The sequence below is a fragment of the Epargyreus clarus genome, unplaced genomic scaffold (genome assembly GCF_041222505.1).
Source record: "Epargyreus clarus isolate Ecla_fem2 unplaced genomic scaffold, WU_Ecla_fem_2.2 ptg000019l, whole genome shotgun sequence".
Lineage (NCBI taxonomy): Eukaryota > Metazoa > Arthropoda > Insecta > Lepidoptera > Hesperiidae > Epargyreus > Epargyreus clarus.
This window is the reverse complement of record NW_027332227.1, coordinates 15,750,159-15,822,247: the sequence shown is the minus strand read 5'-3', so window position 1 is coordinate 15,822,247 and position 72,089 is coordinate 15,750,159. Positions and strand designations below refer to the sequence as shown.

Here is a 72,089-nt window from a genome sequence, read left to right as displayed (position 1 = left end):
GCATAACTAAGTCAATGCCGTAAATATTTTTTTTATGTGCAAAGCTCTTGTGAATATATTATTTCTTTCGTAAGAAATTTGAAAATTACACTTCTACATTACAGTGTTGGTACATTGAAAGTTTAAAATAAAAAAATCGTATCAAAATTTTTAAAAATCTATAAACGTAATATTAAAATCTAAATCCAAAATCTTCAGTCATTTCTCCTCAATAATACATTTAAATACATTACAAATAATACGCAAGTGGCAACATTAAACAGATATCTGAAATGGACCCACGGTTACAATTTATACGCAGCATCTCAATTAATCTCACGATTTATCATTCCCCTTTAAACTTATTTAATGAGGCGATTCATCACTCTCTTGTGTAAATACACAGTTTAAAATGCCATGTGAAAAAATGTGTTTCTGTATTATTACTTCGGTTGATATTTGAATATGAATAGGGAAGTAATCGGTGGAAAGTTTAGTAGAAAAAATGATGCGCACTATCTCTAAGATGGACTGCAGAGCGTGGTAAAATAAGTTAGGGGTCTCCTACATTTATAAGTTAAGAATAGAAACCTATATTTTCCTTTACCTTAACCTATGGTCAGTAAGCTAGGGTAGCAGAAGTCTGAACTCTTTGTGGTTTAACGGAGTCACGATCAACACACCTGTGAATAACTCCACTAATGTATTCTGGATCGAAATTATGAGGAAGGAAGTAAAAATTAAATATTTTAAAAAAGGATACACACATAAACTGAACTTTATAATATACACCAACTGGAATAAATCATATTTTTATTTAGTTTCACTTCGTAGCAAGACTTTAGTTCACGCATCCACCAAGAGATGGCGTTGGCAGTACCGATTTATTTTCATTGAATTCACAGAATAACCACAATGTCGTCAAAGCATGTCAACTTATCAAGATAGTGAATTTTATAGCTTTTGTGATTTATAGCTTTGAAATAAACTTATTATTTGTTTATTATATTGCTGTCGTCCGAGACAAATATTTTTATGTGGAAAACAAACTTACTATTAACAGAATATTAATAATAATATTAGTAAATTATTTGCTGGTAAGTAATTAAATATTAATTAATACCCTAAGCGTAAATTGTTACTTTAAAACTATAATTAAGTAATATATTATTATCATCAAATATTTAGATTTTATTTTTTGCATAATATGGTCTTATTCAGCCTTATTTTTCAACTAATTGCAGTAACCTAACCTAACTATTTATTTATCTTCGTATCAATAACTATCTATCTATGTATTTATGACCATTTATTACGTCGAACTAAGTGTCTGTCTATAAATGTTAATTTCAATGTGGGTAATGAAAAATAATTATCTTGTAAACATCATTAATTATATATGTTGTATTAATTATTCAGAGACACCTGCTGTAGGATATTAAAAAATATTTTAAACTATCTAGAATGCTGACATAGTAATTCGAATATGAAATTAGCTAATTTTATGAGATGCTAGTTTTCCACGAAATTAACTATAAAAAGGCCAGTCAGTCCAAAGATAAATATTAATCAGTCCTTATATTGTCCGTTATTAATAATCAATCGAATATATTAAATATATGTCTATTATGTAAATATAAATTTCTAAAGGAAAAGCACATGATTTATTCACACATCTAAACAAAAATAATTTTAGGGAAATAATATACGTAACATTTCAAGAATCCAAATATCAATCCAATACAGACCCTACTACCATAAAACAAACCCAACGAATCAAAACAAAAGCTCAAAACAAAATATGTGATAAAATAAAGTTGTTTATCGAGGAGCAGATTAAAAAATCAATTACCCTCGGAGCTGAGCGACCTCTGTTCAAAACTACTCTATCACCTGTCCCGGCCTTTTCGTACGACCAATTATGCTTTTGACAGTTGAATTTTCGACATGACATGGGCCTAATCAAAATAGCATTTATAAAAAGCAGCATTAACAGCAGACAGCTCACGGCTTGTATTAATGATGCCTGCTTGCTCGCGTGTACATCTTTTTGTGTTTTCAATGAAGTCAAATTGTTTTGTTATTCATTTTCTGTTAACGTTAGGACCTTGTTTCATGGTGATGGGATAAATGAGTCGAGCGAGATTGAATTGGCAGTTTATGTCACAGCTGTCATACGTTTCGTGAACTAAATGAAAGACTGAAGTTATTAACGACTATTTTAGCTTTTGCGAGTGAAAACTCATACGCGGTAACAACATTCAGCAACTAAACTAATTATATTTTTGTGTAGCCAGTGTTATCTATCCATCATACTCGTAAAACCTTTAAAAAACCAATAAAACGTAAAACTTTATTTGTCTTGTCTACGTTAAACATCTTTATTGCTTGTAACACTCAGGTTTAATCAGGTTTACCATTAAATAGATGAAAATTTGAAGTATTCATGCTCATTTAACTTGTATAGCGCTAAAGTGATATGTATTGTAAATAGTTTTAAGTAAAATAAATTTTGTTATATTTACAAGCGAAAGCAATAACAGAATATCGTTTGGCTGTTTGTGGTGTAACAGGTCCTTTTCGGGTGGGCGGTAGTCGGCCGTTCGCGTGATTGCCGTCTTGTTTTATCACGCCAACTCTCAGTTGATTGACGTCTGTAATGTGTGCGTTAGTGGTACATTAATCAATCATTCCGCTCAGTTTATTACCGCCCGTTCCGTAGTTGGAAAGCGGTTCTGTGTTGATGGCGTATAATTCATTTTTATGTTTGCGTTTAAAGCGCTTTCTATTAGATTTATTGTCAGCGATAAATTTGCTTTGCGACCTGATTATATGTTTCTAGTTTTAGATTAGTCGAGCTTAATAGGATTTATTAACTCTAACATTGTTACTGCCAAAACATAGTCAGTGTAATTTGAAATAAATCTTTGGCGTATTTTATTTTTAGAGGCGTGTGTCTGAGTGTAAGTTTGAAGAGAAAGAAAAATACTGTAGTAATTTGAATGTAGATATTATATTTGAAATATTCCATTTAATATTAAACATAGATTATTATTTACACAAACATTTGGCTGTACATAGTCTCCATGCCTACAGACACTCGCGTTGATACAAACTCCGTCGGCGAGTTCACTTATAAATACTTATTTTAAGATTGCACTAATCACTAAATTTGTCATGGCGATTACGCCTTAGATGAATTAGAGTCTATCGATATCACAGAAGAAAATTGGACAATACAACATTAAATAAATCAGTCCGTCCCTGACACTACACTTATTGAGTCTGTCCTTTACACTACACTTATTTATTGATGCACTGCCGCTGCGCCGAGCCTCTGTCCGTACATTGCATACGGCGAATAGAAAGGTCCCAAGGCAGGGTTGAAGGCACCATAGGGGGAGGAGCCAAGGCTAGCCGGGAGACCAGTCTTCGCATACGGATGGTATCGGCTAGCAGACAACGGGCTCAGAGGCGCCGTCGGGTAGGCACTGCGTAAGCCAGCGGTCGTGAACAATGGGTTCAGTGGGTTCAGGAGCGACGACTGGGTAGACGTAACCGATACTGGGGTGGTGCCATCAGCGGTGTGGCTTCGCAGGTGCTGTAGCAGCTCCTCAGAATTTCCAAACCTCTTTCCGCAGTATGATTCGCCAACAATCCAATTGCAAACATACGGGCGGCTGAGTTGAGGATATGGCAGACCACCAGCGCCCTGTTGTGATAGGGCCATCGCCATAGCCAGGTTGTATTTCTGGTGTTCGCATTGTGTACAACCGGCGGGGCAGGCTCCATTGCTCATTAACAGGTGGTGATTGTTCACTGAGAATTGGCAACCAGTGCAATAGGGATCTTTGCAAACTGGAACCAAAGTTTCTCCGCCGGCGGGTGTTTTTACTCTCGCATATCCAAGGTAAGGGTTCGGTGAAGCTCCGGGGAAACCAGCTGCGGCAGCCAGCATGGCCGCATGGTGAGCGCTGAACGGAGCGCCAGCGTACGGCGGTCTAAATGCAGGGTTGGCATGTTGTTCCATACCGGGTGGGCAGCACAGTCCAGCGAGCGGATTAAATCCAGGTAGTCCCGGTAAATTCTTGAAAGCGCCGAGATGATCCTTGCCATGTCCTAGAACTTCCAATCCAGAACGAATGATGGGACTCGTCCCGGATGATCCAGCCGGTGACTGTTTTTGTTCAGTCGAGGGACTGCTTTTTCCGTTTTCGGCTGTAGGCGGTGTGGACTTGCGTCCCGGTGTGCTTTTTCCAGATTTCTTATCATCAGAGCTGTCCGAGCTAGCTTTGGATGACGGACGAGTATCTTCAACTTTTTTCGTAACAACATTAGCTTCGTACGGTTTAAACGCCAAATGTTTGTTTTCCGGCGTTGAACGTGGTTTGTCTTTAATCACGGTTGGAGAAGAACGACTAATTGAATCACTGTTAACACTGTTCACTGGCTTCTTCTTGTCAAGCGGCGGTAAGAGCGGCTTAGTCGGTGTTGTGTCCGCGCCGATCTGGCTACATGTTTGAGCCAAAAGCGCGAGCGGGCTTTTCTTCGAATCCAACTGTAACAAAGAAAAAATAAATTTAATTTGATTGCAAATTTTTTTTTGTTATCAGAAATAAAAGTTTTTTTTTTTGGTTGAAAATGTTGCAAATATTTTTAATTACAAAATAAATACTTACAGAGGATGGAAGAGGTGTCAAATAATCGGGCTGCAGGTATTGATTAGGATTGGTGGTCATCATTCCGCCGTCTTCAAGCACCACCATTTGGAGATAAACTTTCACGATCACTTGTAAACTTCACTGCGTTCACTGTCGGCTCTGTCAACACAACTACTCTGTGGGAGCGCGGACGGGGCTAGCGATGCGTGCGTTCGTAGCGGCGATCGAGACGACTGTGAACGACGAGACCCCACCAGCGCACGACGTGCCGCCTCCCCGCTGCTTACCCCGCGCGAGCAGGACGACAACATCTCAAGTCTTTGTTAGAGCAGACGCGCTATATCTCTCCGCTGCAGCGCTCGGCCATAAAAAATAAAGCGGAAACGACACATAGAGCTGCATTGCGGTAGGGGAAAAAGGAAAGGCGGCATGGCCGGCAGCCGGGTGTGGATTGAGACGTGCGATGGCGTTGGTGGCTCGCCACCCATGACAGCGACGCTTTGAACCGCCGCGACTCTACCTGCTCGCCGCTACACTCCGCAGCTTTTTTGTTCCGCGCCACTTTTATTACGCTTTCGACGACGCTCCTCTCGGCGCTTTTCTGCTGACACATTCGAGACTACTTACTCTTTTACAGCCGCCTTTGTTCCGCGATGCGCTCGGTTCAAAGGGGAAAATTGATCCGTTCCGTTTCCACGTAACCGTTTGATGTGTCAACGCTCGGAGCCGAGATCGTAAAGCCATCGCCGCGCTCGTATTTCACTCGATCGACAACACAAAGTCCATAACGTTAATGTTAATCCGACACTAAAACCTGTCAAACACGGCTCGGGTCGGACGGGCCCTCCGTAGCGATCAAATTAAATATGTCAATTTGGGGACCCATATCAACAGCTGCGAGAGACGTCGGGCCCTTTAGAAATATTGCTTATTGTGTCCAAACAAAGATACTAAGTATAACGTATGGGCGGACGACAGAGGTCGTAAATAACGCGGCGGGTTGTAATATATTTGACAGTACGCGGACACGCGAAACAAAAAACATGTTTATTGCGATATGGGGTCTCGTGGGCCTGCACTGTTCTATAAATTAGGCGGTGTTCTAGTGTTTGTTTAGGAGCGGATAGGCGCCTCGCACTATTGTGGCTCTATTTTGCGACTAAATCATGTTGTACGTGATCCGAATGCGATGTTATCACTTGTTGGCGACTGAATTGAAATGTTTGCGGTTTGCGAATTCAGTGCGGCGGCTGTTTTGTTTAAATAACTATTTGTGAAAGCCGCTGCCAAAATTTGTCCTTGTTTACAGTACGTATTTTGTAGTTCTTCTACGTTTTATTTGTCCGCAAATGTTCCTACTTCTCTATAAATATACAATTTTATTACGATATTTACTTAATGGTGAAAATATTTCTTTATTTATAACGTTTGTATTAAATATTAGGTACGTGATAATTTAAGAAGGCTAATAGTTAGTCCATAAATAAAGTTACTAAGGTTACAACTTTTTAATAATAATGTAATAACACAATAAATAAGCGTTAAACAAAACATTACGTAGATTCTTGCTCTCATTCAGTATTACTGTAACTGGGTTAAAAACATACTCGTACATAGAAAGAAGTAATATTTTATTTTGAATTGCGAGATAACAAATACGTTTTTGAATCTGGGATTATCCGGATAAAGAATAACAATACAAGTTCTAAGTTACGAGAACATTTTTATACGTATTTGTTTTGTTTATCTACGCATTATCTATTGTTAAGTATTAAAAAAGGTAAAAAGGCTCCATATCTTTACAAAACCTATTTAAAGCTTATTTTAACGCTTACGTCTTTGTTAACTTATTTCAAAATTAACACATTCTTGTCCTTCTAATATAAATCTTTCTTTAAAACTAAATAAAATTTCTTTAAATCCGTTTTAAGAATTTAAATAATAGGCTTTAAGTAAAAAGCTAGTCACAAATTGTAAAAATTTTAAAGAATAAAAATTTAAATACAAAACGATATGTATTAGAAGTAAGTACCCAATATATACGGAAATCCTTATAATTCTATTTTCCGTCGAAAGTCATGCAAGAATGCTTTAAACGTAGGTGGTCTTATTTATTCTTGTTAAAAAGAGACCTGTTTCAAAAAACCAACAATGATTTCATTTACTTTATAAAAAAGTGCACGAATATACGATTACAATATTTAATGGTAATATAAGAATAAAACTTACAGAATATCTTCGGTAGCTTACCTATTACCGTCAAGTATTTTATAATACAGACGACCATACAGTCTACCTGATTGTAAGTGGCTACTGCCGCCCATGGACATGTATAACCAACCCCAGATAGGACTAGATTCCTACCCGAGGTCGATCACACATGCGCTGCTACCCCTGAGGACTAAGCTGGAATGCTTCGAAAAACCTATAATATATTCGGTTGCAGCGACAAATTCACAATCAAAGACTATCTGTTCGTCGTCAATCTATTATTGTCTCATTGCTGAACATGAGTCTTCCTTTCGTGAGAGGAATTTAAGATATCGTTGACCTCGCTGACCAAGTACAAGTGTGTAATCTTCACACATCTTTGATAACTTTAAAAAACTCTCAGACATTTCATTTTCCTCATATAGTTTTCCTTCCTGTTACAGCAAGTGATAAGTTCTAATACACACTGTCTATTACCTACAATTACTATTTAAAGTTTTTCTCTATTACTCTTTCATAATTGACTATTATCTAAAATCTCAGATGGTGGTTAGAGCTAACCTAATAGCGTTATCCGCTGATAGCCATTAAGCCATTAACTATGACTTATCTAAATGGATTTATGGGTTCCGTAATCAGCGATCAGTGGATTAGATCTGGGTTTTCGAAATTATTGCTTTTGGGTACAAGAGTGGAAGGATTTATTGTGTGAGTGTTGATACTGATAATGTTGATGAAGCTTGGATAGTTAATTATGAGACTGTGTTAGTGTTTATTGACACAGAGTTCATTTTTTTTCTTTTTTGTTGAGTAATTGCAATGATAATCTAGTGGTTAAGAAACTCGGCTTCTTAGTCGAGGAGTCTGAGGTTCAACGTCCTCCCGATCCTCCTGATTTTTGAAATTATGTGCGTATTAGAAATTAATTATCACTTGCTTGAACCGTGAAGGAAAACATCGCGAAGAAACCTGCATACGTGAGAAATCTAAAAAAGTTTTCAAAGGTATGGGACGTCTACCTATTTGCACTTGGTCAGGGCGGTGGACTATGGACATTCTGAGAGGGGACATGTGCCCAGCAGTGGGATAGTAATGGATTTATGATAAATTGGATATAAACCTTACGTAATCTTAACGGTAGGTATAAAATTTATTTATTAATGCATCATAGGAAAAATACAATATCAGTTAATTTAACTGTATTAAAAGCAGTCTGTTATTTTTCTGGTGTTAGGTAATAAATTATAGGTATATTATTGAAAAATTGATAGAAAATAAACCATAGAATATTTTGATATTTATTGCACTTAATATCTAGTCCTTAACTGTTATATCTATGACAATATAACAAATTATATTGAGATTATAATCGTTGTGTTGACGTGTTATCAATTACTTTTTTATAAAGTAATTTTGAAACCTCGCAAGCGCGAGAATTTCTTCGAAGATAAAGCATGTAGGTGGCTAATTAAAAAAAATCTAAGTCGCCATAGATTTATATCACCGACTTTACGTGAATATGGCAACGCTGGCCGCAGGTTCCTCCCTATAACTTGACAGACCTGGAGCATAGGTAATCCACCCATTCTAGCAGTGCTTTAATGCAACATCCTTTCTTACGAGACTTTTTTTTTAATAATATAGGAGTAGCAGACGAGCATGCAGTCCACCTGATTGTAAGTGGCTACCTCTGAGGACTAAGCTGGAACGCCTCGGAAAAATCTGTCTCCCTTACCACATCCTTCAAACCGGAACACAGCAGCACCTAAAGTGTTAAGTGCAGCAGTGGCTGTTATTAGGCAGAAATAGGTGATGATGATGATGATGAGGTGTGGCGGTGGTGCCGCTGGAGTCGAACCACAAAGGGTTCTACCATCTTCAAAACTTTCACGGGTTTAACTTATAATCTAACCAACGCATGACTAATTTTAACTATCCCAGTTAAGGACCCGAAGCCAATTATACGGCGCTATTGTTATTTATTCTGGTATAACTAACCGCAATTATTGACGAGATACGTCTGATAAAAACCGCTCAAAGGTGCCGCGGTCGGCGGAAACTTGTAAACTCTGAAAAAACGGTTTTGTGTGATTGTTTGTAAATTTTGTTGGTCTTTTTATGATAGCGCTGACAGTGTATTGAAAGATGTAATGGATTTGGGGTAGTTTATTGAAGGGTGTAATTGTAAGACGATTAGGATAATAAAATGTTACGATAGGGCGGCTGGTTTCAGAAAGCAAGATTTACTTGTGTGGTAGTGGTCAACCATATTTGCTATCGAAATGAAAAATTAAAAGGTGCAATATAATATTTAGAGAATATCTGATCTACAGTACCGAATCGAGGTCTACAATAATAGATGAGTATTACCTATAGTGCTAAAGTTACATATAGGTATTATGATAACTTTTGAATTTAACGTGGATTGTATATTTAGTGCTTATTCGAACTCCAAAGATTGTCGGATTAATTTTAACCATACGTCTCAGCCAATAACAAGTTTATATAAGGATATAAGATTTTTGTAAAGAACATCTAGGCAGATAGTCAGTAGGTACAGATAAGTTCGTAACTGTTAAAGAAATGATCATAATACTAACAAAACTTTAACCACCCTGGTTTGGGTTTCCAACCCCGGACCCCCAGCGTGCAGGCAATTACCACCATCGCTTTACCCATATTAAGTAGATACATGACTAGTTACCAACTCATAAAGTCTCAAGAGTCAAGACAGACCGTCATTGTGTGAAGCGGATGCGGCGAGATCAAAGCACAAGCGCCGACAGTGCGTTACTGTTTACAGAAAGCCGACAACCCCGTAGGGATGGCACACCCGAATTGGCAAGGGAAAGTACCTGTTTGATACAGTTTTGAAGGTGGGTCTTCTGCAAAGACGCTGCCTATTTCCTAGGGTTAATTAAGTATACCTAATGGATTGCTGCTGTGTTCTAGTTTGTTATAACTTACTCAGTACAACAACAGCATCAGCATCATCATCTGTAGCTTGTCTCAGGTAGGTAATACTTCAATCTTATTTGGAGTAGATCTCAGACATGGCGGAAAGGGATGTATGAATGTTTGTTTCACTATCTGAATGATCAGAGCAGAACAAAAATAGGTGTGACCGAAGTGTCATTACATTAAAGTAACACATTACTTACAATATGGTGATTAGGTATAACCTCATAAGCATTAACCAATTATAGGTACTCAAAAGACTCAAAATTTCAAATCGTTTACGTTTAAAATTTATCAAAAGAACAAAACAACTGTTTTTTATTCTTTACATAGGTTCCTACCAACTTCCGCATTTTTGTGTCAACCCTAATACCATTAGAGGAACCGCCTTTAAATATGTTTTTGATTGATTCAACGGCTCCTAGACATAACAATAAGTGACGACAAGACAGGCAGACAAACACGGATGTGCGTAGGACGGATACTTTACAAAAAACTTGAGTTTCGGTTCAGAAAGCTGTGGGAATTCTATGTGTCGCCATTTATTCAGAATAGATTTAAGTAAATTATTGTCATAGGTAATTATGTCTCTAAGAATTAAACATAAGCTCACAAAAATAAGCTTGCAACTGCAATCATGTGAAGGTGGTAGAACCCTTTGTGGTTCGCCTCCGGCGGCACCACCGCCACACCTATTTCTGCCTAATAACAGCAGTGTTAGGCGCTGCTGTGTTCCGTTTTGAAGGGTGTGGTAAGGGAGACATACTTTTCCGAGCCGTTCCAGCTTAGTCCTCAGGGGTAGCGGCGCATCTGTGGCCGACCTCGGGTAGGAATATCTAATCCTATCTGGAGTTGATTACAGATGTCCATGGGCGGCAGTAGCCACTTACCATCAGGTGAACTGCATGCTCGTCTGCACTCCTATATTATAAAAAAATGTAAGAGTCACTAAGAGTGTCATAGTTACTTACTATACAAACTGTAAAGTCTCTCTAATCTAGTCTGTGGTAGTATATTCCTTTCTGGTTTAACAGCGGTTATGTCACCTCCGTTTCTATTGCAGTGGTAATATATGCTAAGTTCTAATTTAAGGGCGTAGTGATGGATCAGGGGTAAGAGAGAAATGCACGTAGGTACTCACATAGTCTTTTCGAGAAATCAATGATTTTGTCCTATTACGAGACACTAATTTCATTTGGTGTTGATCACAGATTACTACATTATATGAAAAATACGTTCTTATTCTATCTCTATTTCTTGCTATGCTATCTCAAACGCCTAAAATAACCAAAAAATAATGATCACATGAAACAACCATCCACCCATATCTGTGCCACCAATATGCAAGCCATAAACATTCCTCCGACCTCTAAAGCCGTAAAAACCCCCGTTCATCCCCTAATTGTAATATTTACGGTCCATAAAACCTTATCTACGCTCTGAGCTCAAACAAAAGTTAAAGACAGAAATAAAATTCTTGACGGCATTGTTATCAGCATAAAACCTTTTACCTAGTCTAAATAAAGCCTTATCTGCTCAATAAACATAAAAATTGGTCGGAAATTCGTCAACTGAGTCATGCAATGCGGAATGGATCCTTTTAACAATCTTGAAGGATTAAGAAGATGTTCAAAAAGATGATATTTTATGTAGAGGAATATTGTAAAATAAAATAATTCTTAGCTTCCCACAATTTAGTCAACGATACCGTATCATTAAAATCCGTCAATTCAGAATACATACATACGATACATATATACCTACATACTATCGGAAAAAAATATCGTTCAGTAAAAGTACCGCTGTTTCTTTAAACCAATTTTGTATTTATTATCTATCCATTACCGACAGATGTGGATTTCTCTAAAATTCATATAGTCACTGTCGTCCATATACATATTTATAATCAACTCTATACATATAGAAGAGGGGGTTTACCTGAAAGTCTGTCACAGAAGCGTGGTCATTCCTGAGATCTAAGGTGGTACATGTAAGTCAGTCGATATCCTCACCCTTCGACCAAACACAATATTGTTTTATGCTAGAAACTGGTGTAACGGTGGTACCCTGGTTGAACTACATATATACGTTCGACCTTTCAATGAGTATGATGTCAATTTAATTTATAGGTATATACGAGTAGGTATGTGCGGATTTACAACCCACACTAAAAATTAAAAATATAAAATTATTACTGCACTTAAAATGTTAATTTAAGATAAGAGGCGAATTTGTGGCAATTGCATTTTATTGTCTGCCTTGACAGACTAGACTATTACCCCAGTAAAGAGATAATCCGATAAATGTATTGAAACATATTTAAGTCAGACGTAATAAAAATAAAACAATTATTTACGTCATTGCCAAAATTAATAGTGATTGATAACTGAAAAATGTCTAATTATTATAAAAACAATAAATCAATTGAGCGCTTAACCAACGCTTTTAAAAATACCGGCATTTTATTAAAATAATAGAAAATAGGTAATAAATAAAAGAAGGAATCAGGTCATCAATAAATAGTTTTATATTACAAAAATACAGACCTGTAACTTGGAAGGTTGAAGACAGCTACCTTCATTTTTAATTTTTATTAAGTAATAAATAATGAATGACAGTATGAACATTACATAAATATTAGTTATATAAAAGATAGTATTTATGACTGAAAAACGTGCATTTAATATAAACCGCGAAAGAATTTTGTCTCTGTCTTTTTCGTATCAAAACGTCATATTTACTCTAAAACGTTAAGAATATAACACCTTAGTAAGTATTCATATAAATTCATTGTCATTCAGTCGACATGTACAATCTATGCACCATGCAGTTTACCTGTTAATTGCTATTTATAGTGATATTACGATAACATTTGCAATGCCTCGTGGCGATTTGCTAAAGATCGGGGTAATAAATCTGACAGCATGTACAAAGAATTATTGCATTCCACGCAACAGATGATAAATTAACGGCTGTAGATACTAGAGGTTAGTTCGTTTCATTATGGTAGGTACATTCGAAATTCGTATTAGTTTTATATTTAGATGTTAGATTGTTGAATTATAATAACTTTTGAATTTGTTTTTTACACTGTAACTATAGTTTTATAAGGTCTTTGTATAGTAGAGAAGTCCTTACAATGAACAATCGTACGAAGAACGAAGGAATACCATTTGTATCTGAAGTTATTTTACGGATGTACAAACACGACACTATTTTATAGGGCTTTTAAATATTTAAATTTTATAGTGAACAAATGAACAATATTTTAATAAATCTAATAATATTATTATACTTATATTATATTACTGTCATCATCATCTCTGTCATCTCATCTCATTTCTGTCTCAAAACAGATGTCTAAGGGTCTAGTAAGATAGTACTTATATTAAGGGTTTCACTTAGTCCCCAAAGGATCAATAATATATCTCTGGCTGGCCTCTAAGAGGATGCTAATTTTATTAGATATTGATTTCAGATGTTCATGGCTGCCATTAAACACTCACTTACAAGTGGATTACATGTCAGTTTGCCAATTTAATGTCTTAAATTACTAAAAATTTTTTTAATTGGTCTTCATTGGTGAGTATAGTACACTATTTGTAAATTGATATGGTAATTTTAAGCATTTAAAATTTAACTGAATTTACATGCAATTTGTCAGCTATGAAAAGTTAAAGATTATCAATCCTTATTTTTGCATAACTCAATCACATCCACAGAATAGATCTACTTTACAACTTCCATCTGTCACACCAAACTAGAATTCAACTACATTTTATTTGACGGGCCGAAAACGTAAAAACCGGGACTCGCTGCAATAAATAACAGGTGAGGCGAAATAAATTTCCCCCGAGTTGTATCAGTATTTATGGCCGCAATAAACACAGGCAAGCTTTTGTGAAACGCCGCGCGCTGTAAATAATTTCACTGCGAGCCATTCGCCTTGTAACACTTGCTCGCTCGGCCACGAAATGAACGGTCTGACAGGCGGTCACGATATGACTGAGTAGCAGATTTGTCGCCGCTGTTGGCAATAAAATGTCATGCTTAAACCTAAATAAATTAATGAATATTAGATTAATTATTTCATAATGCTGTGAGCACAGGCAATAGGTTTGTGTGCAGGCAATTTAACATTCGTGTAACAACGTGTAGAGTTGATATGTTCTGTTTTAAGGAACGTGTTAGCGGAGATTTTCTTTTTTAAAGCTTTCGACATTACTCTTAAAAAGCAGGATTAAAAATTAATTCAAGGTAATAATTCTGTACACATTTCAGTTAAATGGTACAAAAAAATATAAGTGTGAGTTAATAAATAAAATCGCGATTTTACTACATCGATTCGTTAATTTTACTATAGTTACATAATATTCGAGATACATTTTAAATTATCAATGTAAGGAATCAATCAAAATCAACGTAAGGAATTTGAAAACCCGCTACCACTTACCACCCTGCTTCGCCTTTGGCTTCCCGCTGTTTTTCTAGCCCGTCCTTAAGTCGGCGCACTCAAAAGGTGACGAGACAATACTTAATGACGTATAATGAGTGAGAATTGTGGCATTTGTTGCCCTCGGATTGCAGGTCTCTACAATGGTAGGGTCCGCTCTACATTTGTAGAGAAGGGTGGCGCTACGACCGCCGAGTTGTTTACTATAATTCATTGTTTAATTGTTCACGCTTACTTGTTTCGTAACTTTGAAAATTGCCGAAACAGTAAAACAATTTGTGTATTGTTTAGTCTCTACTATTTTGTATTCATCTTCCGACCATTCATTAGTCATAGCATGAAGAGTAGCCATATAATGGCGTAACTGTTTGCCATTTAGTGGAAATTTGCGAAACGGTATTTGGCACATACAAATACTATTTCGTATATTATGCTTTCTTTCTGTTTAAAATTATTTATTTACCTTGCCCTACCGAAGGTTGTAAAAATCCTGCCTTATTCCAAGTTAGTTAAAGTTATCCATACAGCACTGATTACCTAAAGAACCTATTATTGGCTTATTGATTGTTTACGAAACATAAAGAAACGTGCATTGAAACACATAAATAAAAACATGCCTCTTCCATTGAATTTCATCAACCGTTCCAATAATTCAAACGAGATTATGAAGCAGCTGGACAAATAAATAATTCGTAACTATAAAACAGTAGCGCCCATAAAATACTTTAACATGTAAACAAAAACTGTGGACATGATAAATAATCAAGTTAACACATTCCAAGAATTAGAATATTATTCAACGTTTATAACTAATTCAAAATGGCCCTTAGTACCATTGGTAAAGGACCACTATTGGGTTTCAGATAGAATGGTCGATAGATGGATAAGATTTAAAAAAATAAATATTAGTAGACCTCTGGCACCCATATGTTTTGGTACAAGAAACGTAATTTTATCTCAATTCTTGCAACCCTTTCGACTGTTTTAAATATTGTTTTATATTAATGGTAGGATTTGTTAAGGCGAAGTTGATTATTTAAGATAATAAAATATTTTCCTTTACATTAATCGCCCAATTAAGAAATTTGCCGTAGTTTTTTACAAAATGGTATGTGAATTTTTTTACGATCAACATATATTTTCTTGAAAAAACAAATTAAAAACCTATATAAATTAAGGTCTTACTGTAAAAACGTTTAAAGTACGGCGATAATTTGCACAATACATAAATATACATACCTACATTATTGTAGGTTTTTACATAAAAACAGAAAATTGTGCACAAGGTTAAATGTTAAATAAGTATTACCAGAAATAATTTGCCATTTTTTTTATAATTCATTAAAAGCCTAATCGGCTTAATGTTAACAGATTTATGAGTAAGTACTTAAATGTGAAAATATAATCATTATCCTATAATAACCGTTTTTCAAATGATAATTAATTCTATAATTGTATCTTTATTTATTATAATCGTATTATCTAAATTACGTGCTTATTACGTTTTAATTACATAAAGTTTAATTAAATAATATGACACATTAATCATAATAATTATGATATTCCTATTCATGCGAAATCAACCCTTCATCCTCAGAAATTTTGTGAAAATACCATACAACATCACGAGAATAAAAACTTAACGTAAATTAATAATACTAATACGTTTCTATAAAAGAGCACACCCTTAACTTAAAACTTTAGTCGAACGTATCATATTTCGAACATACGAACGATATAAATAAATGCTGGGCCATAAAGATAGCGATAAACAAAATTTAGTCGCGCTCCTTCCCCTTTTTTATTGGCAGGGGGCAATTCGAGACGATGTTTTCTGCCATTACAATGTTCCAAACGGATCAACCCTTAAACCCTTATCAACAACCCTTGAACCCTAACTCCTTGGAATAACAACGACTTTGAAACTTTAGTTAGTTCTAAAACGGCAAAATATAACTTGGTGTTAGTAATTTATATTCCAACGATGGTTTAGTGCAAGTTTACGAAATTGTTAAAGACAGATAAAAGCGATATTTACATTGGGGCGTTTTATGTGAGGTCTGAAGGCATAGCAGACGTTATGGGCGCTAATCATAATTAATGGGGGTCTGATGTGCCCCCGGCTGTTGTTTTTGATGGCTGAAACGTGGTGTTGAATGTGACTGAGATATGAATGGAAATTTATTAGATGGGCTCTTTTTGGTTGACTTGTTTAAAAGGGTTACAGTATTTGGTAATATTTTAGGTCGCCAAAGTATCAAAGAAATAAAAAATATTGGATATTTTTTAATACATAAACATAACGTGTCATACCAGTAAGTGGGTATCTGGAATATATACACACATACACAAAAACACCTTGACCCCGAAGATGTATTTAAATGGTTAATTTAGATAAGCTTTGAAGCAGCGACCTTGTAGTTTAAAATTTGGCTTCTTGGTCTGGTAGTCCGAATTAAGAATTCCAGGTTAGCATATCCAATTTTTTGGAAACCGTGTGCGTATTAAAATTTTATTATATGACGGTGAAAGATTTTTCATAAACCTATACGCCGGAAAGTTATTTAAAATGTACTTAATGGTATCATAAGGGTGAAGTTTACCAACTCACACTTGGCCATCTAATGTACTAACTATGGCCTAAACATTCTGTAATTTGATACCTACGCCTAGCTTAGAGGTAATAAAATTAATGATTACCCCATTAAAGGTTAATGTGTATTTATAATTACCTTACAATACCTATGGGTCTATAATAATACCTATCAGTATTACTCATATGATTATAAATCAATTTATCGTATGATACAAGTCGGCGGGTGTGTCCATAGTGTCAGCAATAGAATAGATTGCTTTATTAGCGGGACCCATAAATATTATCTATACAACTGATATACAAACGGAAACGTTATCAATGTTATAGTGAGTATAGGTTTTTCAGGAAATTACCAAGTGTTATGATGTCTGATTAGTTTATACTTATTTGTTATCATTGTATTTATGGTTGGTGTGTAGTACTCGTACTGCATACTCAGGCAGTGATGTTCTGTTGGCTTGGAACTTCGTGTCTCAATCGGGAGGTCCCTGGTACGAATCCCAGATAACCTCTGGTTTTTCAAAATACGAACATATCGTATCTGAAATTATTCACTTGCTAGAACAGTGAAGGAAAACATCGTGGGGAAATCTGGACGATTGAGAGTTGCTTAATAGGGAGTTCTAAAAGTTAGTTAAATTGCACTTGGCTATTATGGCGAACTCTGATCTACATTCCCATCAATCTGTTTCATCATCATTTTTATTTTTAGGTTTGATTACAGACTTAAAATCAGATTGCATGTTCACCTGCAACTTAAAAATCATAAAAAACATACAAATAGGTACATTATTTTCCCACCTTTTGTCCTAATACACTTTCACTGTGTTATTATTTATTTGTTTTAGAAAATTCTTTTGAAATTGGGTTTTTTTTTTCAAAAAGGCATTAAGAAGTGTTAAAGGATTATATACAATGGAAGTATAATACAAATACAATAGTTAAGGAGGATAAAGTTTCTTTATCATTCACGTCTTGATTTAAAACAACTTAACCCATAGACCTTTTTAAGTATTTCAGGTTATTTGTAGGAGATATATCTCAGGAGTTAGTGAGATAATACTCAACCTTTAATCCTAATATCTTTACATTTTTAGTAAGTATGAAAATTAGTACCTCCTAACAAAGGGATTTCAAAAACGTTGTTGTTTGGTATTTTTAAGTACATACTTAAAATGAAAAATTAATAGAGATTGACAATATTTAAGCTTTTGGACTAAGCTGAAAATTCGTTGATGAATGTGAAGAATAAACTACCTGCAATATATAGCTATATAGATAATGAATATTGAAAAATTAATTGTTGTTAAAGTCCTTTTTACTTTTAGAACGTTCATAATTTTTGGGATTTGAATCTATTACATCAGATCACATAAACAAAGTCGAAGGAATAGCTAGTATTTGATCCAATAAAGTAGCAGTGAAATAAAGCGGCATTTAAAATGTAAAATAGGAGCATAATATCAACATTAACAGTCTTTTCTTGACATTAAACCCCGTAATGCACATAATAAGAACGAAGGATATATTACGTTCGTTTAAAGTACGGAAGAAGGCAATTATAGTGAATTACACAAAACTCGTTTCTACATCCAACATTGTTATCAGCACAAACAAATGACAGAATACAGAACAAATATTCGAAAACCATCTCGTACAAATACGTTGATCATATCATAGTAATTAAATTCTGTTATCTAAACAAAATAAACCAAATTTATTCAGTGACAGCCATGTTTGCCGTTGAATAATATACAAATATTTTCTGTTTCGTGTTAACAGGTCGAAATTTATTGCTGTGTGAATCCATTACCAGTGACAAGGCCGATCTCGGTGTGGAGCGAGACGTCATTCGTTACGAGTCGTCCATTGACGCTTTTATTGATGTAACTGATGATGTCGACGAAAGAGAAAACGGAATGGATGGGTTATTAATGGGAGGTGTCGAGGAAACAGACAGTGTTTGATGTGGAATTAAAAAGACGCAAGATGGAGCGTCTCGTGATAGGATGTTAGAGATGTTTTGGCAGGATGATATACGACGGATCAACATATCATCAAGGTCTGGCAAATAGTTTCAAGCTGTCGGAATTAAATTTTGTTACGCTGGCACACATCTTAGTGTGACGTGGAAGATAAGCGGTTCTTTATGGGGGACTTTCATTTTATTTATACTTTATTAGCACAGCATTAGCATACAGATTATTGTGTGGAGTTTTCAACTAAGATAACTGTTAAAATTATATGAATCATGTTTAACTTGGCACAATTGTTATTATCACAGATGGTAAAAATATTATTTGGAATTTGTATTTATTTGAACAAAAGTTGTAGAATTTGATCCATTCATCAAATATGGGTGAAAATGCAATGAAATGTATTTTCCCGAATATATTACTTTTACTTGTAGATCGTACTATTATATTGTACAATTTTACTTGTCTATTCAAACTCCATAGGTACATTTTTTTAGATAGGTTATATATTAAACGAGCATTCAATACATCTGTTGGTAAATGGCTGCGGACTTTTGCACACAACCCCAGAGAGGATGGGAGTTCTACATCAGGTCCTCCACAGATACTACCTTTGTGGGTTAAGTCCCACCTATCAAACCAGAATACAACAACGCTTAACAGTGATATTGTAAGTCTTGTAAAGTGATGTTATTTTGAATAAGTATGACGGTGAAACCTCCGGAGTCGAAGAACGATGGGTTCAACCACCTTCAAAAGGTATGATTATAATTGAAACGTAGAAACTAAAATCCCAAGAGACCCCAATGCTATCAAGATGCGCGTATGAATAAAAAACGTCAGCATAAATAAACACATTTCGTTGGAGACGCGAACTCAAAGTGAAATTACCGGCGCTCGACTCCGTGTGCATGAAAAATTCATTCGTAGCGAAACAAGGGAAGACGAGGAGTAATAATTTGAATAAATATCCGGAAGATACAGTTTTTTTTTCGTTTACGGCAAATGCAGCATAACTCCATCAAACCATTTCGACTTATTGTCTCAGTCTAGTTAATACGTCGTAAGTAAGTGGGTAATAAATAAGAAGATAAGTATCAGTTATGAAGAAAATATTCCTTCTCTTAAAACTAATTTTAGTTATTTTTGTAAAAATGTCGTATACTAATTACGTACTTTAAAACGAAAAATTTATACATATATGAAATAGTATTATGTTCGCGTGTACGCAATTCGAAAATCTCAACTCTATTTTTAACAATGTTCACAAATTAATATTAATAGTTCTACCTAAAGAAGTATCAACTAAAACTACTGATTAAACCATCTAATCCGTGAGCATGAAATATTCATTCGCAGCGAAACAAGGGAAGACGGGGAATAATAATTTGAATAAATATCAAGGAGCGTCCCGTACACTGACGTGACAAAAAGCGGGCTCAGCCACGCGTGTTTATGCGTTGTGATGGCGTAATTTGCCAGTAACAGTTGGCGAGGGGCGTAATGCGAGCCGACGTCTCCACATACGCAAAAATGTTATTAAGTTTTTAAGGACACGTCGCATAACGTGACGCTGACGCGTGACATGCTCAGTTTTTCCTTTACGATGAGCTTTTCGCTCCGGTGGGAATAACCTACTGTGATGTTTTATCACTGGCGATTAAAATATTGAAGATACAAGATTATTAATTTAAAATGTAAACAAATTTCGAATATCTTAGCCTGTCAATGAATACCATGAATATTCACGTAGTTGATAATACAAGAATATACAAAATAGGTAAATAATAATAAATCGCCCGCTATCAAAAGCGATAGAATAACAGTCACAATAAAATTAGATTAACAACAATAGGTAAAGACGGTAAATAATAATTGGTTTTCCCTAAGTAGCGAAAACCAATTATTATTTACCACGGGGAACAGATTATTTATCAAAGTATAGGGTGATTTTATAAATGTTAATCTATTTCTATTTAGCTCAACAAACAACATCTAAGTATTATTTTGTTGTATATCTAAATCTTAATGAAGTTTGTGCTATTTTAGCAGTCGTTTATCCGTTCGTAGTAGAACAAGTTTCTAAAAGATAATTCCTTTAAGACGAGATTATACACATTGTTTTCTTCTCCCGTACCGCTTAGCCCTATTGCTATTCCATTCATATGTCCCTTTTCACGGAAAGGTCGTAGTTAGGAATCGTATCGCTTTATTGCTCACACATCCGTTCCGAGAAGGGACAAGTGCTAAGCGTGCAAACACAAAAATAATAACAAATCCCCGTGTATTTTGACAACTTAATACTCCACGGACACAAAGGCCGTCACGTCACCGGCAATCGGTTTCGCTTCCCGCCCCTCAAGTGGGGTTTCAAACTGGTTTCGCAAATAATTTATTAAAAACTTTTTGTCGATCGCACCAGTTGCCTACCGCTACTGTTTGACGGGATCAGCAATGAAAGATTCCTCGCAGATTATAATTGACAAGATCTTTGTTGGTTCTGACAATGGGATTTGGTTCAAATCGAGCCATTGTGCCGCTTGGATTAGCAGGAGTGCTACAGGGTTGTTCAACGGGCTTAATAATTCTCGAAACGAGTAATTCAACGAGACGTTATAACTGACAATGTGGTTCTCGCTAAACTTAATTCCGAATCCTTTCGCCGCTTCACACAGATTAGGGGAATAATACAGCTAAGTACTCGTTCTTTGATAGTTAATTTGCTGTCAAATTTCTGAGAGCGTTTCAAAGAACCAAAATATAAAGCATGCAAGAGTTGAAATCTAAGACGTACACATCTACTATTTTAATTTTATAAGTAATATTTGTAGTAACGGCTTACTTCAAGACCAGAATAATGTGTTTGCTTAGTTGAAAAAATAAATAGTCCAACCCGACCGCAGCAGGTAAGTAAATTACCTTATTCACACGTAAAGTCACAAGCACCACGAAGTAAACATAAAACCGTCAGCAAATAAAACGGTTGTTAGCAAACTGAATATTCAGATCCGCACTTACCGTATGCAAATTCTAATTTTATCGCCATTCTAGTTCATGCGTTTCCCTTTGACATATTTATTACTGTTGCCTGTCAGCAATTTACAATTCACGAGTGGTTTGTTCCACTGAATTATGCTGACAGTGACAATGAAGTCAATCTGAGTACGCCCACCCAGGCAGAGGGACTTCGCTTCGTAGAAACAAAAGGCTCGATTCTATATTCGCGTGGTCGTTGCAGCGACGTCGCCGTATGCATACAAATAGGAGCTCCCGTGTGACATACAGAATCAATTGTAGTGATGAATGCAAGCGCAAAAACTTGGCAGCCACGCGTATGGGACGCTGACGACCTGTTTCCGAACGGACTGACAATATGCTTGCGAAATTCGAATGGGGTTTAGCAGAAATTGATGGAGATAACACATTGGACGAGAAGTTACGGAATTATGTATTTTGTGGAAAGAATGTTTTTCGCTACCGGTTCTTCAAAACTTGTAAATATTTATTTAAATTTATTTGAAGCTTTTTAAACGGTTAACAACAATAAATACAAAGGGAATACTTAATTCGTTAATATTATAAACTTTTAATTATCAAATTCATAAGATACCTGTTTAATTACCCAAAATGTAAATATAGTTGCTATGTCAAAGACTAAGTTAATCGGGTTTTCCACCATCGTTATGCACGCAAATTATATGGTTAATTTTATAAACAAATGTTTGTAATAATTTCAAAAGATAAATAATTTTAAGATACTCAAAAGTACACATAAAATAGAATTTTGAAAGTACATCCTATTCTTAGTTGCATCAAACGCACGCTGTAAATTCATCAAATTAACGGCCACTGATTTTAGCGGAACTAATTAGCACTTCCAACAAGTTTCAGTTCAAATAATAAATGGTGTCATCATTACATTTCGTGCATTCAAGAATTTACAGCCGGAAATAACGATGGTCTTCCGCTGTGAAAAGATAAGAAAAACGAAGGTTCTGGTGCTATATTCAAAGTAATTATGGATTACACTGCCACATTTATTTACTGAGCTGTAGATAAGTGTTTTAACAAAGGTAATGGGTAACATGGCGATAATAATACAGTTGTTATTTAGTTTAATGAAAGTAATATTTTTAAAACAGCACAATACAATTTTCCGTGCGCCATGGACCTTGCCAATAGTTTTCGAAAAAAAAATGTATACAATTTATATAAGTCGAATTCATAATATATTATCTACTAGAGTGCATTTCATCTTCTAGTATCTAAATATATGATTTGCAATGTAACAAAAAAATGTCTACATCCTTGGTAACAATTATTTCTAAAACTTTAACAATGTATTCGGTTATTGCAAAATCATAAATATGGCTAAAATGATTAAAATGACAACACATATCTCTGAGCAAAGCAAATGCATTAATATACGATTCATTGCACGTTCTAATACGTGTTTCACATCTGCGTTTGACGTTTTTGTTGGTTTGATCGATATGGATTTCCACAAAGCAACACCTGATTTGTTATTCCGGTGGGCGGATTAGCTTATAACTTCGCTTTGATACTCGCTTGCAAATGCAAAGGGTGCACGTTTTGGAGAATTGAATTTTTCTACATCATTTTCACTATAAGGTAGTTTTGTTTGTGCTTTGAGTCCTTCGACATAATCTCAGTCGCAATCTTTGGTCGTAAATATTATTATTTCTTAGAATTTTGCAAAGGGTTTTTACAAGTACTCGAAGATTGTTGTAAAGTTTACAACAAATACAATATGATTATTTCATCAAGACTGGTCGTGAAACGGCATTTATCTCCTATGACTAATATAATATATGTAAAGTATTTATTTACATACAAACATACTTATTAAGGTTAAGTACTTCATACAACAGTATAACGGCTAACTACATTCATTTATTGTACAATACAAATGCGAAACACATTTTATTGGTATCAATTATCTTAAGTTAACTAATATAAAAAATTGATTGAGCGCAGATCGTTATCTATTTTATCTGCATCTTATATCTTTATTCGATCACTCTAGCCGTAGGAATTGCTGCAAAATACCAGTTAGTTTTTGTAGTGATATTAATTAATGTGAATTATTTATATAACTACTGTGTTACATGCCAAGAATGCGATAATAATCAGTGCATTGTATTGATTAACTTCTTGTTTAACTACTACTTAGTGTACGTGTAGATTTAATTATATAGAATTTATTGTTTTTGTGTAAGAGGCGTACAAGTCGTTATGTAAAAGGCTGCCGCCCAAGGTTCTTAGGAAACCTTAAGGTCGATTAGACGAGTTCTGGGTACGAAAACTCGTCTCATATTATCTCTATTTCAAGCTTCAATACTTCATTCTACAGACCAGAACACTACGATATTATTATTGACGGAAATAAAAATAACTTTATTAATGAGTGATCATCGTTGTCCCAGGACATCTATGACTGACTTGAGACAGAAGAGTGTTTAAGGTACCGGTCGATATTTTGCTGCCCCTGGGAACTTATACAAAAAGATAAAAGTACAATAACAATAAAAGCGACACTAAGCGAGACTAATTCACATCATGGTTTTTATTAATATTGTCATCAGAATGTAAGCACATAACACAAATATCATTTCTTTAACTAATTCCCAAACGATTCCTAAGGAACAATTTCGAAGACTCCCATGACCATATGTGATTAAGAAATTTTTAATAATAGCCACTTTTTATTTAAACCAGGAATGTGGTATTCCAGCTATGATTTTGAAAGTTATAATGGGCATTGCTTTTGATGTCTTATAAAATTCAAGGAATGAAATATTTTAAATCAATTTTATCACAATACAGCAGATCTGTAATTTCTGTATGAGCTATATTAATTATCATTACCATACGTAACATAGCAATGGCATTGGCAAATATTATATTATGTATAATATATTTTTATTACAATATATCAATATGTTACGTTTAATATTACGTATAATTATTTATGATTTCTAGAAATATGATTAAAGATCTTGACACATTTCTCAGTAAAACTGTTTCCCACACATATACTCGTATCTATACTATTCATCCAATTCTAAATGCGTAAGGGTATTATGGTCTACTTAGATTTTGAATTTGTTCGTCAATTCTACTCGTAAATTACAAAAATCAGAAGTCTCATTTTGGTGACAAACAAAGCCACTGGCGCACGCTAGTCCTAACTCACTGCTTACCCGAGCCATATATCATAAGACCGCGTTATGATAATTAATGCCTTTTGAAGACCCGAGAAAAAGCAGTTATTGTCTTCAATGTCTATTCAGTCTGTTTAAGGGCACAAAGCCGAGATAAGTATCGTGGATCGGCAAATGTCTGCACTGGCGGTTTTTGTGGCTGTGATTTTGGGGTAGCGTCTTAAATTACAAGCAGGGTCGGTGATGATTCGTGAGAACACGGGTTCAAAGTAAAAGAAGGCATTATTAATTCAGATGGTCTTGCATCATCAGACACCATTAAAGGGCCTTTGTGTGAAAAGGGGTCACAGAATGCGTCAAATATAAAGAATGAAAACGTGAATTTGATTACATAGAATTAAAGTTTTATCTACATAAAAGATAAAATTGTTGTTTTGTTTGCTGCCTTTCGTCCTGAAACAAATACGATAAACGTACTTAGCGCAATGACATACCAAAACACTGAAAGTAAATTTGCTTTAAGGTTGATTTCCAACAATTCTTCGATGTATATTTTTAGGAAATATTATTTTTACTGCAGTTTTTCTTGGAAATTGGTAATATTTTTAACATGTAAAGTTTAGTTCAAGCAGGTAATTTGACTGTGTTTAAAATATCGTGTTTTTCCACAATGTTTTTTCGGCCTATACTAACACTCATTATCTTTCCATTGACATCGCGAAGAGGGAAGATTTCAAATGCAGCAGATGCACGGAAGCTTTTTACAAAGTTCTTCTTTCACACCAAAACGCCATGTGCAGTGACTTCTCCAAAGCCACTTTCTTCTCACATCTAGCTGGAAATTCAGTCGATGATAAAGATGATAGTAATTTAAATTGAGAAGTATTCACTAAAATTCCAGATTTAAATAATAAAAAGAATATTTTCCAACAAGAAGTCCCACCGTGCATCCATCTAGACATTGACAGACAGAGACGAGCGGCTGTCCGGCCACAGACATGCTAATGCCTGCTTACCATATAATGACGAGCCGATCAACATACGACGCGTATCAACAAAGTGGATCCTTTGAAATTCGTATTTCGTAAAATTATACGATCGGTTAGCCTTTTGATGACGTTAATTGACGTTTGAAGAATTTGAATTGAGAAGGGAAAATGATTTTTTTAGTTGTGTTTGAATTGTTAAGTGATATTGAATTTTAAACTGTAATAGTAAAATGTTTTAATTGTGTCACAAAATTGTTATACTTAAACATATTATATTTAAAACCTATTATTATTATTAGAACCGGTATATTAAAGATATACCCTGTGTGTAGCGCTGATTTGAAATTACGTGCATTCCCTGAAGAATTCGGTGGACACACATCCGTGCATCTAGATATATTAGAAATACTATGATATGTAAATATTTTGATTAGTGTGATTGTTATTTTCGGACAACAACAGTAAATTTATAAACTTTCATATAAATATTAGGCGAGGATTCAGACTGCTTAAACCATAGATAAGTATAAATATCTCACCACCTTGTAATTGAAGGAAGCCATTAAATGGGTTAAACGGCTGACAATTCTGTCAACTTTTTAATGGATGTCATGGTGTAATTTACGCGGAACAATACCGACATGCGCAGTTAAGTGGTGCTAAAACACGAAATCGAAGAAAAAGTGCGGAGAAATATCGTTGCATTCGTAAATGATCTAAAAATTACATTTTTTTAATTTTTTTTTTACACACAAAAATAAATAGCAGTGACAATTTCAATTGTCAAAACTGGTTATATTTTCTTGTTAGGAGTGAGTAATCTTTACTAATATATGGTTTAAGCATAGAGATTTGTAGTGAAACCACGCATGCAATTTTGCAGCCAAAAGTACTAACTTTACTTTTACTTTTTACCCGACTGCCAAGGAAGGGTTATGTTTTTCGCGCGTATCTTGTATGTTTGTCTTTCTTTATTTGATCCGATCTAACAAACGGCTGGATGAATTTCAACAGTTAAAGTGTCATTATATTTGTCTCAATGACCCGAGTGTCCTTAGATAGGTGTTAGTAAAAAAAAATCAAAATGGCGGATTTTTGGCGCGAAATAGTAACACATTTAAAAAAAAAAGTTAACCGAACCTATCGAGTAGGGTATCAAATGGAAGGAAATTAAACGGAGATTATAAAAACATATTTGTATATATATAAAACAGTAAGGTGACCGACTGACTGACTATCTAAATGACTTTTTCATTTTTCAGAAATCAACGTACAGCCTAAACCAAGGACCTTACAGTTCTGAAATTTTGCACACAGGTTCTCTATATAGCTTGAATAAGTACTAAGAAAGGCTTTTTGGAAATTCTACCCTTAAGAGGGTAAAATAGGGGAAAACAGTTTTTTTGAAATCCTTTATTTTGAAGCAACTACTATAAAATTTTGTGTTTGGCTTTCTGGATAGGAACAAGGTCGCACTTATTTATCCCCCTCCGAAAAATCAACCCCGTAGAGGGTAAAATAAGGGTTAAAAGTTCATTTGAACAATCCTCAATTTTGAAGCAAACACTATGACATTTTGTATCAGGCTTGTTGGATAAAAATAATGAAATGCTACCTCTAACGAGGTAAAATAATGACCGAAACTTTGATTTAATGAAGTTATATATTTTATAGACCGTAAATGGTGGATTTTTTTGCGAAATAGTAACACGTTTTAAAAAAGTTAACCAAATCTATCGAGTAGGGTGTCAAAATAAAGGAAATTAAGAGGAGATTACACATACATTATATAATATATCTTATATATAAAATTCTCGTGTTAGATTTTCACCAAATTTTGTTTTACACCTAAGTGATAAGGGTTGTTCATCCTTAACATTTTTTTATTTATATGGCAACACAACGTTTGCCGGGTCAGCTAGTACATATATACTCGTTTATACACATCGAGATGACTGTCTGACTAAATGAGTGAGTTGCTGTGCCAGAGATCAACGCAAAGGGAAACCGCTGAACTTAAGCGTGCTGGAATTTTACACATAGGTTCTTTATATAGCGTAAATGAACACTACGAGGATAAAATAGGATAATATTGTTTGAACATCTTTTAATTTTGAAGCAGACACCTACTATGAAACTTTGTATTTGGCTTTCTGGATAAAAATAATGAAATGCCTATTTCACTGCTTTTGGAAATTCTACTTCAGCCTTTTTGGTGCAGTCGGGTTTTTGATTTTTTTAATTAATTAAGTACCTACTCATTTGTTAAGTACTCATTACTATAACTAAGTACTACTTAGGTGTAGTTACAAACAGTACTACTTAAAAGATAAGTAGATTATGTAATAGGTACTTATGTGATGTCATCAGTCAACTTTAAATTTAATTTGTTAAAATATTAAAACTAGAGCAAGAATTTAATGTTTTTTACAATCTTAACAAATTGTGTTCGAATAAAATAATTGAATTCAATTACATCTATTCTTTACTTACTGCCCTTGATCCAGTTAACAACACTCGTTCATTGTATTTGACATTGTGCCAAAAATTCGTTGCTGTATATTTTTACTCCATATTTTAATATTTTTTTCATTTAAAAAAATATTGAGAACATTGCATTCAATGTTTATTGTTTATTTTGTATAAAATAATTTAGAGCCAGAGAAATATATTTTATTTCAGTATTAAAAATATTTAAAATTTGGCATTGATTTTAAAATTTTAAAATTCTTCATGTAAATTAATGTTCATATAAAACATTCAATAATTAATAACTAGTTAGTATTTTCTACTGCCGTATTACAATGACTACATAGTCATACATACAGGTACATTTAACATAGGTATTTATCTATATTTATATTAGTTTCATTTAAATTGAACAATAATTTAGATTTAACAATAAAGACATACAAACTGTACTTTTGTTTATTGTTATAATGACGTCTTACTTTTTTGTATGCTTACAAGGAGTCTTTGATACTCACCTATAAGTGATTATGCATTTATTGTTAACTGTATTCCTAGTTCTTAAGTTATGGTGGCGCATGCAAATGTAATAATCGTTGGTGATGTTAATAAATAAATAAATAAATAAGACATACAAATATACCCATATATTATACTTATATCAAGCTTTTGTTAGGGTTTTGAATATTTTTATTTAAATCTTAATTTACCTATGTCCAAAAAGTTTTCATGTACAAAATTCTGAGTTAATGCAATACTAAAAACACTTTAAAACGTACGAACATACTGTCAGTCCATCCATACCAAACAGCCTTCAGCTGCATTTCAATCTGGGACAGACAGACAGACGGACACAATTATACTCAGCTATAAATCGCACTGCCTATTTACCATATTTCTTACTAGCCTTACCAGTTGAAGTATACCTTACGTTTATAATATAGAGTTTAAAATAAGGTTTAGTCGCTTAAGTCTTTTTACTACCCTTGAACGTTAAACTTTACAAGCTTGAAGAAACCATCTCCCACAAAACGCAGAGTCTAAACTTAAATACAGTAGCATAGATAAGAATTCGGTTCGTGTCCAACGAGTAAAGAAAAATAGACTCCAATTGGACAATGTAAAGTCGGATTTCCTGACGGCCAATGTACATGGATTTAAATCCTTGATTTGCATTCTCTGCAGCGGATTGACAGACGTCAATACGTGCAGCGACATCTGAATGTAAATCGTTGCTCGTTTTGGGGTTAAGGCTGTTTTTTGGATGCCTTTGTCCTAACGGTTTGAGGGTTGAATAAAAATAGTTAGTTTATTAGTTCCCTGGGAACGGGAATGTAACGGGAATGGACGAAGCGAATTAATTTTGTATTAGAAAGTATAATGTTAAGATTGACGGTCGTATTCATTAATTTTTTTTTTTGGGAGCCCAATAGTAGATTTGAATATCGGCTGCAACTCTTTTTATATCCCGTTGTTGGGCACGGATTTTCACAACTGGGGGCGGCACAATTGTACAATTAAATTAGTTACTAATTTTTATTTTAAAAGCGGTGTTTATAGAACTTTCCCTACACTACAGATTACTTACCGAGTACTATTTATTGGTTCTATATAATGGTATTTATATATGTATTTCATTTTAATTAAAATAAACTATGACTTAGAATCAGTGTATGTATTTCAGACCATTTAATAAATCCGGTATGGTCTAGTGGCTAGGATACCTGGCTCTCACCCAGGAGGCTCGGGTTCGATTCCCGGTACCGGAATATTAATATCATTAATTCAGGGTTCTTTTCATTGATTTATGTCATTTTACTTTCCCACAAACTTTTTAATGGAATATTTGTCTGAATCAAAAAATATTTAAGGAACTTTAATTTCCATACACTTTTTGATGTTATTAGTTGTATTTTTATTAAATTGTAACTATTTAGGAAATAATAAGAAATAATTTTATTACAATTTTTATTTACCTAATTATACCGCTATTCCATATGTGTATCATATTCTCACTAGTTCTATTATGTCCGTAAACACTTACACTACATACTTGTCTAATTTAATTTACAATACATAAAATATGTAGATCATACATTTCTAATGCAAATCTAGTAATAATTTCCATTCAGATTAAGCGATAAACATGTCGAAATGCATCATTCATAAAGACTTAGCAGATAACAATGAACTATTTATTTCCCATTGTAGTACTACAATGGATGTAGTCAATAAGACAGAGGCAGATATATGAGATGTGTTCATAAGAGATTAGATGCGGCACGTCAAATGTAACCGGATTTATTAATGGGGATTTATTAATATTTATTTTACACAATAAATAAAGTTACACAAATGTTACCCTTATGAAGCATGATATAAGTTTTAAATTGTACACAGGAAAACTGGTGAGTTAGGAGTAGGCTCTACCGAAACAGTAGTTAGATTATTTGTAAAAAATCTATGAAATAATTGGAATAACATAATTTCATTTAGGAATAGAAAATATGGAATATACGTCAGTCAAATAAGAGAAAAAATTGGTTTATTAGAAATATAAGTTACCTTAGTTAACTACAATACTTTAACATAAAGATTACACATATATATTTTTAGTTATACTCTATAGTTATAATATAGAGTAGCAGACGAGCATGCAGTCAACCTGATGGTAAGTGGCTACTGCCGCCCGTGGACATCTGTAATCAACCCCAGATAGGATTAGATATTCCTACCTAAGGTCGGCCACAGATGCGCCGCTACCCCTAAGGACTAAGCTGGAACGCCTTGGACAAGTATGTCTTCCTTACCACACGTTTCAAAACGGAACACAGCAGCGGCTTACACAGCAGTGCTGTTATTAGGTAGAAATAGGTGTGGCGGTGGTGCCGCCGGAGTCGAACCACAAAGAGCTCTACCACCTTCAAATAACAACATATTTCATAAGCTTAATACCACAATTAAAATTACAAAAATGTGAAAAGAAAAGCAATTATGGTAAAAAAATACAAAAGCACCAAATTATCCACAACACTTAAATTATGAACGTAAATTAAACAAAAAGCAATCAAGATCAAAGCAAACCACACAACGCTATTAAATGGCTGTTATTTTCAAAATTACTCGCCGGCACCCACAATACTATTTGACAGCCGCTAACAGTTCAGCAAACAACAATAACGAATGGCTAATTGAAACAGGAAATACAAAAACGGTTTCGAACGTGTATTTTTGGCCCTCTATTATCCAAACTTAATCCTTGGATGTTTACGGAGCGGTCAAATTTCGTCTTTAGCGGTCCCTTTGAGCTCTTGTATTATTTTCATTATGTTCGGAAAGCTTAGAAACCGTGTTATTGTTATTCTATCTTTGAGGTGTGGCAGCAGTTTTTTGTTTGCTCTCAACCGTAATTTATTTGGGACCTTCTTGTTTTGCCCGGCGTTACGTATAATCCTCTCTGGCTGTCAAGATGTGCCGCCTGCGATGAATAAAATGAGTTCGCCTACCGAAATCTTTAGAGTATGCATGGAAATTATTTTTTGAATAGCTTTGCTGCTTCTTAATCTCTGGTCTCCAGCTTAAGTCTATTGTTAGGGAATATTGAAATATTTTATGCTCTTGTTCAATTTTCAACGCAAGATGTGGTTTGCAGAACGAGTTATTATATATTGCTTTGTGTTGTATTGAAACTAAAATTTTACTTTCGATGTTTGTTACCGCCGCTGCATTTGATTTAATACTTTTACTGTTAAAGTATTAAAAATATAAAATCAAAAATTAATTTTATATATTTCCTAAAATTTGTATCAAAATCGGTTCTGTTGCTTCAAATATATTAGCCCATAAACCAGACAAACAAGAAAACTGGTTTTATATTTCGATTTTATTTGATTTTCAAGCATATAATTTCCATACTGCCATGTATTTCAAAATCGTAAACGGTTATTTCGTTTCAATTTATTCCTATTGATGTCACATTTCATAGATAATTCGTTTGATTTTCGTGCAACAATTCCGTCATAACTTGCATGCAATGCTGATTCAGTCAATCGTTCATCATCAATAAAGGAAGCGATTCAAATTCCGCCTCCACGCCAAGAGATCAATCAGTTTGTTATTTATGTCATCTCTTCCAGCGATTCGCATTACATTCACGTTGCCTGCCGTATGACCGTTTGATTGATTTATGCCTTCCGTTTTCTAGTTATAACTAGCGAACGCACGCGATTTTATCTACACTCGCACGATACTCATATTTACATTAACAGGTACATGTACATTAATTAATTATTATAATTTTGGTGACTTCATCACGGCATAAGTCGCTGCATATTTACCTCTTCATTTAATACTGTTAAATATGTACTATATTGATTAGTAAAAACTTTATTAACTCTTGACTCATTGTAAATGACATCACAGCGGTACTTGGAGGCCTTCAGTCGAATATGAAATACATAATGCACATTTATTGTAGGATTTTTATCGCACATAAACTTTAGCACAAACAAAGGGACATGCGGTCTACCGTTGTAATATAAGTATGGGTACATTGATTAATCGTTGCTTAGAACAGGTGTCAGATTATACGGAACCAACGTGACTTGAACTAACTGTTTATAGCAATATCGCATTAGAGTCACGAAGTTATTGATCCTTATTTCTAAGGTCAATTGTTGTTGATTTGTAATTGACAGCTGTTTGATTGATGACGTGAACTTTAATGTGTTAACTTGCTTTGAATTCAAGATAGATCAAGTTAATGTAATCATTCTTTTATTGAATGACGTTTACATTTAAATAATTATTACTTGCGACTCCTAAGGTCGTGGAAAGTTTCTACTAAAACTGTGCAAGGTTGTGTAAAGACACTGTAATTCTTCTGTATGATTACTATTTTGCACTTAAAATAGAGTTAAAGGTCATATTGTGGTATGAAGAATATACGAGTAGTAATAAATTAATACATTCTAAGTCATGGGTTATAGGATTTGCTACTGATTTATAATAAGTTTAATATGGCTTTAAGCATGTAAAAAATCACTAGCACTCCTTTTGAAGTATTTTAAGGTAAAAACAACGCTTAAATTTTAATTAACATGATTTTATTGAATCATTATAGAGATCTTTTGTAATTTAAAACCTGCCATTTTAAAGACCGTAGTCAATTATATAGTTGTTTAGCAATAAAAAGCACTTATTAAAACAGGTATTAATATCTACAAATGTCTTTAGTAAATACAAACCAGTCGCTTCAACTCCAAGTCTTTTCTATTCTTTAACGTCTGACTCGGCGGCTACCGGTTTTTAGCTTCTGATTGACGGCTGTCGGCTCTGCTTACATGCCGGCAAATGTTCGAACGCCACCGCTGTGATCTTTATTATCTATAACTAAAGACGTCTTTGCTTTGATTCGACCGCAAACGTCTGTCTTGATGTCGGCATTCGTTGCGGCGCCGGTCGACATGGCTCGATCTTGAGTATCATCCACTTATTCTAGCGTTGCGTCTTGTAAGATACGTCATGGCTTACATTTTCAACCCTGTCTACTTCTTAATAAAGATTACAAGGTACGACTACGTGAATTGAAGCACTATCAGTATGGGATTCTATTCGATTTTAATCATAATCGAAACTTTAACGATCTCAACGCTAGACCATTTCTGGATCCTTCGTAGATTATTTAACGATTCGTTGCATAGTAGCTATCTGGTTAAGACCATTTGGATAATATTAAACAATACTTCATTAGATACCGCATCAAGCTCATTGAACTTTCCTTAAGTAATATAAATTAAACTTTACTACTGCTAAATGCATCTTACGTTTAGAAGGAAATGTAAGATGTAAGTTATTATGCATTTATTTTTTATTAGATTCAACAGTTTTTTAATCTTTCTATAATTATATGCTCGCACTACCATTCTTCGTACTGTTGTTTGATTGTCATCATAATACATATTAACATGATTACAACAGACCCAATCTTTTTCATTAAAAGTTCAAAATATCCTAATGATTTCAAATCAATTAAAATTAAGTGATTAACATTATCATCTACCATAAAGATAATTATGTTTCCAATAGCAAGATAATCTATGTACGAAGAGCCTCTATTTACCTATAGCAGATGTTTATAATTAATTAAAGTGACATTTAAAGATCATAAGCGATCTAATTTCACATTTATCGCACTAAACTGGGAAGTCTAGAAACAATTCATTACCATCCATCAAGTATGAAGGATCGGTGGCGGCTGCTCACAGCTCGAGTGACTAGCGAGGAGATGTATTGTGTGGTAATTTCCTGTGAGATTGCAGTACCTATTGAAGTAAATGAAGGTAACTGTTGACTTATCGGTTATAGGTGTTCCTGAATAAACATTACTTTTTGTATTCCTGAGCATAAACACTTGTTTATAAAGATAGAAGATATATTATATACCTACAAAATAAAGAAAGGAAAACAGAATATTAAAGTTTAATTTTAATTTTATCTTAAAATAAAAGGAAGATGGAAAGATGAAATAATTCAAACTGATTAAAATATAAACAAAAAGTTCATGTAGAGAACTTGAAGACAGTAAATATCTTATATTATTCTAGCAAAAGCAGTCAATAGTTAGCAGCGGGAAAATAGACTTACGTAAATTAATAATGTAAAACTGTCAACTAACATACGTATCTTCATTGCGATTAGCAAAGATATATTCGCGTAATTACGCTCTCAGCTTATTACTGTGCCAACTGTCTTCATTTTTCCCCCCGAGCGTGTTTATCTATACAGCGGACAATTTGTCTCCGCCGCTTCTAAATATTCCCCATTGTGTTTGAGTAATTTTGTTAATAAATTCCACCAGTCAAAACCTTGAGCCTTGAGCAATCTCCTTTTGTTTATCAGGTATTTGAACGAGATGATTTATTTGTGGTTCGTGTGTATCGGCAGTTAGGTTTCGAAATTTTGAGTAGTAGTAGTATTGTCACGTCTGGGAATAAGTCCTTGAGGGTCCACAGGCGACGGCGATTTTATAATACCGTGATATATCTAAAAAATGATATATCTAAAAAATTTATGTGATATATCTAAAAAATACCGTATTTTAAAAGTGTACGGGCGTCTACAATTGATTAAGAACATGTAGACCACGTGACAGACTATGTAAGTTTAAACAATTCATAATCTTAGAAAAGACATGTACCTTGTATTACCGCTAAAGCTAATTTTCTACATCTCAAATGCGATATAAATATTTGATGTATAATCCCATACCCAGTCATAATGGCTAATCTGATAGATACAGCTTTCTGCTAACCATTAATATATATAGCTCTGAATACAATACTAAAAATACTTTGCAAAAAATGTTCCATTGCTTGCTAAAAAACCGACTGCAATGAGATTCTCCAACCATTCACATTATGCATAACTAACTACAAATCATTAAAACAAATAGTGAAAAGTTATTCATAGTTAATTTAAAACCCAAGAAGCATGTACCAAACAAAGAGAGTGAGATAGCTAAAACAAACGATGTTAATTATTCATCATTAGGCGATATGGGTCGCCTCTGATGTATGGCGGTCGGCGGCCATTTATCATGCACGGCTTTGTATCGCTTACTCTCAATTGTCGACTATTGTGAATATATCAAACAATTGTGCTCCATGACCGAGTGTATCTGGAACTGGCTTAATAGGTTCCCATTTGTCAATCTTAATGGCACAATGAAAAATGCAGTTGTTTCTGAAATTGATGGTGTTGTGAAGAGAAATGTGACACGTTATCATGATGATGTGCTGGTTTTATATGGTGATGATATAAATGAGCATGGAGTTCTGCTGATGTTAAGTGAGCATTGACTTTTAAAACAGACAGCTGTAGAAAACTTGCACCAATCGAGAAAATGAGTTCGTAAAAGAAAGAAAGAATAAACAAACAATTATTTATTATTTCTTTACACAACTATACGCTTCCTTCGTGAAAAAAATAATTTCTGTCACAATTTATTATAATCAAAAACGAGTTAATACATCGATAAACATAGTTTCTTACAACAAAAATTACATTCGAGTGCTTCTCATAGCAAGCAGGCAGTAATTTATGTTTGTAATTAGAATACGTAGAAAATAATTAAATACATCATAATACTATAAATACTACTATATAAACTTTCATCGTTAATATTTAAAATCTTAATAGGACGCCCATAAATTATAACCGTGCATTAATTTAAAATTAATGCAAACGATTTGCCCAACGAATGCTTAATGAGATTTCCTTAACAGTATCACTTCTGGTAGCCGTTATTGATGAGTATAATCATTAAGCGCTTGGCATTATTCATCTTATTACACAAAAAGCCAACGACGTGGTAAATAAGCATTCGCGGAGACTAGCTGTCAACTTATCTCTTAAATGACGCGGGACATAACTAGTTTTAATGATTAACTGTGTTAAAAAAATCTTCACAGAACCGCTCGTTATGTCTCCCGCATCAAAAACTGTCCGTTTAATTGACAGCTCATAACAACTGACATGTGTGTCGAGATATTTGAATGTAAAATAAAATTAATTATACAATCAATCAGGCGACATGTCACGGCCAAAAAGGTGTTGCTTTTCGCGCGGCCAAATGCCAATCAACTTATAAAATGTTCAACGAAGCGGCAAGCGGCTCTCCGTAGTAAAAGGCTTCAATGATGTTCAATCGCTCAGCAATTTCAACTTTAGCCTCCGTGTTCGATGGTTGAGGATCATTAGAATGTGTGGGTACATTTATGATGGCCGTGTCTTTGTTCCTGTTGGTAGTTTAACAACCCGATTTGCCACGCTTTAATCGAGCGGTCAATAAAAGTGGCTTGGCTCAAGGTGAGAACGGTCGGAGTCAAAAGGCGCGGCGTTGCAAGGAGAAATTTTTATATGCGCCTGTCATTTCACGCGCATTTAACGTTAATTCGCTCTTTCTCGTGTCTTAAGCCTGTTTCGGCGTTAATGCGAAGCGGTTTCGTTGCGAATCGAATTTGTCAATTAGAGACGCATTGTTTTACTACCGTTTGTAATTGCTTAAATTAAAAATGATTTTATGAATAATGTTCAGATTTAGTTCGCCTTGCTAAGCCTTGTTTTGTACTAACTTGATTTGTTCTCAATAAAAAAGTTTTTTCATTTTTCCAAATAAATAGTAAATGACAAACGTATAAACCCATTTCTAGACTATGAAAGTTCCTTCAAAATAGTTTCATCAACATCTTCGATAAGGCCAGCCAATTAGCACAAGCAGACTGAGACAAAAAAAAACAACCTTTATTTATTTCAATTTGAAATGAAATTTAAAATTGTAACGAGCCAGTAATTGAACTTCCCGTTACAAAACACAGAGTAACGAAACACTGACGTAATTCACGAGAACAGACATTTTCTACGCAGACACAGCAAAATGAGATAACTGTCAAACTCCGAACATACTGACAGACATAAATAGCGCGAAAAAAGTTGTTTTCTTGGCAACGCTACAGAAAACATGGATTAATCACCATTAATTTTTCACAGCGAATGCACAGGTCTTATTGGAAACGAGAAAAGAAAAGCGATAGAGTAATAAATCGCACAGAAATAAAGTAAGTAATTTGAAAGTAGAATACATGGCTCTACTTATGTAACATTATAAAATAGTATTTTTGCTTTCTAATAGTCGGTATAAGCTAGGTACGAGTATCTGTGTTAATTACTTGAAATTGGCTTTGCTATGTTGAGGTCTAAATGGGATTTCTGCGTAAAATTGAAGGTGGTAGAACGCTTTGTGGTTCGATTCCAGAGGAACCACCGCTCTTCCTATGTCTGCATTACAACACCAGTGTGATGCAGCTGAGACACTTATTCTACGCCTTCCAACTTAGTCATCAGGGGTAGCAGCGCATCTGTGCCTAACCTCAGGTGGATAAAAAGTCTCTTGTCCTTACCATTTCTTACAAACCGGATCTCAGTAGTACATTACTGGTGTGAGAATACAAAAACAGATAAATCCACGTAACTGAACCACAAAGTGTTACTTATAAAAATACCGGTCAAAACATCTCTTTTTGTCAGACAAACGGGTAAATGTTTAGTAAAAAACGTCGACTTAATCAAGCAGATTGCTAATTGCTTCATTTGTAATCGGTAATTACCAATTTCATAAGCTGCCTTCGTCAATTAATCACTCTAACGTTTCAATAATTAATTATGCTTAACGCGATCGAGGTAAAAATCGAAGGTATTGCGAAATAAACGATGGTTGAAAATATACTGAGTTTCACAATGAATAATATTTACATAATGTTAGGTAACAATGATAAATAGGCCTCACAATCGAGAGGTTTGAGTTTCAAATCTCAAGCACGCACTTCTGATTTTTCAGTTATGTGCGTATTATAAGGTAATCACTTGCTTTAACGGTAAAATATATATGAAGAAGCCTGAAAGATCCGCACTTGAAATAAAATTATTATAAAATACACTTTCTCATGTATTAACTAACGTTTCAAAAAGCTTATAAAATAGCAATTATTTCAGTAGAAACGGTACAATTGTATTTCTTAGTATAGTTAACATCTATTAACATCGTGCATAGTGTTATAATAGTAGGAAATAAAACAGTTTCACAATAAATGCAACGATTATATTAATGTATGCCTCGTTACAACATGTTTTAATAAAGTTTCTAGTTTTATTTAAATGTGTTACGAACTACATACGTCAATTATAATTAATCGTAAAGGAAATATTACTCAGTTACGATATTTATTACAATGCTTATGAATAACTTGAATTCTATTAAGAGAGATATAGGACGCATTACAATATTTTTTATGTCTATTGTGAATTCATACTGGGTAATTACAACAGTACAATCTGAGTTCGGTTGAGTGATTAACAGCGTATTTAAATATTGTTTGTATATGATTAGACTAATGTATTCATAGTGAATATTTTATTTAATAATATTAGAAATAGCAAATGAGCAGGCAGTCCACTAAGTAAGTGGTTACTGCCGCCCATGGACTGCAACCAACATTAGATACACTTAGATTCCTCCCTAATGTATTGCCATCCCTAAGGATTGAATCATTCAAAACGAAATGCAGCAGCGCTGAACACTGTTGTTATAAGGCAGAAAAGGTGTGATGGTGGGCCCTTTGGAGTCGAAGCAAAATGGTTTTACCATCTTTAAGAGTATTTGTATGGTATAATATATTTATAGTGAGCACTTCATGTGTCCTACGTCACGATCGTTCTTTGGGATAATTTGTATCACTATCAGCATGGGTCTTCTCTCAGATTAATAAGGTATCCGCCGACCAAGCGGATAAGTTGATTTCATACACTTTTGAAAAAAAGTTAATATTCAGTATTATTACAACGAATTAAAATGGCTGCTTACATGGCTGCCATTTAGAGGGTATCGGGTTTGACCTCTGCCCGGATACCTAAATATAAATAGTGCACTTGTCTTTATGCATGTCTAAAAGCGTTTACTTTTGACTATTCATTAATGACTTGTGTCTACTTCTTAACTATTTAACATTAATAACGTAATTATTAAACATATTTACATCATTATTTAATATTTTAACGGCGGTGACTATACCGGTCTGACATGCATGGTTCCGGTTTGAACCCCCGGTGAGACAGACATTTTAAAATTAATTTAAGTTTCTGTTCTATGTCTACGCCAATGACTATAATAAATGTTTAAATGGCACACATACTTAATCTAAGTGTGAGGCTGTTATTTATTTAATGAACAATAAAATTAAATACAGTAGCCGCAGTCATTAAAAAGCAAACGAAAAACCAACGTCATTATCGCATCAAATAATCAAGAAACAATTCTCATTATGGCGTCCGGAGTGAATTCCATCTGATACCCTTGGCAAGCGAATTAATCCATCAAGCCGCATAATCCGAGCGGGCGTCGGCTAAACCCGTCAGCCGAGTTGTCAGTCGAGTTGTCAGCTGAGTTGTCAGCCGACATGTCAGCGCGCCTGTCAGCCGCGCTGTCAAAATTATGACGCATGACTGCGCCCACCGCGTCGGCGTTTTTTCAACTGTGCCCCGTAATCCGTGAAACGGGAATGGTTGGTTCATTTCGCGCGTTTTATGTTTTTCTGCGCTTGTTAGTACAGTTGGGTTTTTGTTAGGCCCACCTTGGTATTTAGATTGATTTTTGTTTATGTTGAAGTATTATATGGTTCAGTAGTGATGTCCACAGCTAACGAAAGTGAACAAAATAATTGTACCCATTCAATTTCATTGAATACCTTTAAATTATCTAAATGAGCATACAAATATTATAAGAGCAACAATGAACAGTTAATAGCCTAAGATCCCCTCACGTAAATTAAGCACCGATTGATTATTCTTAATATTTTTCAATTTTATACAATGTATTATTAATGGAATACGGTTAAGCCGGGTTATGCCAGCAAACGCTATTTTAAAAAATATTTATTTAATACTGAAATTAAAAATCATATTATTACTTTATCAAAATTTACGGCTATACTATAACAGACAATCCGTCACAATTGAATTTTGTTATCATTTGAGTTCCGTTTAAAAACAGACGAATTTAGAAATCGAATAGTGGGGTCTCGTGCTATACCATTCACTCATTGCAAACCCACAAGCCCGTCAACAATACGCTGACATGTTATGATTGATCGCACAATTGACGTCCTCCAGTCGTAAATGTCAAAAGAATGTCAAATTCCGTGTTTATTTGGGCTTTAGTGAGGCTGAACACGTCAAAACTGTTTGTTGAAAGTTTTGAATAGATGTGGTGCAGGTACAGTTATGTAATTGAAGTACGAGTAATATTCGAATGAAAGTAACTTGTTCTATAACGATTGAACTTCATATTGTTTTAGTTCCTTTGATCATAATAAAAATGCGTTTAACTTACATATATATGTTAAATACAAAGTAGGTTTAATTGCATTATATATATATATATATATATATTGTATGCCAATTATAACGTGGTTCTAATTATATAAATTATTATTACTTACAGACTTGAAGAAGTGCCCTACTGAATAGTCATTAAATTTATTACTTTCATTCTTTAATTCGTTAAATAGAGACGTTTCTATCTATATAAATTGCTAATGTAACCCACATATAAGTGCAGGACATATAATCATACGATTACATAAGTAAAACAAAAATAAAAATCCCCATATTTCTGTAAGTATTTTTGTACCTACAAAGCTTATGAGTTATAATATAACTTGATGAAAATGGCCTCAGACGTCCACATAATTTTTCCACAACCCGCAAATTCGTTGGAGGGATTAAACATTATCTTTACACCCCGCAAGCCGTGTGTAATCTGTCAACTGTCACGCTGTCACGCGACCACTCAGATGTCACGCGCTCCGTTAGTGCGCTCTTTATATTATGAAGTATTTTGTTTTCAATTATTTGCTAATGAGTGGACATTAACGTCGGTTTAAGAGATTACACAGCCCTGAAAGGTTGCTTTAATTTAAATGGTAGAAATCATTTCGTGGTTCAACTCCAAATGCACCACTGCCTAATCGGGCTGTGTTATAGCATAGTAAAATATGAGTATGGTTATGGTTTGAAACATGGTAGGTTGTCCTCAAATTCTTCTTCATGTTGCTTTTGTGTTACAATTACAAAGGATAATAATATCTCCACAATCATGTCGGGGACTATACGCAATCAGTCAGCTGTCATGTCACGCGGTAGCTCAGATGTCAAACGCCCTGTTACCCCCTGGCTGTCCATTAATATAAGGTGGTTTGCTTTCGAATCTAATCGAATCAAGGAAAACATATGCTGCCATATTGTCACAAAATAAAGGGGCTAGGAGAGATTATTTTGATCTTGAGTACAAAGACCTCTTTATCCGAGCAAATTCTCTAGTAAAATCATCCGAATTGGAAACATTTTACAAAAGTACTATAATTATATAAAATAAATAATTGTTACACCAAAATAAATAAACTTTAAACATATTAGTTAAGCTGATTGTTTGTTGGGGAGGACCAATTTTACATAATTTCCTTTTTTTTAATTCAATTAGGTACTAAAATTAAAAGAAATTTAATCATCTACGTATAGTTATTTCTAAATGATTTGTGTGATTGACTAATTGTGAAATATTTAATAATAATCAGATTACATTAATTATTTTTCAATAGAAATATTTTTTCATAGCAATTATTAAAATGAGTAGTTAATCTCAGTATTATTATAATTATGATTTATTTATAATCTTTTTCAGATATCAGTTGACACAATAGCAGTAAGCTGAAATATTCAAGAGGGATTAAGTATAATTATCACTAAATAACACGCAAGCGGCACGTAATCTGTCAACTGTCAGATGTCACGCGAAAGCCCGGTGTCACGGTACCTTCAGCTGTCGACTGCTTTGTTTGCTAATTTACACTAGAAAATACTTAGCTTTTGTGTTTTTGCTTTTTTTATTATAGAAATAGTAATAAGTAACACTTAGTAACTGCTAAACAATACGCAGCTTAAACCAGTGCGTCTAATAGTGCGAAATTTTATGCTTAATACATTTAAATTTAATTTTTAATAAATTTGTGAAGATGAATGAACTACTGAAATAGTGCTAGTAGTAGTGTATATCGTAGACGAATAATCACTACGAAGGATTTTTGAAATTTAGTCATTTAAACCTTTAGCTACGATCTCTGTACACACGCACATGTCGGTAACTTTTAATTTCTAGACCCTGATTGTTATACAAAATCTAGGTTTATAACTAACCACAAAGTTTATGTCCATAAAAATCTGCCACAACCTTTGTAGAAGATGTACCAACCAGCTATTGTTATAAAATCTTGCAACACGGTTTAGCTACTATCCCATTTCTACCATCATCTGTATTGAAGCAGCGTGGTGCTCCAAACCTAACCCTGTTATACAGAGAGACTCATGACCAACAATATAAAATAAAAAGCGACTGTACTATTCTAATCTAAAATATTCTCTTTAATATGAATTTTGAAAATACTTCATTATTTATCATACAACGGACTACTTTTATACTAATTACCTTAATTTCAGTTCAAATTAACTCAACACAGCGAACAAATTATGGAGCTGAATATGCATTAATATTTACATAAGGAAATAACGATATGTTTTCGTTCCATTCGTAAATATAATTAAATTGGAATAAAACTTCACTTAATAAGCCAATTCCATTAACTCTACAAGGTAAAGTTGGCTTATTAGGATTTTAAAATATTCTGTTACTTTTACTTTTTGTTTTGGTAATTTAAATTTAAATTTAATTTAATTTAAATTTTAGTTTCGCCGTGACCACGATCCATGCAACTGGGTCGAAATATCGGCAATAAAAAACGCATATCGTGAGTACCCGTTACATAATAAAATGTCTCAATTCCGCGATAATTTTAGTCTAAAATCATAAATTTTAATTTGATGATGAAACACTAGTAAAATATTACATTAAACGTCTTTATTCCTATGCAGTCAGGTTTTTGTGCTTAAAACTCTATTTACTTTATTTTTGAAGGTGGTAGAACCCTTTGTGGTTCGACTCCGGCGGCACCACCGCCACGTTAGGTGCTGCTGTGTTCCGGTTTGAAGGGTATGGCAAGGGAGACATACTTTTCCGACGCGTTCCAGCTTAGTCCTCAGGGGTAGCGGCGCATCTGTGGCCGACCTCAGGTAGGAATATCTAATCCTATCTGTGTTTGATTACAGATATCCATGGGCGGCAGTAGCTACTTACCATCAGGTGGACTGCATGCACGTCTGCTACTCCTATATTATAAAAAAAATATTACACAATAATAATTTTCTGTCTGAATTTTCAGTCCACTGCCAGAGACAGTATTTTATTTTAATCATATATTTTTACAGCGAAATTGGGTGTTAGTATCAGTTTTTATGAGATTTATAAACAAGCACAAAAACAACCATGTAATGTTTGATGTTTAGAAATCCCTAAAATAAAAAGCTTAAAAACAGTCAGTTATTTGAAAATGCCTTTAATGTACAGACACAGCCCCATTACAATTATATAATAATACAGAAAATGTAACTTTCTAAACAAAGTTGCATTCATTATCTAGTATCTCTACTATTATAAGAGAATAAATTTCAAAATAATTATGTTTAAGCATTATCACTTAAAATGCAAGGTTGTAATAAGGCTAATTATGTAAACGAATACGCTTTTGTCTTTTTTATGTGTCTACAGCCTTAATTATATTAATAATTATACTATGATAATCATCAACTCGTTGATACATTGTAGCAATAAATTAATTAAAATTAATTTACTTTTTGTATTGTGTGGTAATGTGTGCAAAGTAGTCATATTTTTTTAATTATTTTGTGTAATTGAATAGTGAATGTATAAACAATTTGGCTATTATAGTAATGAGGATAAAACTGCTAAGTAATGGTACTAAGAAAAGATAATTATGGTATTAAATTAGTTTCAGGGAAAAGTGTTGAAAGGTTGTATGCGTACATTTAGTTACGATATCTCTACTATAGTGCTATCTCTACACTTGGCATATGCATTAGAAGTAGGGTAGGTTAGGTGAGTATTGCGTGTTGAAAACCTATTTGCGTTTGGTAGATATCACGCGGATATGAGAACATTATGATCAATCAGTCTACAGCAAGTAAGTATTTTCGCATATACACAGATCCTAAAAAGACAGACATTCCCCAAGAAAACTTCTATCTCCACGGTAGACGAATATTGTTTGATGTTGAATTGTGGTGGCATATAATAGTTTATTAATTACTTTCTAGAGTGTAATATACCTTCTACAACAATATAAGGTATCCATCGTTCTGTAGACTGAGAATGCATAAAATGTAACTAAAAAGTCTTGAATTAAAAACTACAAAACTGGTAAGTAAATTTTCATCACTTATACAATTATATATTCATCTAAGAAGTATATTAATTAGTAAAATATAAATAATTATGTATCAACAAGATAACTAGTAACATGATTATCACAAGTATTAGACAAAGCAAACACAATTAATTTACTATAACCGGTATTACCTATATTTACGTCATTTACCTGTATTATTGGTATCGTTAAAGATTAGAATCATAAATTACTAAATTTATGCAACGTCCTGCCCATAACATACGGTATAATGAAAATTCATTTTAATAACGACGACTTTTGTATATTCTTAGCATTTTAATAGAAAATATTTATTCATTTACTCTCCCACATACATCTTAACTAATAAACTTCACTAAATTATAACTAACTAGAAATAATTATATACTTATCAAATTAAATTTAATATATTTTATTCTTATTTTAACCTTTTCACATTAATGTTTTTCTCGTTTAATTTATTTATAACTAATTTAATTATTACTAAATAATATCTCATTTAAATATTTTTATGCTAACCATACATATCTATATAACCTGATTCCGATCATTAATGATCCGGATCAAGTTTAATCATTGATTGTCACTAATATACATCTTACAACTGTCAGAGCTTGCGCTAATGACACCAATTAGCGATGTTTACATGCGGCTGGATAAATAATTCAGTGGCCAAATGACTCGGTCACGCGGCCGCGGCGTGTCCAACAAGTGTCTGTTTACATGTCCCATTGACATGTCAGCGAGAAATGTTATTAGGTCATGTGGTAAAAATGTTTTGAACAATTTCTATTTAGAGCAACTAGGTTTTTACTGGGTTTTTTCAACCGAAATAACTAATAAGTTGTAGGTATTTAAAGGTGGTCGAACCCTTTGTGGTTTGACTGCGGCGGCACCACCGCCACACCTATTTCTGCCTCCTAACAGCAATGTTAAACGCTATTGTGTTCAGGTTTGAAGGTAAGGGAGATATAGACGTCCGAGGCGTTCCAGCTTAGTCCTCAGGGGTAGTGGCGCATCTATAACCGCAGGAATATCTGTACCCATCTGAGGTATATTACAGATGTCCATGGACGGCAGTAGCCACTTACCATCAGGTGGACTACATGCTTGTCTGCTCCTCCTATATTATAAAAAAGTTACTTCGTATACCTAAAAGTTACATTGTTACTTGTTATAAAATTTAAGCAGCAAACAACTTATTTCAGTGCAGGTATGTAGCTACCACTGAGACAGACAGAGAGAGACAGAGAGACAGAGAGAGACAGAGAGAGACAGAGAGACAGAGTTAAGTGGAAGCTTTGTTTTAATATTTATATCTTACCATACTCTTTAATCAAAACACATCTAACTGTTACGAAGCAAAACTACATTTTCTGATGTAGCCTTGATGTCGACAAATTATTCTACCACCTCCAAAATATTATCGTCAAAATCACTGAAATTGATAACCTTGTGAACGTCAAATATATCATTAGAATAGTGATAGATTACACAATTACTGTAGACATGAATTCATAGTAACTTTCATTTAATTATAAGCTGAATAACATCCAAATTCATTAACAGTACTCATGACACCTGCCAGATCGGTCGGAGAGATAAACTTTAATCACATTAAATATGACTTACAACAGACATAATTGAAGTTAATGTTACAAAATTCATTTATTATATTATAATAATTTAATTAGCTGAAATTACCTTGTTGCGGGATTCCGGTTGAAATAATTGCTATCAAAATTAATGAGTTGACGCTAGTCGGTTGCGTAGTTCCTTGTGATTTTGATTATACATAATATTTGATGAATAACTTCGCTTCTTAGATGGAGTTCGAGAGAACGTGTTTATCTATTTTACATTACCTATACAGTATTAGATTTTTTGTTAGAGTTAGCGTGTGTTCTATTATTCATCATCATCATCATCAACCCATTACTGTCCCACTGCTGGGCACGGGTCCCTTCTCAGAATGAGAAGGATTAGGTCATAGTCTACCGCGCTGGCCAAGTACGTATTGGTAGACTTACCTTTACATACCTTTGAGAATTTTTTTATAAATCTCTCAGGTATGCAGGTGTCCTCATGATTTTTATTTCTCCCTTTTAGCAAGTGATAATTCATTACCAATACGCATATAATTTCGAAAAATCAGAAGTGCGTGCCTGAGATTTGAACCTTGGACCCTTCGGTAGAGAGGCCGAGTTTCTTAACCACTAGGCTATCGCTACTCATTCTATTATTAAGTGGTTGTTATTCAGACCTAATTAAAAACAGTTAACCAAATATCTAAATATTTCTTTGCTCTTAAAACCAGCTAGTAGCTCTAAATCCTATGTTATAAAGCGGAAATAGCTGAGTTGGTGTGTTAAGCTAAAGTAAACAGTAGTTTACTGACGACTTTTATTTGGAAATTGAAATACTGTTAAGAACGGCCAAAATTGCTTCAAAATAACTAAAAGTAAGGGTGAATTGAAAATAAATAGAGTGTATTAATACCAATAGAGAGCTGAAATAAAGGAAACGAAGGGTAGATGGGGATTGAAGACACAAAAAGAAACAGAATTATATGTAGCAGGATCTGACAATCAGAAATATTAACATTTTGTACATGAGCGATTTGATAACACATAAAAATTTGACAACCATTAAAATTGCTTTGGAAGCCTAAAAGAATCCCAAGTTTTCCACAAGTGGGCGCGAATCCCAACTATTATTTAGTCAAGGGTGAGGTCGGAAGTAATAAATCAGGTGCTGACGGCGCGGCGCCATCACTCATGGACTGACAACGGGGCGTCATGCAACGGTGTTGGGACAGAGTGGCTTGCACACAGAGCTTTGGATAAGCTTATAACAGCTAAGTGCTGTTGTATGAAACTGTTATAATAAGAGGCTATAAAAGCAGTTGTAACGATATGTGTGTGTTTCTAAGCTAGGTGGGAGAAAGTGGGACTAAAGTTAAACGACACGGCTAGGCAAGTAGTTACTGATCAAAATAATGTTGTCTTTCTGTTCTGCATTTCCTTTAGGAAGCTAGTTGGATGGACTGTTTTGTTAAAAGGCTAGACAATTATTTGAACGACAAAATAAGTTTCTTGTCACATACATGATTTGACTAAAAAACAAAAGCCTGAATTTGCAGCATAACCTGGAGGTCTTGTATACACACGAAATCTGTAGATTCGTCTAAAGGTTTCGACATGGATATTTGTTTTGGATAGACTCTACCAAGAATTAGATATTAGTCATTTGACAGGTAAACTTATCTATGTGATCTACCCTAAGCTCATACATATACCTTTTGATTACTTCACAATGTTCACCGCGTCCGTCTCGAAGTACGGTAGAAAATGAGTTCTGGAGCTTGCTATTTTATCAGCTATAGTAAGCATAACAAGCTTTAATCTTGAACGAAATCCTCTGTGAACTAATTGCTCTGTACGACGTGTAATGAGTCATGAGCATAGAAATAAATGGAAGAGCCTTTGATGTGTAATACAGAATGGAGCAACGCGTTAGGCAACTACAGCACAAAGGCATGATTAGGCACTTCCAGATTGGGTGGCGTCTAGTACGTGTTTGTTATAGTTCTGGTTAGGAGTTTGGTTTTAAGTTATAATGTTTGTTTTAGTTAATATCGTATTAAGGTATGACGTATACTAACGTTTACATGGTTGGTAAATTAAATGGTGGTTAAAACCATTCTAACTCTGAAGTCTCCTAGCATTGGTATACTGAAAAGTTTATCACTATTTTTAATTATTTTAAGATGAGTGGTACTTTATTATTATAATAATATACATATTTAATTTCTTTAATAATCTGTTCATAAACAATTATTTACGCTACCTAACAAGATAAAGTTGAAAAGTAAAATATTAAATTTGCAAATATAATATTTAGTAAATCATGAGACTGAATCAGTGATAAAGTAATTATTTACTTGGAGGGTTTTAGACGAATTACGAGTTAAATTTTACTAAATCCCCTTTGTAAAGAATTCCGTACCCATCAGTTTAACCTGTGTGTATAGCAATCTACCAATCAGTTTTAGAGTTTAAATAAGTAGAGTGAATTTTAAATTACGTTGGAAGTTTTGATAAGTTAACTAATCAACATTCAAAGGATTAATCTAAACTACCAATTAATTACACTATCTTCCACATAACAGACATTAAAACAATTTAAATTTTATCTTCAATCTTCTCACGAGAATGAATCTATAAAACCACAACGGCTTACACAAGCCGAGAAAACCATTCGCTTAATAACGTTGTCAATATTAACCATAATATATAAGATTCATCATATAAAAGAGTTTAATAAATCTTCTGGATACGAGTAATTAATCCGATACTAAAACGTGTAACGACTCTGTAATGACGCACTCATCCTGGGCATAACAAGTGATGTGACGGGTGTAATTACAGCTATAAATTCATCTAGATGCTAGATATTAGCTGCTAAGGTTCAGACGGCTAGGAGTTTGTTTTTGCTGGCTATCTGGAATTCTGTGTTAGGTATATCATCGTCATTATAATTGTTTCGCCTTTTTATATTAAGGGAAACATACTTTTTCGAATCATTTCGGCTTAGTCCTTAGGGGTAGCAGCGCATCTGCGGCCGGCCTCAGTTAGGAATCTAATCTTATCTGGGGTTGATACAAATTTCCACAAAAATAGAATAAGAAAACGAACATACCAGTCTATCTGATTATAGGTAACCTGTGCCCCTTAATTGAGGTCGGCCACAGATACTTAGGTAATCTAAGCTAAGCTAATTACTTAGCCGAAGACTAAGTTAGAATCCTTCGTGTAAGTGTGTTAGTGTATTTCCCTTCTAATGTCTTAGAAACTTAGACTAAATTCAATATTTTTTTGTACTTATGCATTTTTTGTTATACTACTTCTATATATATTTTTTTAAGTGTTAAGGTCGGTTGTACGTATTTTTTGTTTCATTTATACAATCTAATTAATTCCACATGTATGAATTTACGCGCAAATTCAAGGAAACATCATCACGTAGATTAGGAATATGACATAACTCCATAGCTAGTGAGATTCTATTTAAAACGAGCTCTGCCTGCCATTTCATTCACATAGATTCAGAATACATTGTCAATGGTACAACGCATAGTAGTAGTAATAGTACAGCTTAATTGAAATTATCTGAAATGTTTGAAAAAATATTTCTGACTCTAAATTTTAAAACCTTATGATTGAGTAAATTGATTTGAATGAAATACTACCACTAAAATAAGTTAACATACGGGTGAATAGGTATATTGATGAAACACCGAATTCAATTTAGTAGTTTTGATTCTAAACATCTCCAAACACACAGACAAACAGACAGACAAAAATTCTAGAAATTATAGAAATTTAAATTATTAGTTATTCTCAGTTCCCCTAACTCCTTTTTTGCAAATACATATATTCAATGTACAGACACGCAAAGCTAACATTATATGTATATATAAATTTATTAATGCTTATTCAGATCTGTGAGAAGTAATTAAGAGTTCCGTGGACCATCCGTCAAAGTCACTGGATGATAAATCTGCTGTCTTCACGAAATTTTAATATTTAATTAATTAACGGAAATAGTCAAAACGAATTTTTATGGGGATATAAAATTGAGTGGTCACTGTCTGTTTATGTTAATTAATTTGAGTGCTTTGTATTAAATAAACACGAGAAGTAACTAAGCGTTTAAAAATGAAACAGCAAACGAACATGTTTTAAAGGTGGTAGAACCCTTCGTACCTCGACTACGAAGGCATCACCGCCACACCTGTACCCTTACCATGAGTTTTCAAAACATCCCACAATTTTACATTACGTTTATTCAATCCATTATTCTGTTTCGTTTGGTTCAGACGACTGAGTAAACGTAACAATAAGTATAGTCTGATTCATAATTAGGCGTCCAAAATGTAAACAAAGGTGTTGACCTATCAAGAAAATATGTTTCAAATGGTAGTTTCTTATTTTAGTCGATATTAAAATAATACAACAATAATAAAATTATAATCTAAATAAATTAAGATTAATTCGTCACGTGTCTCAACTTTACTTCCCCACGTTATTCAAACTAAAACAAAGCGATCAAAGCATTGCTACCTACTGGTTTCAAAGTTTCAATTTTCAGTCAAGTACGTAGACTTATTTAAATATGAATTAAGTTACATTACAAACGTTGTTGCCATATAAATAAAAGAATGTTTAGTCAATAACCCTTATCACTTAGGGTTATGAAAAATAGATAGTAGCCGAATCTCAGATGTACTGAATATACATATAAAATTTAGTGAAAATCGGTAAAGCCGTTTCGTAGGAGGACGGTAACTAACATTGTGGCACGAGAATTTTATATATAAGATAAGTGATATTCATTTACTTTTAAACCATTTCAACGCGTTAACTCCTCTATTTTTATGAACCTAGCCAATTGATTCATTTACATAACGATCCTATTTAAATGTGCGCGATATAAACGCTATATTTACGTTATAATTATGCATCTGTGATTTATTTTTATGTTTGCATCTTATCTTAATAGCCGCTAGTCTAGACTTGTCTAATATCTAGGCTTTATATAATAAAATCTTAGATGCAACGATGCCTGATTGTAAATTTATGCTGAAGTTTCTTATAATTACTAATGATAATATAATTGTAAATTTGTGTTAATGATCATCTATATTTTTGCGAAATACAAAACATAGAGCAAATAAAATAGAGCTGAAAGCAAACTTTGCTTGTCACATAAACAATTGCTCCTTCTGAGATATGAATTGAGAATTTTTGGGCAGAAGTATATCAATATAAACAAATCAGTTATATCTCCGCAATATGCACATTGTTCACTTACCAGATTATGTATCTACCTATATGTTTTTCTTTATTTAACTTATACAATAACTAATACGAACAAAGTAACCTTTGTTTTTTTGCCAAACCTTCACCCGTAGCTTTAAAATAAATAACAGTTTAAACTCAACGAAATAATTGGAAAAATACAAATCTTCATTAATAACACAACTAAGGATTTGCAATCAAATATCAATTATCAGTCAACAAAAACTTAATCCAAGGATATATCTAACCAAATTCGAAATCCTAATAACAAATACGAAAAGAATCAGTACCATCACGTGACGCAATCAAACAGCATCATGTTATTCTTCGTAACAGTTCCCAAGCGGATTAAAATACATTATTATGTCCGAGCGACCATTAATCACGGCATAGTGAAGGCATTACCATCAAACTTTGTATAACTACCAAATGACTGAAGCACGATGATTGATTCAGAACTGGACGTGAGACAGACATCATTAATATTGTCTACATATGATTGATGGCTGTCGGACAAAGTAAGCCGTGTATCACTCGATAACCAATGCCCAGTCACGTTCAATGCGGATTAGATTTTTTACATGATCACAATTGCAGCTCTATCGACCGGAGATGTAATCTTCTTATTAAATTTCCCTGAACAGATCATTCCTTTTTTATGACAACGCCGAAATTCTATCTTTTAGGTCACGATAATAATATAATCGAATAATATTTCATTGAAGTTATAAATCTTATACTCGAATCATCGTTAATCTAAATTCATACAACGTACCTGACTAAATAACACGTTGTATCCAGATGTTAGATGTAAAGCGACAGGCACATGTGACGAAGCCAAGTAATATAAACAAATTAGTGATAGACATTCGGTGTTCCAAAGAACATTTCAATCCTAAGCCGCTCCGTTCTCGACAGAACAATAAACAATATGGATATCGATTAAATTAACCACCGACGCGACGGGGGACTTTTTTAACATGATAAATGGCCCCATTAAAATCAAGCGTAGCATAAAGAAAGAAAATTATGATGTCCGTAGACAAGTAATAAAATGGGAATATATTAGCAACCCTACGCGAGGCGGTAATAAACAACTTTTGTGTGGAAGGCAGCTCTCCAGCCGATTCATAAATTTTGTGGCGCGCCGTTTAGTTTTATATACGATATTATCTATTCGCACGCACACTGCCTCAGACACGAGAATACGAACCGACACATGTTTCCCAGCGTCACTCGGTGTCAAGTGATACCATAAAATTCACAATATTTTACGACGACTCGTATAAATAAACAATACCCGCTTATTATGCCGTCATTACTCTGCGCATATACATGACTGATTAACGCGAAATGAAAGCTGGAAAGATTATAGCTCCAAGTACGTCAGTAAACAATCCATTAACGGTCGTAGAAGAAGAGGGTATGGCGAACGAGCACCTTGTATGGCACATATTAACATAATCAGACACATTCACCGAAGTAATGTATGTAAAGAAGTTTAATGAAACGTCCCCGATAGCAAGCTCGGCGAGTCATGAAATAACTATCATTAAACCCGACACGATACGGACGATAATCATCGGCTACGAGCAAAAAGCTATAGCGTCGGTTGTGATGCAAATTGCACATGCCATAAATCAAGTACTTAATCACCGTGCCACAACTCAGAACGTAATAATGAGATTACTTGAAAAAATTACACACAACGACGTTCGCAAAGCGATGGCAGACGATGGGAAAATTGACGGGGAACATTGTTGTCTACAACAAAGTAGGCATATGTCAATTGTTTCAACATTCGCAAACATTTCGAGACGAGTAGAAACAAAAAGTAAATATTGAATGTTATCATACTTGTTGACGGATTCCATAACAAGAAGCCTGAATACCAGAAATATAAAAGTTAAAGATGTAAGAACCGATAATAAGAAATCGAGCCGAGTAGAAACTGAATTTATAGTCGAGACCGAAAGTACAAACGGTGACGATAACTCACCATATACAATAAAGAGCGCTATTGATCTTGCAGAAAGCGAATCGGCTCGTAACAGAGAACAAAACACGCTACCGCCGAATGTCGCATAAATCTTTATTATTGCAGCAACAAGCTTATACCGAGTCGTTTCAGGTACTCAAACCGGATCTCGCCCGGTATAAACTCACGACTTCGAAGCATTTTTTCGCTCAATGAAATATGCTACATCGCCCCCGGCCCGAAGGAAGGAAATCCATAAATAAATAATAATACAACCATTTATATTACCAAAGGGTTTCGCCCGACGTGTCTATTATCATCCGAATTGTTTAAATATGATAATGTATCAAAATAACAGGCAGTTCGTTCGCGACCGCGACTTCTGTTCGGCTATTATCATAAAGATTCACTTAATAGACTGTTTCAAAATTATTATAGTGGTCTGACACTGTTTTATGGGCGAGGGAGATTATGGCGCTCACTTTTTGTTCTCATACTTAATTTAAGGCAGGGAGAGGAAATACCGCGGCACAAATTACGAAAAAAAGGAAGACGACTCAGTTGTTTTTGACGACTGCTACATTAACACCTTTAGGTAAACTCGTTTCATAAAACCGAGTGTTATCTATACCGCCGAGGAAATAATTAAAGATCAACTCGTGAGATTTCTTTAATTTTAGCGAATCAAAAAGAATATCTTGCAAGATTGCAACGTAATAACGGAACTGGTAATCATATTCGCAGATTAAAATCAAATTTAATTATCACCATCCGGCCGCTCAGTCGAGTTAAGCTCGGTCGAAGTCGCTATATTAAAGACGGCAAATAAAGGGTAATAAAGTACCCCTAATAAACCCCGAAACGCACCGACTCGACTCGCAATAACCGTACGTAGACTAAACAAATGATTTTCTTGATAATAAAAACTTCACAATAAAAGCGTTCACGAAATGTCGGTCATTAAGTGTATTTACGCAGCGAAACGGATATAGGGGCCGTAAAAATGTGGAGCGGCTTATTGAGATGTTGGCAAGCGTCGCCGGCGCGAAGCGACTTAATCTATGGCCTATACGCCTCGCCGAACTAATTCGAGAGCCCAACGACGTAAGGAGATTAAAGCTCGACTCAAATTTTCTGACAAATTAAAATTTCAACAAATGAAACACAATACCCGCGGGCGATATTATCAAGATCGCATAAAGAACTACGTCCTTTGTATTCCGAGTTTTACGAGCATTGTTGAGGAAAAACGTTTAGGTAAACAGGGTTGCAATAAAAACAGGTGCGCGTGCAATTCTCGGCTGTGTGCAACTAGCGTGAAGTTTATTTAAAACCTAAATATATTCAGTTGCTTTATCGCTAACATACGAGTTTACACTAGCCGGTAGCGGCCAATTAAGCTAGTTGAAAGGCGAGGTAATAACTTTATATGGATTAACTGTGTCAGATGCATTTAGAGATATGGACACGGACTAGACGTATCGCGACGCGCCAGGCACGATACGAACGTATAAATTATTACAGTGAAATTTCACTCGCACATCGAATAGGCTGAGCAATTAATGTATTTCTCGATAACAATGAAGATAAAAATGAAGCAGCCGTCGAAATGAATGAAGCAGAAAGAACAGGCCGAAGCACAATAGGAACAAAAAGAGTAATAGAGACCCATATTTATTAGTCCATTGTTAGACAACCGCTTTTTGTTGTAACACGATTCGGTGCCATTGAATCGGGAACTGTTATTTCATTCATAATTTATCAATATAGAGCTTTGTATTTAAATGTCTGGAAATGGATTTGTGAACGACGCTAGATTAATGTGGCCTACGAATTCATATTTTTCATTATGCGATGATTTGACACAAAACGCGCGCGTCATGGCACTGTTTTCTATTAAGGGATCGGTTGAAGAACTTAAAAGCGTGAGAGCTTCCATTCCTAATAAATCATTTTATAGCTCAAATTTATTTAAAGCATTACAAATTAATAAATCTGTCTCTTTTAGTGCTTTTTTAAATAGATCAAAGAAGTTTTCATCACTTGAATTATGGATATCATCATCATCTGTACTCATGTTTAGTATTCGGATAGGTAATAAATTAAGGCGATGCTCTTATGATTTCTTCGGGGCAACAATGCGATAGTTTGTCAATTCTAGGCGGTTGTTAGTACGTGTGGGCGGCAAACGGCCCTCATCAATCACTCGGCGTGACTCTTTCAACCTGCCGACGACGTAGGGTTGCAACAAGACGTTTATACACATAAATTATGTCAGTTTTTGTGTGTCTGTCGACTGGAGACAAAATTTGTTAGCGACACTGTTAATTAATTATACGTTTACAATGTTTATCGTTCGACAACGCTTACGAATGTTTTTTTACGTCCGTAATATTTATCACTTTCGAGCGTTAATTTGAAGGTCGGTAATAAAGAGATGGCGGAGATAATAAATATTGATTTATTTTTTATCGAGTCGGTCGTTTCATGGGTGTAGAATACGAAATTAATTAACAGTATAATGTTGTCGTTATTTGGTATGTTTATAGCATCATTACTAGTCTTATTTTATGGAACGTATGTAAGCACAGATGATCTACGCATTAAACAGAGTTAAGCGAGGTTTACATTTAATCTGTAGTCATAATAAGTTTATATATTTATATATTAGTCAGTAAGTATAAAGGCTCCGTTCATAGGATGTGTACCATACTTTAGTAAATTAAATATAATTTTGAGTATCTATATCGGTAAAATTTATTTTGAATCAGTTTAATTAAGTAGGTATAATATCCATTTTGAGAATTTTGGCGGAAATAATTTAAAAATAAATGTTTCGTTATTAAAACTTAAGTACTGAAATGAGAATTTAAGAATATTAATCATTATTGGCATACTCGTAAGTATTTCCGTCATACGTTTCTTAAAGGCTGTGCTGGCCTTAAATGGTACTTTTTATGGCCATTTTATTTTCCATTTTTGCAGTCTACTATTTATTACTTCTATAATTTATCGCAACCACTAATAAGAAGGTATTAAAATAAAGTATAAACTTTACGACACTAATTACAAAATAATTAATGGAGTAATAATTCCGTTTAAAAACAACGCTCGTTTTAATTGGCAGTGAGGTCAATTGGCAAAGTCAATGGCAGTTTCGATTTGTCTGACATTTGTGGTCCAATACACTAAATTTAACATATGAATACATAAAACTGCGATAATATACTCTGCGTTAATTCAAAGTAACCTTAAAATTATATGCATTTTTCATGCGTATAAAAGGATTGGCGTTTCTGTCAATAAATTATTTTAAATTGTCATTAGCTGAGCTTGTTTTTGCTTAATGCTAAAATATGGAGTGTCTTTTTGTAAATGTATTCTTTATCTATTGAATCTACTTCGACTAATGTTTCACAAAAATGTGATAGTAATAGCGGTGGAGGTATTAGTTACCGGAAGTAAAATAGCTTATTTGTTAATTGCAAATAAACATAAATAATTTAATCGTAATTATAAACATTAGTACTAAAAATTAATAATTCGTTAATTGCTACTAGTGCTAGCTCCAAGTGTACCTTTGAACTAAGTGAGACTAAAACGCCTAAAGGAGTAGATTTTGATATTAAGCTTTCTGCCTTACTTGACGAACAATTTTTAATTGCGGTTCAATTCATACTTCACAGTTCTCAGCATAAAGGGTTACGTCATTTGTCTAATCTCGGCATTTGAAGAGAATACCTGAACCAAATGTTCCGCTATTGAACTTATACTTTGTTCAATAAAGTTAGTTATGTTGTTTCGAATTAAGTGTAAGTTATGTTATTTCTAAACCAAGTTTTGCTAGCCCTAGCACGTTGTGTAAGGCTCACTTGATCATAGTCACCGTTGGCGTCGGCTGACGTTTTTATACCGACGCGATGGATGGCGTCGGAGCCGCGAAAAATTGCTGCACTGTTTGCTTAGAGCCGATTGATTCGGTTTGATTAACGTGGCTTATTCGTTTTCTGGTCTTTGATGTTGCCAGGTGGTCAATTCGTTTTGGACACTTTCAATTAACCTTCGAGTTTTTGTAAGATAAATTGCAATGATTTAACTTTGATTTTCACGTTTGAAGGCTCGCATAGCAGTAATCAAAAAGGCATTGCCATGCAAAAGTCTAGCGATTTTATCTCCGAATTCTCCTAAATGATGACATTACATAATTATTTGTGTTTGATTGTTTATGTACTTTTGTTCGAATGTTTATTGCACCTTTTTGTAATTTATTTAGTTAGAGCATACATCTTAAGCTTAAACTAGAAATCTGAAACTCTTAGATTAATTAAGAAAAAATCGACGCAATCTTTTTCAAATTATTTATTAACAAATTTTGAGTTTTACTTTCACAAATTTATGCTCGTAAGTTACAATAAGGTAAGGGAAATAAGATTTCATAAATTCTTTAGTTATGACGACTTCATAGATACTTTGTATTCCTTTACCACCTCATGTTATTGCAAGACGTTCGAACCAAACTATTAGTGGTAAAAATTATATTTAACATAATGATATGCAATTTACTTTGGCTTCTCTCGGTAGCAATTACGAGCATTATCAAAGATTCAATCTTCAGATAACGATTATTGGTTTGATGCTCTTGAGAGAACACGGTAATACAAAAAGAACAAATCATTTGTAAATTAAGATGCGGAGTCTGAACATTTTTTGTACCGTGTATAATTAGTATTCGACTATTGTATTCGTTATGTTTACTCAAATAAATATATATTTCTTAATCTAATAATAATAATTGAAAACATAACTACGGTTTAAAAGATAGACATCATAAAACAAATATAAACGCTAAATTTTAAATGCTTAGTAACACATATTTTAATAAGTAAAGAAAATAAAAATAAATACGTATCACAAACATCACAGCCTTTCAAAGGCACAAAGAGAAATACACATATTATTACATAATCATAGCACACGACTCATAATATTAATCTATTCTAAGAAAGATTCTAAGGCAATTTAAGTTCCAAAAATTTTATTCAGAACGCTTTATTCAGAGCACAATGAAAGATTAACCGGGGTGTCGGCGAGAGTAATGAACCAAAGAATGCGTTTGACAGAGGAGCAGCTATTGAATATTTTAAAGGGATGGAATTGAAATATAGAACGACTTGAAAAAAGGAAACAAACATGGAAAGAAAGTGAATTTAGCTATTTAAGTCACAAATTTAAAATCTAAAAACAATCCGTTAAGCTACTGGTTTCTTTAAATGGCGATGTGTTATCCACTATGTATGTAGCTAATAATTTTATTATGTACAGACAAATACGATTAATATGTTATTTTATTATATTCCATTTATATCACGACTACCTTCATTAGCTCATTATTGTCCCTTTGGTAGACATGGGTCTTCCCAATTTTTTTTTTAATTTAGGGAAGACCCATGCAATTTACCCTTTTGGGTTAAGGCTGTAGTCCAGTAGAATAGTTTATAGTGGTTACATCATGTTATAATTTTTTATGATAAATAAAATAAATTTAATAAAAAATCATTGAGCATTACTTTACTTTGAACATGGTATTACTGTTTTATCTAAACGTATTAACAAGACAGAGTTTTATAAGTACAGTAGAGGTGCCATGTAAATGAAAACATATTTTTCAATTAAAAGCAGTGAATACCAGTTAAAGTGCAAAGTATGTGTAAAAAAGATGTAATTCAGAATACAATGAAAGATTTAGCAGGGTGTCAACAAGAGTAATGAACTAAAGAATGCGTTTGACAGAGGAGCAGCCATTGAATATTTTAAAGATGCGGCTATAAGGGATGAGATTGAAATAGGGCAAGTGAATACAGATTTGGGGCTGTTATTATCATTCATTGATAATAACAGCTATTAAGCTATTTATTATAGTAAAGTCTTCACAAATAAATGAATTAAATTGGCATTGGACAAAATAGTGGCTAATTACGGTAGGATAAAGATCATCACACACTGTTCCAACAGAACTTAGTAGAAAAAACAATGACTTTTTCTACTAAGTGGATAAACAGAATAATGTTCGTTCAATATTACACCTGAAAATCGCCGGCATCTTAAAATAACCAGCTTTGAAATGCTTATTGATACATAACAAAAAAGTCGTAGTTGAAAAATTAAACATTTGGTATAGTAAAATCCGTTTCCTCCGTCGTGGGAATTAAAAAACCCAACATATGCATTTCAATTTAAGATTTTGTATTAAACTACAAATGAGTAATTTGAATGCAGAATTATGCAGCAAGTCCAACCTTAACGCGATAGTCAGCTGTTAAGTGTTCCGTTAAGAATAAAACAAAGGAAAAGAAACAACATTTCATTTACAAAAAGATAATTTCAATGTTAAATTCATTCTAAAATACAAAGATAAGTTAATAAATGCAGCAGCTCGTTAAGACAATAATTAGTAGAAAGAAGGATGTTTTGGTCTGATTATTGTAATCAGTCAGTTTGAAGACTTTCTATCTTTCGTAATAATATCCCAAACATTTTCGCATTGACTACACTTAACTTCTGGTTTAGTTGTTTTTGTTTATTTAAATGTCATTCGTTTTAATGTTCAGAAATAATAAGATAACGAAATCGGAATTTTATTTTAAGTGTCTGACCTTTTCTGATACTTGCATCAAAATTTTTACGACCATATAATTGGCGGAACCCACGTTTTCGGCACGATATACTTTATTATTTTTTTATATTTTTTATTACGTATGATAAGTTTCAACACGATCGAGGGATATAAATGTATGGCTGTCTTAAAAACAAATTGCAAAACAAGAATGACTCAGTTAATGATTGAGCCGAAATCCCAAATATGTCTACCGGGGACGAAAAAACTTAAAGCGATTCAATCTCGGCCGTTGATATGCCGTAAAGTATTTTTATTTATTTCACTGGCGCTTTGTAAAATGTCGGATATAATGAATATATTACCAGTAGCAGCAGTATACTTTTGAAAACGTAATTATTTAAAGGAGCGATCGGTCGGTATTCTGATAAACAGCGCGATAACAATACATCTCCGACATCGTTCACGCATTCCCTATCCCCATCCATTACTGTTTCATCTTCAATAACAAGTTTCGCTTTACCAGCCTGTACGGCGGCACTTATTGCGCCAAAATCAACTCTAGCATCATCAACTTTGAGTTTATTATCCTTTGTTATAGCGCCTCTCTGCGGGAGCGCTAACTCTTTCATCTATCATAATCGTTCATGCTGAAAACAATCAAGATTGATTTTTCCTTTACGCAAAATTGAGCCGTAAGTACAACGGTTCTAGGGTTGAATTCATTTGTGATGTAGAAGCTTTGTCGGTTGATAGCTAACCACCGTCGGAGGCGAATGTAGGCGGCGGCGTAACGAAGGGACCCACGGAAAATGACAAATGACATCTGCCTACCGCCTGTCAAATAACGGACAGATAATAAATGACCCCGATTGTTTATCATCAAATATCTCATATATCATTATCGTGTACTCAGCGCTATGGGCGGAGGGCGCTTTGACTTTGTATGATTAATATTGTTTGGTTAATTTCGAGTCTGTAATGTAAATACTTGGGGAAATTCTGGTGGCGTCATCGTGGGTTGATTACACTGATGGTGAGGGCTAAGTGCTAGATAGCTCAGCTTTTGTGGGGAACAATCTTTTGTTGTACTAATAGGTGAATGATTAATGACTTTAATCAGTAAATAACGCTATTATGTAAAAAATACAAGTAGCTTAACGCTTATATAATAATCTGTGAGAAATTACAATAGATGTTATCAACAAAAATATTGTAGTTAATTTACACACTAAAAATGTTATCTTTAAAAATTATTCAAATTTGCAAGCTCAACCAAAGATTTACATAAATGAGAACTACTTTACGAAGTACTATTGTATTGTATTTGTATTGCGAAGAATATTTTATTCAGCGGGTTCTGTAATCAAAACAACAAAGCTGGACAAAGGAAATTTAATTCGAGTGAGCCAGTCTCATTCATATTAATATCTCAAATCTGTACCAACGATGTGTAAAGCATCCAAATAAGTTCAATTAACTCATTCACGGACCAATGAGTCGTGACAGCCAATCAGTTAATGGTAATTATTATCGAGAGAAGGATCATAATATGATATAGAGGTATTATGTAAGTAGCGTCCATTTAATAAGCTTTCCTAAGTTGTATTCTGATAAAAGAGAAGACAACGTGCACACATTTGAACATAGTTCTGTTAGTGAACACACGAAAGTTGTAAATAAATAAAATTAATTAAATTTCACTTGAAAACATAATATTTTAAATTTGAAACGTTTTACGGTGGACTTGAAATATTTATAAAATAACGAAAGTGTACAAAATTTTGTAATGGCTTTCACATTAATACAATTTCAAATTGGGTCTAAGTTGCGTCATAGGTACATATTTTAATATACAAAATTATTTCATTGTACCAAAAAGAATTCATGTATATTTTTCCACGCAATAAGATATATCGCAGCATTTGAGTGAGCTCTCTTGACAGTGACGCAAATTACACAATGACAAATAACCAAAAACTTCAAGTCATATCTCACGCTTCAGTACAAAGCTTTGAAAATAAATCCTCTCCCTTCGCATAAGTCACAGCCGTCACATACTGTTTACTAACTTGCTTTCCGACATGACAACACAAGTAAACCTATGCCACGCTTATTTTACATAAATATAATTCCAAAACCAACCTTATATTTACGACACTAATAGTTATGTGAGCTGCAATACCAATTTTGTAGCTCTCGACTTGTACCAAGAAGCTTTTAGCGCTGATACAAATGAAACTGCATCATAGGACGTTGACGATAAGGACGGTATAACTCGCAATGATATTTTGGCAATTATAAATGACAATCTGGCTCGTGCGTTAGCTGTCACTCCTATAGCCACCGAGCGTGAGGTGACTAATTCAGGAACTGACCTGCCTTCAATGTTTCCCACGTCTTGGGAACCTAATGGACTTGAAGCGTTCCGTTTCCTACTAAATCATAAATGTTGCGGGGAATTGGGACCTGTTTGTAATTTGCTTTGAATTTACCACACGATGTTTCTGATGGATGAGATCAAACAGAATATACGTAGCACCTAATATATACTTGACGGTTTTAAGTTTAAATTATTGTTTTAATAAAAAATAAATTGTATTTTAAAATTATATACAGCAGATAACTATTTCATTCTGCTTCGGACTTAAAAAATCTTACTTCAAATACATTTTTAATACAGCCATATATTCTGTTCAACAAAAATAACTTCAAAAATTGAACATTGGCTTTAGGCGAAAATTTCAAAAGGTTTTCAACATAAACAAATCGTCTGTTTCGGAGCGCAATAAATAAAATTTGTTTGTCTATCTGAGCAATTGTCGGGGCGTCCTGGGGGGCTTTCAAAAATCATGAGCACGCCGCCGTGGGCTCTTTCACCGGTAAACCATTTTTCATCGCCACCCCGAAAGCGATACGTCAAAATCAGTGATCGCGTAAATTTCCCCACCGCTCTGCACTATTTTCGACTCATTCTAATGTGTTAAGGACTAGCGGATTGTAATTGATTATAGGGATTTGTGTGATATTTCAGAACTAGGATCGCTAGATCCAGATTGCTCAAGACCGGTCGGAGCGGCGTAGATTAGGGGAGGCCTATGTCCAGCAGTGGACTATTAAAGGTTGATGGATGGATGGATTCAGAACTAGTACAAATAAGATTCATCAAAATTATGATTCATATATTTTGAATCGGTGTATCAGATTTTTCCAGGATTTGTATTGCAGAACTCTGATTTTTGAAGTTAAATTAACAAACACGACTATTGCCTTAAAACTGTGCAGAAAGAAATCGTAAGGAAGCATATGTGTCTTAAAAATTTATAGAAATGTCTTAGAGATCTTAAAAGAGTGTAATTTCCACCAATCCATACTTGCTTGGTGTATTTTAACGTAAATCTTTCTCACTCTGAGAGGAGAGTGATATTTATAGTCACGTCTTTCCAAAGACTGCTAATCTCGATACAGTCTCAACCCACAAATCCTAATTGACCTTATGTCACTCGACCCGAGTCACGGCTTCCTTAACGTCACAACGCTGATCCCACCGCCTGTCCCTTGCACCAGCGTTAATTTCACAACGGAACAGTAAGCTTGATAAATGAGTGGCGGAATTTCAAAGGGAGCACAAAGGAGACCTGACCCACGACAGGTCGTTAATCACGAAACGTCTATGAGTATGACGTCAAGGTGATCGTAGATGAAATTTGAAACGTCATGGTTTTGTTTATCCGAATACAGCGATGGAAGTATTTTTGATAGAATTGTGCAGCATACCATAAGTATCAAAATTGCATCTTGCAATTCCCATTTACCCATCAATTCCTAATAAGCCACTGTTTCGCATAAGACTTTCATATACAGAGGAGTGCTGAGTTAGTGCATGGTTATACAAGTTGATAACCCCAGTAGATGAATTTTGCAAGGAGATGTTGCTGACGATCTGTTGAACTTCTGGCACCCTTTGATCGCCTCCTAAATTATCGACAAGAAGAGCATTGACTTCATTTATAAAACTTATCATATCATGGGACCCTATATTTTTATATCTATATTAATCCTTTAGCCTATCGCAGCGTATAATGAGATTCCTCACCACTTTATGAAATCAATGAAATCTTTCTACTCATGACATTAAGAATATCTCCCAAAGCTACAAACACTGTTCATTTGATGAATGGTTGGCCAATGTCAGGGTGTAATAGGATTAACCGACCCCATTGTTAGATCTGACTTGCTGCCGTGACAATGACGGCAGATGGATTCTTACGGAATGATCGAGTACTTGTTTGGTGGTATGGGTGGTAATGATAAATGATATATTATGACGCTTTACGTTTAAGGCTAGTGAATATTCTATTGAAGACATTTGTTCGTGTTCATGTTAGATTTTGTTAAATTCTAGGAAGGATATAAGGTAAGTATTATACAATTTAGTTCAAGCGTTCAAGATTTATTTTTTGTTTTCTTAAAAGTAAATATTATTTATTAAAAAATATGTTTGACATAATTGCTAGTAAGAAATTAGTACCAATCAGCAGTCTCATAATATTCTCATATATTTGTCTTGATATTTTTGTTTAAGATTGAAATTTGTAGTTTCGACGTCGCTGTTGTTAAAATCAATTTATTCCGATAAAATAAAAATATTAATTCTTTCACAAGTAAATATCTTTAACTAAGAAACTTGGAGAAATACTTCATGGGTTTATTATTAGATTATCTAAAGAGTTATCATAATTGTAGAATGTGTTAATGATATAGTCCGAGTATATTGTGCACGGGTCAATTTCTCATTGCACTCCTGCATAATGCAAGATATTCGACACACATGTAACTTGCCCCTCATATTAGGTACTCACCAAAAACATAAAAACAATCACAGCGCATCATTACCACATATAACGACTTAATAACAAGAATTTTAAAATTGAAAGTCGTATATTATTTAAGTGTCCCATAAGGGTGATCTTATTTATCGCAATGGGGTTTCCTAGAAGAGTCCAAAGCAAACAGGACGCCGGCACAAGGCGGACCGGATACGAAAATCGCGCCATCGACAAATTTACGCAGTTGTAAAGGCAGATTTATTTGTGAGGAGGAAATACGTGTAATACGGATGTAGAGTTTGGCAAGCATATTGAAGAGTTTGAGTATATAATATGTTCAAGTATTTTTGATACTAGAATAATTTTCATACATGTTAATATGATCATCATATACAGGTAACTTCAATTATAGTAGATATACTAAGTGGCTATTAATTAACATGAATTTTTATTGTTGAGATTTACCATGTTACTTTTTCTTTGAGAGTTATAGTTTGAGAATTTTATTTTTAATTCCAAACAATATATTATGAAGCCAGAAAACATTTATTCCGATATAATTTACTCTATTACTATGTTTTTATGTAGTTACGTTTATTATGTAATGTATTATGATAATGTGCATAATTATGATAATTACATAAATACGGAGTTATTAGTAGTTAATGATAACTGATATTTTGTTCATAATTTATTTTCATCGAAGGAAACCGTGAGACAAACGTATATTTTTATATTATTGATATTGTTTGAAGTAATAAATGAGCATATTATATTCCACCTGACGGTAGATCACTAACGCCTTCAGTTAGAACCAATGGTTCTAAATGAAATCTATCACAGATGCGTTACCGTTTTCACTTAAGGACTAAATTGGAAAGCCTAAGTACTCGTATATCTCCTTACCAAACATCAAACAGAACACAGCAGCGATTAACACTAATATTTAATCCAGTTATTTTTTTTATTGTTTAACCTAACGACCAAGCAAACATGCTATTGTTAGATACATATTCAATTCGATCTGATCAGATCATTCAAAAGCTAGTCATCCTTCACGTCCGTGTTACACGAAGCGATTGCCATGTCTAATAACGCGTGGCGCTCTTTATGTTCCCCTGAAAAATTTATGCTCATGAAAAATGACATCAAAGAAACGGTAATGTATGTAAAATGGTCGTAAATAATAATTCACATTCTATTTGAACGATCATCAAAGATCTTTTATTATTGAGATATGGAGTTATTCAAACACCTTAGTATGTCAGAATAGCATTTATTTTGTTTTTGTGGAAATGTAGAGGTGAATGACCGTGCAATATATCTGATTAGTAGAGACAATAAATGGAAATAGGATTAGATTCCTATTGCAGGGCTAAATAGAAACATGTCCTATAAGTGTCACTCCGTCTTTAAACGTCAAACCCATGGACAGAAGCACTTAACACAGCTACTGTAAAGTACAAATAAATGTCATAGAAGTGTCGTGGAAAGATCCTATATTTTTTCTTCTCTCTTTTTAGAATTCGTAGGACAGCATTATTGCGTGACTGACTAGGTATAATATTATTGACATAATTATTTAACTTTAAAATGATTACTAGCGATAGTCTCACAGACCTGTACAGGGTACAAAACAAATACAGGTCTGTGGATATTCTTTTAAACTATAATTACGGGAAGTATGTATAAATCAACCAATATGTAGTAGAAACCAATATACTAATAATTAATTATTGTTAATGTATCCTGTTACAAACGGCTTCTGCTGGAAACTACCTTCAAAGTGCAAGGGTATATTTTCATTACAATACTTTTTAGTTAATTTATTTTAATAAGAGTCTATTTAATTGCTGGTGAGAAGCAATGTAGTGGGAAACTATATAAAAAGAAAAGGATATTATATGTTTTTGAGAGAATAAGATGTCATGGAATGAATTGTCAGAGAAAATAAATAATGGAGTTGTAATTGAATCTTATATTATATAAACAGTATTTCAAGAATAATGAGCTAACAAAAGATATATATAAGATTATGTTCTTGATTTCAAATTGAAGTGGCAAATTTTCATGTAAGGTTTTCACGAATTTAACACACAAAACATTCCAAAAAGTAAAAGATGCAGATTTTGCACTACAAACCAGCGTGCGTGTTAAACCAACTTTAGTTTTTTCAATCGGTTAATTCTCCATTATAACCGCATATGAATGCGGGGCCATTAAATTTGCATGTAAACGGGCTGGCTGGTTAATTTTATTAATTACTTGGCATTGCAACCAGCGATAGCGGTAAGCAATGGTTGCTGTTGCGCGTTTAATGCATGGAGTGACCTTTTTATAATAGAACGTAAGGAATTGTGTTAGTACACAACAACTTAGTTAAGGAATGAATTAGGTACTTCAGTCCAGTTGGTTTAGTCATGCGGCCAGGTATTGAAAAGGATTCCAATAGGCGCGAAATGAAATAATGAAAGTAATTAGTATAGTGTTTACAGGATTCTAGGTCCGATTACGACCAGACTTTCAAAATATTGATCTTAGATTTAAATTAGGTATTCTTTATCTAGATGTATGTAGATTATGCCTAAAAGTAGAATTTATTTTATTTTTTGGAAGTTTTTTACGATTACCTACCTAATATTTTTGGTGAGTATATTATGAATGCCAATATACATATGTACATAATTTTTACAAAGTAATTTCAAAACATAAGTATATTAAAATTTCAATGTTATAAATATTACAATTTGTTCTAAAGAGTTGAAAGCATATGGAAATGTAATTTATAAATTATTATTTAAGGTGTAAACACAAAATATTTCAAAATTACCGTACCCGTATTTACAGACGAAGTAAAAGATAGAGAACGCGAAACTCTAAACATGACACAGCGCGCATAATGAGCCGTCCATAATTACCAGCCTCGCTCAAATCGACTCAATAAATCACGCCATAATGGCGGCTTGTAGCCGTTTCTAATATAATAAAGGTCTCAATAAAGACTCACGACCTGTAGATACAGTATACACAGAGAACACATTTTTAAAAATGATTTAATACTAAATCTATAACTGATGTTTACATTTCTTTTAATCTACCTTTGAGAGATACTGAATATTAAGAACATACTCAATACATGTTGCGTATAAAGCACTGAAATTATATTATATTAACTGTTTTTGCTTTAGATACAACATAATTACACTTGTTTATTGTTATACTATCACTTATTTATTATCATGTTACTTACGCTAGGTGGCATATAATAGTTTAAAGATTGTGTTTTAAGTAAATTGTCAATATTCTTGAGACAAAAATAAAGTCTTTAACCATAAATATTATATCAATTTATGTATAAACACTATATTTTATGTGAAAGTTATAGATAATTTGAACTAGCTAAACTGAACTCATAAGTAAAGTAAATCAATCAATACATTTTATATAATTTATTTATGTGTATTTGTGCAATAAAAAAAAGCATGAACACAAAATTAAATCAATCATTAAAAAACCTCAAAAGATAACCATTTGTTTTAGGACATTTTATAACATTTCTTTTCTTTTTATGACTTTAAATAAAAAATACTTACATAAAAAATATGTTTCACTTGAAGCCTCTACCCACTCCCTACTCTACAGTAATAGCTTTAACGAATAGATTCAATCGCTTGATGCCGATTCGCGTTAAATGGATTATTATGAGTTATGTGTTACGTTCTGGCAAGTTTTATGGCTACATGTTGTTATTGACTGGGAAAATCTATCGCTTTTTGTATGGCCTGACATCTCAAGCGGTTATGCAACTCTCGCACTTATTGCCCATGACGTATGGGTGGAAATAGTGTTTGATGGCATGTCAGAATTCAATATAGGAAATTGAATTGGTTATTGGAATTGAATTAGTATGTGATGGATGACACATGAGTTATACAGATGCAACGTAACTGTTTTTTGACGTTATTGGTGTAGAATAGATGGTGACGTCTCTGTACTTGAGGCCAGAAACAATGATCAAATCCAAAAAAATCTTCATGGCGTTAATGACAGGAGCGTTTCTACCTACCCCTAAGGATTAAGTTAGGACGCGTTGCATACCCGTCTTTGTCAGATCCCCTAAAACATAATACAGAATGGGTTCTACCATTTCTCTGTAATTTGTTAACCACCATGAAACAGTACAAACAAGGCAGAATTTTAACCCTATTTGGTTGTGATTATAGAAAACACTATTTTCCGATGAACTGTTTGTTTCCCAGTCGTAAATAGTTTACCTTTGTTCTTCTTCGTTCTATTACTGGACCCTAATATTTCTCCAAAATATAATTCTCCAGAAAGTCGCTTAAAGTAATAGAGTAATGGTTGAACAAAGGGGTAATACAACCCATGTCTAGCGAGAAGCAGTTTTTCGTTTGGTTGAAAGGATGCGTTAGTTCTCAGGACTGGCAATCCATATGTGATTGGCTTGATTGGTGATCTATAGGTATCTAATAGGTAACAGATGTCCATGTGTGCCAGTGATCACTTACCAGGTGAACTGCAAACTCTTTCGCTACTCCAATCTTTTGAAACAAACTAACCGTAGCAAAAATATTGCCACTGTAAGTGCTCCCGTATTTTCATACAAAATAAGTACATTTTTAAAATGCTAACGCGGACACAGCAAGGTGAACTAACGAGCCAATAAAGCAATCTAATAAAGCATAAATGTCAGTGGGAAAGAATACGAGAAGGTTGCCGCGGCTTATTAAATTATTGCAAACACGTATTAAAACATTAATCGCTGTCGTTTGGTGCATGCACGACGTTTTCCGGTGTGTGGTGCGAGTGATAGCGAGGTAGGTATCCCTTGAGCGGAAAATATTTAATTAATATTACGTTGTTATCAAAACATTTTTAAACTTTTGTTTTAATAGTATACATTTAGTAATACGCACGAGTAACATTATGTGAAAAATCAAACTGTAGAAATATTGATTAGTACCTACATATACTAAACTGAAAGGTTTTTAGCCATCTATAAAACTGACATAAAATAATATTATTGTTAATCTGATTTCAAAACTATTTAACCAACATTTTATTTTACTTTTCGTACCTATGGATTTTCGGTCGGTTATACTTTTTGCTACAATTTGAATCCAAACTTTATCGGAATGTATTCATGAGAAAAACTTATTCTCCTTCAATTTCATTTTCCACGCCTCTTTACAATTCGACTACATACAGGTGATGTTTTTCTTTTAGCTTTACGTTAGCCTTTACTCCTCATTATTTTTTGCACCCGCTTACATTACAACCACTCCTCATAAGCGATATTTCTTTCTGCTTCCACTTTTTCTTTTTAATATTTTCTTTTTATTCTTCCGCTCACGCTTGCACTGGGACCACAGCCCACGGGTGATTTACGAGGCTCGCCATAGTCGTATATCCGCGCTTACGACACTCACTTGCCGTTCTCTGACAGCCCTCAAATTATCTCTTAAAATAATGTCGGCTATTTATAAAAAGGTGGTAAGTGCTCGGGGGATTAACTGATGCCTTTCTTTGATGCCTTGACGTAATGTGGTTATTGAATGAACTTTTTATGAAATCAAACTGGGAAACAAGCTGTACATCGGATAATAGTGTTTATCTATAGTCATAACCAAATAGGTTAAAATTCTGCCTTGTTTTTACTGTTTTATACTGTTTAACTACTCACAGAGAAACGATTGAACCCATTTTGTATGATGTTTTAGGGGATCTGATAAGACAAAGACAGGTATGCAACGCGTCCTAACCTAATCCTTAGGAGTAGCAACGCACTTGTCATTAACGCCATGAAGATTTTTTTGGATTTGATCATTGTTTCTGATCTCAAATAGCCAGACATCATCATCTATTCTATTCTAATCGATAATAAAAGAAGTGCTAAGCGGTGCTATTTTGAAGGGCAAACGAGCATGCATTCCACCTGAGAGTATGTGACTGTCGCCGCCCATGCACATCTGTGATTAACCCTTGATAAGATTTTTCCTACCTGAGGTTGGCCACAAATATTTTGTAACACCTGAGGGCTAAATTGCAACGCTTGAATAAGTATATCTCCCTTACCACATACTTCATAGCGGGTTCAATCCCCTTTGAAAACGTAGGTTTGTGTTGTGTATTTTGTGCATAATGTCCACCGAACTATGCACATATTACATATAGTACAAAAGTAAAGATATTTTAGTGTTAAAATCACTTCTTAGTAACTTTTATATATGTTTAATGAGCGTAGAGCCATCATTCTTCAGCAATTTTATTGCGAGAAAGTCTCATCAACGTCACATCAAAAAAACACAACAGTAGAAAAAATCAGACACTCAACTCAATTCCACTTATATAAACAAATAAAC

The 72,089-nt window shown here is 34.0% G+C and overlaps 1 protein-coding gene and 1 non-coding gene across 2 annotated transcripts; one reads left to right on the top strand and one right to left on the bottom strand.

Moving 5' to 3' along the window:
* Positions 1–2,973: 2,973 nt before the first annotated feature.
* On the bottom strand, positions 2,974–4,894 carry noc (zinc finger protein no ocelli). The gene is made up of 2 exons (XM_073083396.1): positions 4,659–4,894; positions 2,974–4,537 (listed from the first exon to the last, which is right to left on the bottom strand). The coding sequence occupies exons 1-2, from the start codon at positions 4,743–4,745 to the stop codon at positions 3,287–3,289; spliced, it is 1,338 nt and encodes a 445-aa protein (XP_072939497.1). The 5' UTR covers positions 4,746–4,894; the 3' UTR covers positions 2,974–3,286.
* A 25,280-nt stretch (positions 4,895–30,174) lies between these two features.
* On the top strand, positions 30,175–30,246 carry TRNAE-CUC (transfer RNA glutamic acid (anticodon CUC)). The gene has a single exon. It is a non-coding gene; the product is annotated as a tRNA-Glu (tRNA).
* Positions 30,247–72,089: the final 41,843 nt, after the last annotated feature.

What these genes read in the sequence shown, in the direction of transcription:
- noc (XM_073083396.1), bottom strand. Translation starts at nt 4,745, where the DNA reads ATGGTGGTGCTTGAAGACGGCGGAATGATGACCACCAATCCTAATCAA. An exon ending in TGACACCTCTTCCATCCTCT is followed by an intron (nt 4,538 to 4,658) that starts GTAAGTATTTAT and finishes TCTTTGTTACAG; the next exon opens with TTGGATTCGAAGAAAAGCCC.